The sequence below is a fragment of the Aquarana catesbeiana genome, linkage group LG01, assembly GCF_042186555.1.
Source record: "Aquarana catesbeiana isolate 2022-GZ linkage group LG01, ASM4218655v1, whole genome shotgun sequence".
NCBI classification, from domain to species: domain Eukaryota; kingdom Metazoa; phylum Chordata; class Amphibia; order Anura; family Ranidae; genus Aquarana; species Aquarana catesbeiana.
The window spans coordinates 952895128-952967216 of record NC_133324.1 but is presented as its reverse complement, the minus strand read 5'-3'; the positions used below and the strand labels follow the sequence as shown (position 1 = coordinate 952967216).

The 72089-nt window shown below is 45.3% G+C and overlaps 1 protein-coding gene across 1 annotated transcript; it reads right to left on the bottom strand.

The window, feature by feature from the left end:
• Positions 1-14685: 14685 nt before the first annotated feature.
• LOC141121877 (NACHT, LRR and PYD domains-containing protein 3-like) lies at positions 14686-70215 on the bottom strand. Its single transcript, XM_073611638.1, has 13 exons — positions 70060-70215; positions 67047-67155; positions 65791-65951; positions 62073-62238; positions 56041-56106; positions 51626-53333; positions 46868-47032; positions 45542-45706; positions 36545-36709; positions 32089-32253; positions 29253-29417; positions 24359-24523; positions 14686-20268 (listed from the first exon to the last, which is right to left on the bottom strand). Exons 2-13 carry the CDS (start codon positions 67099-67101, stop codon positions 20199-20201), a joined length of 3216 nt encoding a protein of 1071 aa, XP_073467739.1. The 5' UTR covers positions 67102-67155; positions 70060-70215; the 3' UTR covers positions 14686-20198.
• Positions 70216-72089: the final 1874 nt, after the last annotated feature.

Below are 72089 nucleotides of genomic sequence, written 5' to 3'. Positions count from 1 at the left end.
GTCGGAATTTCCGACAACAAGGTCCTATCACACATTTTCCATCGGAATATCCAACCGTGTGTACGGGGCATTAGGCTCCATGCACACTGGAGATCATAAACTGCAGTTTATTGGAGTTTGGGCATTTTTTTTAAAAGCCCATAAACTCCACTCTATGTTAGCCTATGTGTCCATGCACAGATGGACATTTTTTAGCTTTAATGAGCAGTGGAGTTTATGGGCTTTTTTCTGAATGGCAGAAATTCACTTTCAAAGTGCCGTTTTTTACAGCCAAAAAAACGCCAAACGCCAAAAAGCGCTCATAAACGCGCGTTAATTAGCGCTCGGCGTTCTATTTTTTCAGTGCATTGTGGGAGTTTGGAATGCATTGTGAGATTTTTGGAGTGTCCTCTGTTTATTTTTTATAAAAAATGCCCATATACGCTAACGCTAAAAAACGCTCATAAACGCTAGTACAAAACGCTGTTAAAAGCACGTTTTTCAAGCAGCGTTTTCTGCCAGCAATCTGGCGTCCAGAAAAAGCTTTTTTGAGCTTCAGTGTGCATGGAGCCTAATACACTAACAGAGCTGGGACCTTCTCCTGCCCAGGGGCCCCAACACTTCCCCCAAAACCAAAGTCTTTGCCGCACAGGCTGCGTAATGTCATTTTTAGTGGCCTGCTGTCACAATATATAATAACACCATGAATCGCACAATGTTTATGGATAAAAAGTTTCCATCGTTTGAGTTTTATAACACAAAAATATAACAGGCATTGATGTTGAAACATTATACATGTTCTTTTTTGATCATAAATTTCCTTATCAGCAATAGAAAGGGATAAATAAAATAAAATGAATTGGAATAATTCCAAAGAGATAAGATTGGTACTAAAAGAAGTACAAAGGTTTTGATTTTTTTTTTACAACTAGCGATAGAGGTGAATAACAAGCTAGATGAAACGAAAATCATCAAAGCAAAAATAAAAGAAACATTGTTAGAAATTAAATTGACTCCAAAACAGATATATTGTATACTTGGTAAAAAGGAGAAAACAGACTTCAGAAGAAGATCCAGGACACCTGGGAAGAAGAAAGGTCTGTTAGCAGGCTTCGCAACTGATGATGGATTTACAACAAGGAACATTTTTGGGGATTTTTCTTTTAATAATGATTTTTTTTCCAATGCTTGGATGTCTATTTCTTGGTTGCATTCCTTTTTTTTTTTTTGTGAAGGAGTACCTCTTACATACAGACGATCACATTTTTCGGCTAGGAACTTTTTCAACCAAAAAATTGAGAACCTGCCCTCAATCTTTTGCTGGCTGGAATTCCGCCAGCAAAAGTCCGATGGAGCATACACGCGGTCGCATTTTCCGTCCAAAAGCTCTCATCGGAGATTTGCTGGCGGCATTTCCAATCGTGTGTACGGGGCATTGCTAATTCAGGTAGGGGACAATATCTATGGGCCCCCTCTTTTTAAGGGAGTTTCCAATAAACCCCCCACCCACACAGACTCTCACAAACACTGGGCCATAGGGACATGGTGCCTTGCCTAGTATGGTTCAGGAAGGGGGGGGGGGGCGCTCACTGTAAACCCTTACACATGCTCAGTGAAGTGACTATCCTTAGGTGATAGAAGGAGATGAAACAAATCCCCCTACACAAGTTGTACCTATTTCTTAGCAGTCTTCTCTTCTCTACATCTGTTCATAGTCCAGAATTTATCAAGCTTGTTTGAGCTTTTAGAAAACAGGGGGGTGGAGAACTGAAGTTACACTCTACAGAGCTCAGTGAGGAGAGCTCTGAGAGCTGATTTGAAGAAAGGGACACCCCCATTCACACAGCACACAGGAACAGAGCTGAGGTTGTCAATCACAGGCTGTGTGCTGGAGCTCCGTCCCATGTCATTTTTTGATCTTGGTGTCAGGAAAATCTGTCAGACGGTGCTCTGAATAGAGACGAATGCACACTATAGAGGGATACGCTTTGTATATTTCATGTCTAAGGTTTGCATGCTCAGATTAAGGCCCTGGTATGGATTTTCTGGAGGACCTCACAATTTTTGTTCCATTCTTGATTTAAGTCAGAGGCATTACGTTACAATTCACAGAGGTCCAGTCAGTAAAATTTTTCTTCCAGCAGAGATCAGAATTTTGTGTGATTACTCAGATTCTACTCATCACAGCCCGCCACATTTATATCATAGTCCCCTTCTAACATCGGTGTCCTCAGTCCTCCCGACCATCACAGCCCCCCCCCCCATTTTACATCACAGCCCCCATACATCAATGTCCTCAGCCCCCCCATCACATAAAAGTACTCTTTAACATCACAGTTTCTCCAGCTTTACATCAGTTATCCCCCATATCACAGCCTTGCCTTTTACATTACTTTTCCCCACTTTACATCACAGAACCCCCCTTATTTCAGTTTCCCCCACTTTACATCACAGCCCCCCCTTTTATGTCACAGCCCCCCCTTTTATGTCACAGCCCCCCCCCCCTTTTACATCTCAGTGCCCCCCACGTCACATCCACCCCCCCTTTATTGCACAGTTCCCCCCTTTTAGTCCCCCCATCGTAGCAGTGTCATTAGCCCCCTGCATCCCCCTTCATAGCAGTGTCCTTAGCAGTGGGGGCTGGTGGTCAAAATTTGGGGGGGGGGTGGCAAACAGACCTGGCTGGCCCCCTCACTTGCACCAGCCCCCCCTACTGGATCCTCTCACACTATCGACACCCCCCCCCATGCTGGATCTTCTCACACTACCGCCAACCTCCCCCCCACCACGCTCGATCCATAGCCTTACCATGTACTGCGGGAGGGGTGCAGGGAAGAGACTCTTGCTGCCAGGGCTGATGCTTCTCCTCAAGGCTGAACAGGAAGCGGGTCCTGAGACCCGTCCTAAGACTCCCAGCCAATCAAGTCTCAGGACCAGCTTCCTGATTGGCCGGGAGGAGAAGCAGGAAGACAATAGCAAATATTAATTCGCTATTGTCACATAAGTGGTTGAGCTCACCCTTTCTTGAAGCCAATTAGAGCCTCAGGCTCTAATCATGTGCATCAAAAAAAAACCCATTGAAATCCATGCGCCCCACATGTAGATTAGGGGGCCAGATGCATAGATAGTGGAGGCGGCCTGTGCTTCCTGCATTATGGGCCACCACTGGTCCTTAGGCTCCTTTACCTCCTCTTCATAACAGTTTCCTCACCGCTCCTTCCCTTATATAGCAATGTTTGCAGCCACATGTACAGTCCTACCTTACACAGGGCAGATCTTGCCCAACTTTTCTTGTTAACAAGCTGGTGATCAGTTGCTAGGAACACCCAATGTCTTAGCAACCAATCACCTGCTTGCAGCTCCTGCTGTAGGAATGCCCAGCCTGCCACTTCTCCTGTCCTCCTGCAAGGATAATAGTGAGGCAGTTGGGGAAAAGAAACAGGAGCAGAACCAATGGGGCGGCCTGGCAAGAAAGAAAGAGTCAACATTTTTTTCCTCAGTTTAGGCCGATATGTATTCTTCTACATATTTTTGGTAAAAAAATCACAATAAAGGTATATTGATTGGTTTGCGCAAAAATTATCGCTTCTACAAAATAGGGGATAGTTTTATGGCATTTTTACTATTATTTTTTTTTAATTAGTAATGGCGGCGATCTGCGGTTTTTATCATGACTGCGACATTATGGCGGACACATCGGACACTTTTGACACTATTTTGGGACCATTGTCATCGGTGCTATAAAAATGCACTGATTACTGTGTAAATGACACTGGCAGGGAAGGGGTTAACCACTAGGGAGTGATCAAGGGGTTAAGTGTGACCTAGGGAGTGATTCTAACTGTGGGGGGGATGGGCTACACCTCACATGGTAGCGATCACTGCTCCCGATGACAGGGAGCAGTAGATCTCTGTCATGTCACGGCAGAACAGGGAAATGCCTTGTTTACATCTCCCTGTTCTTCCGCTCCGTGACGCGATCGGCAGGACACCCTCAGACATCGAGTGCATAGGTCCCGCAGGCACGGTCATGCTGTACGTGGCGGGCGCTAGCCATGCCAATTAAAGGGGACATATAGGTACGCCTATTTGCCCACCGCTGCCATTGTGCCGACGTATATCGCTGTGCGGCGGTTGGCAAGTGGTTTAAAGCTACCCATACATGGTTCAGTTTTTTGTTCAGCCAGCAGTCTGAATTAAAAAAAACGTAACCGATTCCCCCATCTGCACGCTTGAGGTGGATGGAGGAATGCTCCCCAATGTGCATTTGTACTGTGACAGTGGGGAGACTCCCCCGCTGTCAGAAAACACAGATCAGCCCTTGGCTGCAGCCACTGATCAAGCAGCTTTTATCCGACAGGGCAGGTTGAACAGAAGAAGACCAGTAAATTGAATTATGTTCAACCACATTGGCCACACATGTATCGAAATTTGGCAAAATAGTTGAATTTTGATCCATCTATGGCCACCTTATATGTTTATCTTGGATGTTATTAAGAGGTGACTTTTAAGCTTCTCTTTAAGGGTACTCGAACCTGGATAACATGGAGCATGGCAACAAGAAGAAGAAACGCTTATTGCACAATATTCTATGTAGGGTAAAGACAATTTCTTAAAATTCTACTTACAATTGCAAAGATATAAACAGGCGTTCAGACAGGGGCGTAACTAGAAATAGCAGGGACCCATAGAAAAATGTTGTATGGGGCCCCCCTGCAAACAGCCCCCCCCCCACAGCTGCTCTAGTGTCAATGCAGCGTGACCTGTGCCCCATATAGTGTGACCTGTGCACAATGCAGCGTGACCTGTGCCCAATGCAGCGTGACCTGTGCACAATGCAGTGTGACCTGTGCACAATGCAGCGTGACCTGTGCCCCATACAGCATGACCTGTGCCCAATGCAGCGTGACCTGTGCCCAATGCAGCGTGACCTGTGCCCCATACAGCGTGACCTGTGCCCCATAGAGCGTGACCTGTGCCCAATGCAGCGTGACCTGTGCCCAATGCAGCGTGACCTGTGCCGAATGCAGCGTGACCTGTGCCCAATGCATCATGACCTGTGCCCAATGCAGCGTGACCTGTGCCCCATACAGTGTGACCTGTGCCCAATGCAGCATGACCTGTGCCCCATAGAGCGTGACCTGTGCCCCATGCAGCGTGACCTGTGTCCCATGCAGCGTGACCTGTGCCCAATGCAGCGTGACCTGTGCCCCATACAATGTGACTTGTGCCCCATACTGCGTGACCTGTGCCCCATACAGCATGACCTGTGCCCCATACAGTGTGACCTGTGCCCCATACAGCGTGACCTGTGCCCCATACAGCGTGACCTGTGCCCCATACAGCGTGACCTGTGCCCCATACAGCGTGACCTGTGCCCAATGCAGCATGACCTGTGCCCAATGCAGCGTGACCTGTGCCCCATACAGCGTGACCTGTGCCCCATACAGCGTGACCTGTGCCCAATGCAGCGTGACCTGTGCCCCATACAGCGTGACCTGTGCCCCATACAGCGTGACCTGTGCCCCATACAACGTGACCTGTGCCCAATGCAGCATGACCTATGCCCAATGAAGCATGACCTGTGCCCCATACAGCGTGACCTGTGCCCCATACAGCGTGACCTGTGCCCCATACAGCGTGACCTGTGCCCAATGCAGCGTGACCTGTGCCCAATACAGCATTGTCTGTGCCCAATACAGCCTGGTCTGCCTGTGCCCCATACAGCTTCACCTGTGCAGAGGAAGAGGCAAGCCACCCGGATCAGCAGAGAGTGGGATTGCCCGCTGTAATAGCTTTCATTTGAATTTCCCATCTTCCCGGGGCTCATCGTCACATAGCCCCACCTCTTGGCCTGATGCCTTTGATGGTGGTAGTTACGCCCCTGGGGGTGATCAAGGGGTTAAGTGTGACCTAGGGAGTGATTCTAACTGTGGGGGGGATGGGCTACACCTCACATGGTAGCGATCACTGCTCCCGATGACAGGGAGCAGTAGATCTCTGTCATGTCACGGCAGAACGGGGAAATGCCTTGTTTACATCTCCCTGTTCTTCCGCTCCGTGACGCGATCGGCAGGACACCCGCAGACATCGAGTGCATAGGTCCCGCGGGCACGGTCATGCTGTATGTGGCGGGCGCTAGCCGTGCCAATTAAAGGGGACATATACTGTAGGTACGCCCATTTGCCCACCACTGCCATTGTGCCGACGTATATCGCTGTGCGGCGGTCGGCAAGTGGTTTAAAGCTTGCCATACATGGTTCAGTTTTTTGTTCAGCCAGCAGTCTGAATAAAAAAAAACGTAACCGATTTCCCCATCTGCACGCTTGAGGTGGATGGAGGAATGCTCCCCAATGTGCATTTGTACTGTGACAGTGGGGAGACTCCCCCGCTGTCAGAAAACACAGATCAGCCCTTGGCTGCAGCCACTGATCAAGCAGCTTTTATCCGACAGGGCAGGTTGAACAGAAAAAGACCAGTAAATCGAATTATGTTCAACCACAGTGGCCACACATGTATCGAAATTTGGCAAAATAGTCGCATTTTGATCCATCTATGGCCACCTTATATGTTTATCTTGGATGTTATTAAGAGGTGACTTTTAAGCTTCTCTTTAAGGGTACTCGAACCTGGATAACATGGAGCATGGCAACAAGAAGAAGAAACGCTTATTGCACAATATTCGAAGTAGGGTAAAGACAATTTCTTAAAATTCTACTTACAATTGCAAAGATATAAACAGGCGTTCAGACAGGGGTGTAACTAGAAATAGGGACCCATAGAAAAATGTTGTATGGGGCCCCCCTGCAAACAGCCCCCCCCCCACAGCTGCTCTAGTGTCAATGCAGCGTGACCTGTGCCCCATATAGCATGACCTGTGCACAATGCAGCGTGACCTGTGCCCAATGCAGCGTGACCTGTGCACAATGCAGTATGGCCTGTGCACAATGCAGCGTGACCTGTGCCCCATACAGCATGACCTGTGCCCAATGCAGCGTGACCTGTGCCCAATGCAGCGTGACCTGTGCCCCATACAGCGTGACCTGTGCCCCATACAGCGTGACCTGTGCCCCATACAGCGTGACCTGTGCCCAATGCATCGTGACCTGTGCCCCATACAGCATGACCTGTGCCCAATGCAGCGTGACCTGTGTCCCATACAGCGTGACCTGTGCCCCATGCAGCGTGACCTGTGCCCCATACAATGTGACCTGTGTCCCATACTGCGTGACCTGTGCCCCATACAGCGTGACCTGTGCCCCATACAGCGTGACCTTTGCCACATACAGCGTGACCTGTGCCCAATGTAGCATGACCTGTGCCCAATGCAGCATGACCTGTGCCCCATACAGCGTGACCTGTGCCCCATACAACGTGACCTGTGCCCAATGCAGTGTGACCTATGCCCAATGAAGCGTGACCTGTGCCCCATACAGCGTGACCTGTGCCCCATACAGCGTGACCTGTGCCCAATGCAGCGTGACCTGTGCCCAATACAGCATTGCCTGTGCCCAATACAGCCTGGTCTGCCTGTGCCCCATACAGCCTCACCTGTGCAGAGGAAGAGGCAAGCCACCCGGATCAGCAGAGAGCGGGATTGCCCGCTGTAATAGCTTTCATTTGAATTTCCCATCTTCCCGGGGCTCATCGTCACATAGCCCCACCTCTTGGCCTGACGCCTTTGATGACGTCACACGTCCCACATTGGATTGGCGTTCTGTCTATCAAAGGCGCCGAGCCAAGAGGTGGAGCTATGTGACGTGAGCCCCGGAAACACTGAAAGTTCTAATGAAAGCTTTTACAGCGGGCAATTCAGCTCTCTGCTGATCCGGGTGGCTTGCCTCTTCCTCTGCACAGGTGAGGCTGTATGGGGCACAGGCAGACCAGGCTGTATTGGGCACAGGCAACGCTGTATTGGGCACAGGTCATGCTGCATTGGGCACAGGTCACAGCTTGCCTCTTCCTCTCCTCTCTCTTCCCCTGGCTGGGAGACTGTGCCGGTGGTGCTCTCATCCTCACTGGGCCCCACTTGGCTGCGGGCCCCATAGCGCCCGCATGGGTCGCTATGGTGGTAGTTACGCCCCTGGTTCAGCATGTACAATTCATCCTACGCCCTAGCGGGCGTGCTGACTTCACCGTTAGTTGCTCCACCTGATGCAGGTTTCCTCATAACAGACATCATCAGTTGACACCTCTGGATAACATCAAAGGGGGGCTAGAAATGCAGAGATAACTTATACCCAGAGTGAGGGGTGAGCTCACTGAGGCAATAATAGACCTGAATAGGGTCTAGGGTTTTTTTGGTAAGAAGCTTCCTTTGCTCATCTTTGAGGGGAGCCCTTGGTAGTGACCACTTGCAGTATTCAAGGAGTTTCAAGTTCACGCTTTGATTATCACCTCCTTTCACTATACACAAGCCCACCGCCCAGAGAGTGACAGTCTGAGCAAGCAACTCTCCGGGTGGCTGCACACTGAATCCTTCTCCGCCCATCGCCTAGGTGCATATGGGGGGGTCTGTACTGATGGAGGGGGGGTCTATACTTAGTGGGGGGGTCTTTCCTGAGGGAGGGGGTCTGTACTGAGGGGTGACTATAGTTGGTGGAGGGGGTGTGACACCATGTTTCACCACACCGGGTGACACCAACCCTAAGTGAGGCCACTAAGCCTACGGCATGGAGCAGGGCACAAGATGCCAGAGGGGTCGGCCTCATCAGGTGGGATCGTGTTCTAGCAGGGCTGGAGAGGGGGTAGGGCCATGTGCTTGGGTGCTGAAACTAGCCAACTGCAAAGCCCCTCATACACTTATACTGATATTCATCAAGATTTGGAGAAAGGGGTGTGACAGACTCCTGACCCCCCCTCCACTGGGTATCTTCACCAGAGAGCTGCTTCCTCCCAGGAACAAGAGATCATAGCTGCAAATTGCACCCAAGAACTAGACAACACTAGCTTAGGTGCAAACAGGAACAGCCTTTATAAAAAAATCACACAGAATATATAGCACACAAAATCAGATAAGAGCTTAACCACTTGCCGACGGCTGGCCATCATATGACGTCCTGGGCTTTTTGGGGGTATATCTGAATGATGCCTGCAGCTACAGGCATCATTCGGGTATCAGCTTTTTCAGCCGGCGTTTCCCTACACCATAAAAATGATCATAGCGGCTGGTCAGCCGCTTGATCGCTCTTACGGGCTGTGAGAGGGGACCACCCCCCCTCCAGCCCCCCTTAGGTGCTTCTACCGGTGAGTCGGAGAACGGATCCGCCAGCCCCGGATGTTTACCATAGAGATTTCCGGAGGACCAGATGGTCGCCGGAGTCTCTATGATCGTCGGAGGCCAGGCGTGATGTTATGACGTCACGCCCGGCCTCTGCATTCAAAAAGACAGCGCCGCCTCGGCTGGGATTTCAGCCTAGAGGTGAGATGTGGGGTCTTATTGACCCCATATCTCACTGTAAAGAGGACCTGTCATGCCATATTTCTATTACAAGGGATGTTTACATTCCTTGTAATAGGAATAAAAGAGATCAATTTTTTTTTTTTCTTTTTAGTGTCAAACTAAAAAATGTAAAGTAAAATGAACAATAAAAAAAAAAGTGCCCCTGTCCCCGTGTGCTCGCACGCAGAAGCGAGCGCCTACGTAAGTCCACATATGAAAACAGTGTTCAAACCACACATGTGAGGTGTCGCCGCGATCGGCAGAGTGAGAGAAATAATTGTAGCCCTAGACCTCCTCTGTAACTCAAAAGATGTAACCAGTAAAAAAAATTTGAAAGCGTCGCATAGGGGGATTTTTAAGTACCGAAGTCTGGCGCCATTCCACGAGCGTGTGCAATTTTGAAGCATGACATGTTAGGTATCTATTTACTGGATGTAACCTTATCTTTCACATTATGCAAAAAAATTGGGCTAACTTTACTGTTTTTTTTTTTTTTTTTTTTTTTTTAAGCACGGAACTGTTTTTCTTTCCAAAAAATTTAAAAATTGCTGCGCAAATACCGTGCGAGATAAAAAGTTGCAATGACCGCCATTGTATTCTCTAGGCTCTTTGCTAAAATAACATATATAATGTTTGGGGGTTCTATGTAATTTTCTAGCAAAAAAAATAGATTTTTACATGTAGGAGAGAAATGTCAGAATTGGCCTGGGTTGCAAGTGGTTAAAGTGACACTAAAGGTTCATTTTTTTTTTTTTTTAAAATAACAAACCTATCATACTTACCTCCACTGTGCAGCTCGTTTTGCACAGAGTGGCCCTGAATCTGCTCTTCTGGGGTCCCTTGGCGTCTCTCTTGGCTCCTCCCCGCATCAGATAACCCCCTGGGAGAGGTGCTCTCCCGAGTTACCTTGCAGGCGTGCTCCCGAGTCCAGCATTCGGCGTCCGTAGACGCCGAATGTAGGGCTCGGCCCCGCCCCCCGACGGCCTCCCATTATTGAATTTGATTGACAGCAGCGTGAGTCAATGGCTGCGCTGCTATCAATGTATCCAATCAACAGTCGAGAACCCCCTAGCAGAGAGACATCGCGTCCCCGTGGGACAAGTTCTAGGGCTCGGGTAAGTAAAACAGGGGGGGTGGGGGGTCTGGGGGGCGGTCACTGACAGGTGTTTTTTCACCTTAATGCATGGGATGCAATAAGGTGAAGAAACACAAACCTTTACAACCCCTTTAATCATATTATCCTAAAAAATGCCCACCCCAGACAGCCCGGCGCCTACATAGGAGTACATGGAACAAAGACACCAATACAGTATAATATCAGTCAATTAGGGGTGATCCAGAGGGAGCGGCAGCAATCCTGGGGTACCATTTGATAGCTCCAAGTCCCAAGATGATACAATTCAATAAGCGACGTCCACTGAGGTCAAGGGCCATAGGGACAGCTGGTAAAATGTACCCAGGACCAGTCCCTACTGTAGCCAGACGAGAGTTCCACAGCCACAGCTACTAAACCCCCGGTAAGATGTTGTAGTGGACATTCCGGGGTTCCCAGGCAAGTTCCCTCACCATAACCACCCCAGCCCAAGTCCCATCAAGAGCAGAGCACAGTCCCAATAGATTGACGTGATAGGGGACTGGGCTTCCGAATAAATCCCCCGCTGTTCCAAACCGCCATAGAGTTCCCAATAAACCAAACCAGGAATAGTTTTTAGGGCAAACACAAGTCGTGGAGCTAATAATTTAAAAAAAAAAGGTGGTTGGGCGGTTTTGTAGTCTGCACTCTGAACCCCTCTTGCCCTGATTGTAAATGCAGAGTGAGATTCCTTGACATGCTTGCACAGGTCTGAATGAAGGAGAAGGGATAGTAACTGAAATTCACAAATGAAACCGAAACTTCTCCCAGGTCAATAAATAGAGAGAAAAGAGATTAGATGAGATCAGAGCGGGCTGGGTGAGGCTGAGAGATACACAGAGTGGGGTAGACACTTATCACAACTGTGTTACATAGTATCCAGATCCTCCTCCGCCACCACGCATCATGGATACTCTGCGCTACAGAATATTTTTTTAAGCGCTGCGCAAACTGTTGGCGCTATAGAAATCCTGTATTATAATAATAATAATGCAAGATCTTCATCTTCCTCATCATCGGGGTCATACTGCAGATCTCCTGTGGTAAGGAATTCAACCAGAACATGTTTTATATACAGTATCTCACAAAAGTGAGTACACCCCTCACATTTTTGTAAATATTTTCTTCTATCTTTTCATGTGACAACACTGAAGAAATGACACTTTGCTACAATGTAAAGTAGTGAGTGTACAGCTTGTATGACAGTGTAAATTTGCTGTCCCCTCAAAATAACTCAACACACAGCCATTAATGTCTAAACCGCTGGCAACAAAAGTGAGTACACCCCTAAGTGAAAATGTCCAAATTGGGCCCAAAGTGTCAATATTTTGTGTGACCGCCATTATTTTCCAGTCTTAACCCTCTTGGGCATGGAGTTCACCAGAGCTTCACAGGGTGTCCCTGAAGTCCTCTTCCACTCCTCCATGACGACATCACGGAGATGGTGGATGTTAGAGACCTTGCGCTCCTCCACCTTCAGTTTGAGGATGCCCCACAGATGCTGAATAGGGTTTAGGTCTGGAGACATGCTTGGCCAGAATATCACTTTTACCCTCAGCTTTATTAGCAAGGCAGTGGTTGTCTTGGAGGTGTGTTTGGGGGCATTATCATGTTGGAACACTGCCCTGCGGCCCAGTCTCTGAAGGGAGGGGATCATGCTCTGCTTCAGTATGTCACAGTACATGTTGGCATTCATGGTTCCCTCAATGAATTGTAGCTCCCCAGTGCCAGCAGCACTCATGCAGCCCCAGACCATGACACTCCCACCACCATGCTTGACTGTAGGCAAGACACACTTTTCTTTGTACTCCTCACCTGGTTGCCACCACACACGCTTGACACCATCTGAACCAAATAAGTTTATCTTGGTCTCATCAGACCACAGGACATGGTTCCAGTAATCCATGTCCTTAGTCTGCTTATCTTCAGCAAACTATTTGCAGGCTTTCTTGTGCATCATCTTTAGAAGAGGCTTCCTTCTGGGATGACAGCCATGCAGACCAATGTGATGCAGTGTGCAGCGTATGGTCTGAGCACTGACAGGCTGACCCTCCACCTCTTCAACCTCTGCAGCAATGCTGGCAGCACTCATACGTCTATTTCCCAAAGACAACCTCTGGATATGACGCTGAGAACATGCACTCAACTTCTTTGGTTGACCATGGTGAGGTCTGTTCTGAGTGGAACCTGTCCTGTTAAACTGCTGTATGGTCTTGGCCACCGTGCTGCAGCTCAGTTTCAGGGTGTTGGCAATCTTCTTATAGCCTAGGCCATCATTATGTAGAGCAAAAATTCTTTTTTTCAGATCCTCAGAGAGTTCTTTGCCATGAGTTGCCATGTTTAACTTCCAGTGACCAGTATGAGAGAGTGAGAGCGATAACACCAAATTTAACACACCTGTTCCCCATTCACACCTGAGACCTTGTAACACTAACGAGTCACATGACAACGGGGAGGGAAAATGACTAATTGGGCCCAATTTGGACATTTTCACTTAGGGGTGTACTCACTTTTGTTGCCAGCGGTTTAGACATTAATGGCTGTGTGTTGAGTTATTTTGAGGGGACAGCAAATTTACACTGTTATACAAGCTGTACACTCACTACATTGTAGCAAAGTGTCATTTCTTCAGTGTTGTCACATGAAAGGGATCAAAGGGATGTGCTCACTTTTGTGAGATACTGTAATATACAGGGTGTCCCAAAAGTCTATATATAGAGAAAATGGGAAATTATAGCTAAATGTACCTTTATTTACAAAATCTGCATTACAAAATTTCACTAAATATTTATATTTAAAAAAAATATAAAATATAATAAAGTATAAAATATAATAGGAGTTTGTTATTTCTTACTATGCATGGAGACTTTTGGCACAACCTGCAGTATAATAAAACATAAAACATATTACGGTATATTATATATAATATATTATATTATACAAGATAATATATATTACAGCATTTTAGTAACATTTGTTGCCGTTCTTGCTAGCAGTTGCAAGCTAAACTAAAAAAATATAAAGTCTGCAAAGATTACTGGTTTGCAGCAACCTAAACTAGCAGGTATTCATTACTGCATACAGCTGTTCTTAAGCAAAGCTAGTTATTGAAATTCTTATAAGAAACTTCAATTATTTTTATTATTATTATTATTTATTTATTTTTTAACATGTGTGCATCTTACATATATTACTACTTTTGTTTCTACAGTGCCTTGAAAAAGTATTCACATCCCTTGAAATTTTCCACATTTTGTCATGTTACAACCAAAAACCTAAATGTAATTTATTGGGATTTTATGTGATAGATCAACACAAAGTGGCACATAATTGTGAAGTGGAAGGGAAATGATAAATGGTTTTCAAAATATCTTACAAATAAATATCTGAAAAGTGTGGCATGCATTTGTATTCTGCCCCCTTTACTAACTAAAGTCTAGTGGAACCAATTGCCTTCAGAATTCACGTAATTAGTAAACAGAGTCCTCCTGTGTGTGATTTAACAATGCCACCTATCAATGCCCACCAGTGCTGCCAATCAATGCCCATCGGTGCCTCATCATCAGTGCTACCGATCAGTTCTGCCTATCAGTGTCACCTACCAGTGCCCATCGGTGCCACCTATCAGTGCCACCTCAGTGCCACCTATCAGTGCCCTTCAGTGCTGCCCATTAGTGTCAACCATCAGTGCCACCTCTCAGTGCCCATCAGTTTTCAAAATGTTATAACAAACTATGAAACTGGGTTTTTTTTTCCAAAAATGTTTGGTCTTTTTTTCGTTTTTTATAGTAAAAAATAAAAACCCAGTAGTGATTAAATACCACTAAAAGAAAGCTCTATTTGTTTGAAAAAAAATATGAAAATTCCATTTGGGTACAGCATTGCATGATTCATTCATTGTCATTCAAAGTGTGAAAGCTGAAAACTGGTCTGGGCAGGAAGGGGGTGAAAGTGTCTGGTAAGCAAGTGGTTAAGGTTGCTGAGCCAAATCTAAAGGTGTAAGCAAGGCGAGTAGTTGGTAAATTCGGAGAGATTCTAACCAGTGGATAAGACCCCCAGTGGGGGAAGACACTTTGGGACCTGTTCACATATATGTCAAAGTGAGAGGTGAGCAAATGGTGTGACTGGTGGCAGAGCTCATGTGGTGCTGAGATTTAAGAACACAAGCTAACACGGGATTACAATTGAGAACTTTATTTGGCACAGACTTCACATTAGTTGTACTTCTTGTAAATTTGCACAATTTTGTACATGGTACTTGAAGCTTTATTTTAAGGGGTTTCCACCATCATTTATAATTGCAGTACATATTTGTTAGATTTTTCATTTTAATTAGTTATTCACAGGTTCTTTTTTGAAGTTTTTATCCTAAGTAGTTCCACAATTGCAGATATAAAATAGGTGGATACGTTTGGGGTTTGTCTTTTAATCACTATTAACAGTTGAGCATATATATATTATGTGCTCCCCTATATTTCAGCTGGGCTCCCCAAAGACTCCTGTCCTACACCCTGCTAATCATTGTACACTGCTTTACTGACCCCAGTCCTCTAAAATACTGACTGGCCTCGTGTATACTGCCCTACCAAGTCTGGTGTACTCCCCTGCTGACCACCCATCCTTTGCCCTGCTGACCCCTGTACACAGCTCTGCTGACCCCCTGTACACTGCCCTGCTGACCCCTCTACACAGCTCTGCTGACCCCCTGTACACTGCCTTGCTGACCCCATGTACACTGCCCTGCTGAACCCCTGTACACTGCTCTGCTGACCCCTGTACACTGCCCCGCTGACCCCCTGTACACTGACCTGCTGACCCCTGTACACAGCTCTGCTGACCCCCTGTACACTGCCTTGCTGACCCCTGTACACATCTCTGCTGACCCCCTGTACACTGCCCTGCTGACCCCTCTACACAGCTCTGCTGACCCCCTGTACACTCCTATACACTGCCTTGCTGACCCCCTGTACACTGCCCTGCTGACCCCTGTACACAGCTCTGCTGACCTCCTGTACACAGCTCTGCTGACCCCCTGTACACTGCCCTGCTGACCCCCTGTACACTGCCTTGCTGACCCCCTGTACACAGCTCTGCTGACCCCCTGTACACTGCCTTGCTGACCCCATGTACACTGCCCTGCTGAACCCCTGTACACTGCTCTGCTGACCCCTGTACACTGCCCCGCTGACCCCCTGTACACTGACCTGCTGACCCCTGTACACAGCTCTGCTGACCCCCTGTACACTGCCTTGCTGACCCCTGTACACATCTCTGCTGACCCCCTGTACACTGCCCTGCTGACCCCTCTACACAGCTCTGCTGACCCCCTGTACACTCCTATACACTGCCTTGCTGACCCCCTGTACACTGCCCTGCTGACCCCTGTACACAGCTCTGCTGACCCCCTGTACACAGCTCTGCTGACCCCCTGTACACTGCCCTGCTGACCCCCTGTACACTGCCTTGCTGACCCCTGTACACATCTCTGCTGACCCCCTGTACACTGCCCTGCTGACCCCTGTACACTGCCCTGCTGACACCCTTTCCTCTTGTAACTTAATGTTCCTGGGGTGTCCCATGCCACCCTTCTATCATCCAAGTTTCTTCAGCAATAAAAGACATAAAAGACATTCCCTAGATCAGCGGTCTCCATACTGCGGCCCTGGGGCCTGATGCGACCCTTTGCTTTCCTTTAGCCAGCCCTTGAGACATTATTCCTGACACTGACACCAACAATGGGGCATAATTCCTGCCATTGACACCAATAATGGGGCACTATTCCTTCCATTGACACCGACTATTTCTCCCTCTAATACGAAAGATCGGGCATTGTTTACTCCCACTGGTCACAGTCCGGCCCCCCTAAAGCACAGTAAACTGGCCCTTTTTTAGAAAGTCTGGAGACCCCTGCTCTAGACTATTTATTGAGCCAGAGAGAGAGGAAAATGCTGTGTGTTTGGCTGCCTCTGCACTTACTTTTGGGAATGAACAAAGTCCTAGTGGCTCCAGCAGGGGAAGTGCTACATAAGCTTAGGCAAATTGGTAGCTCTTGTAGTTGTTTTAGGTTTATGTGAGTGAAACTCCCACACATAGCACAGTAATTGTGGATTTTGTGGCTACAAGGATTTTCAGACTATGTACAGTGGATACAATATTTAGATTCAGGCTCTATTTAACCATGCTCCTTTAACTGCTTGCACAAAAGGGAGAGGGGTGGTATGGTTGACCGATGGGCATGGCCTACATCCCAAAAAAGACAGTAGAGTGGAGAAGGAACTCGCCGTCATGGGACTTTAATGGCCCAAGCAGTATTACACAAAGAGTATGTAAAAAGAGTATACAAAATTTATTGAAATATAAACAATTACAATTTGAATCAATAGGTGGCTATAGACCTCTGAATTACATAGATATGGCAATAAACAGAAGAACAAAACTCTAGAGAGGTCCAGGGACTACCGTGATAGGGTCACCATGGCAAGTCGCACGGACCACACCCGATGCGTTTCAGGAAACTCCTTCTACAGGGAGGTGTGGAGCAATTTTGTTTCTATCTTTTAAAAACAGACCAGAAATGGTAATAAATAACATATACAGAAAAACATGTGTATATACATGTATGCAGAATATACAGCCATTAGTTATTCAAAAACATAGCTGAGTACGGGTATATGAAGAAAATATAACACTTATATGTTGCCAAAATAAATGCAAGTACATGTCACAGCCACAGAGTGATTTTGTGAAAACCGGGCAGCCATGTCCCAACAACGATCCGATTGGTGCAACCAGAGTCCTCCAGATAGAAACACAGGTACTTTGAAGGGATTCTTATAACACTGAGGAAATCCTCATGCTCTATTTAAACATAAGAAAGGATGAGTGTATAGAGCAGTATATAAAGCAAGATATACCAAATAGTTTTTTTGTATATTTTATTTTGACATATATACACCTACTTGCTGTATATATGTCAAGATAAAATATAAAATAGAGCTGGTTCAGATAAGTAAAAGGGGAAACTGGAGGGCTGCAGCACTACAGAAGGTTTTAGAAGGCATAGAATGCATTAAGGGGAAAAACCACGAGGGTTTACAACTCCTTTAACCTCTTCCCAGCCAGTGATAAATTAGAGGGGAGACTGCGAGCCAGGTCATCTCGCCCAACATCAGTGCCTGACCTCACAAATGCACCTCTGGAAGAATGGTCAAACATTCCCTAATGCCGCGTACACACGGGCGGACTTTTCAACCGGACTGGTCCGACGGACTATCCAACGGACTTTCGGCGGACATCCAACGGACTTTCCCAACGAACGGACTTGCCTACACACGATCACACCAAAGTCAGACGGATTCATACGTGATGACATACGACTGGACTAAAATAAGGAAGTTGATAACCAATAGCTGCCCTAGCGTCGTTTTTTGTCCGTCGGACTAGCATACAGACGAGCGGATTTCTCGATAGGAACTGGGTCCGACTGAGTTACGACGTAAAGATTTGAAGCATGTTTCAAATCTAAAGTCCATCAGACTTTCAACAGAAAAAGTCCGCTGAAGCCCACACACGGTCGGATTGTCTGTCAGATTCGGTCCGTCGGACCAGTCCGGTCGAAAAGTCTGCCCGTGTGTACGTGGCAATAGACACACTCCTAAACCTTGTGGACAGCCTTCCCAGAAGAGTTGAAGTTGTAATAGCTTCAATGAGTGGGCCAACTCAATATTGAACCCTACGGACTAATGCCCCGTACACACGGTCGGATTTTCCAATGGAAAGTGTGTGATAGGACCTTGTTGTCGGAAATTCCGACCGTGTGAAGGCTCCATTACACAATTTCCATCGGATTTTCCGACACACAAAGTTTGAGAGCTTGCTATAAAATTTTCTGACAACAAAATCCGTTGTCGGAATTTCCGATCGTGTGTACACAAATCCGACGCACAAAGTGCCACGCATGCTCAGAATAAATAAAGAGATGAAAGCTATTGGCTACTGCCCCGTTTATAGTCCCGACGTACGTGTTTTACGCCACCGCGTTCAGAACGATCGGATTTTCCGACAACTTTGTGTGACCATGTGTATGCAAGACAAGTTTGAGCCAACATCCGTCGGAAAAAATCCTAGGATTTTGTTGTCGGAATGTCTGATCAATGTCCGACCGTGTGTACGGGGCCTTAGACTGGGATGCCATTGAAGTTCATGTGTGTGTAAAGGCAGGTGTCCCAATAGGTAATATAGTGTATTTCGAATTAAGCCCATCTGACCAGCAGGTCTCCTACAGATGGTCTATTCTATAATTTAGTGCTTTTAGGTGTGAAACACATTAGATATTCTGTGCCCTTACTGTAGCCTGTTTTTATGAAATAAAAGGATTTGCATTAATTTTTGGAGTGCTGTCAACCTGTTTGCTGTTATATATGCTTCAGTGACGAGTTGTATGTGTACCCAAGAACTATTGCAGGCAAGTGTGGACTGGAGCGGTAACCTTATATTTTAGTATATCATCTTCAAGTGCAGCGCTAGGGCTAGGCTCTTGTATTAGACAGACCAGGATGCACTGCGCACATTGAAACACTGTATTTATAGTTTATGTGTAGAAGAAAAGTATTACACAAATTAAAATTGAGAGCATAAAATATCATGTTATAAACGTACTGTATATTAGATCTGATAATAAAAAAATAAAAGCAAGATTGCCCAAGTAATGGCTACATCACTGCTATTATATAGCAACTTCTTTGTCATTTTGGCGATTGTCCAGCAATGGTCAGGGGTTTATCTCTTCTATAGTTTTGGCAAATTAAAGTATTGAGTTTCAAAATATAGAACAGCATAGACCAAATCCTGTCATAAAGTACATGAAAGAATGGTCTTCATCCTATAGGAAGGTCACACTCTGCCCCTCTGGTAGTAATGGAACATTTGGCAGATACAGTTAAGTCATTGGTGGAGAGGTTTGTGGCTCTCTGGGACAGGTGCCTTGGACAAGCAATTACACTGAAGGGCAGTGAGGTCATATAGGCTAGGCTGTACATTGTATTTATCACAGATCTCTCTTCTCTGTGCCGTTACATCATTACTAAGTCTGTGTTGTCTCTGGGTGAAGATCAGCTCCACTCACAAAATTAGGATTACTACAGCGACAGTAATTTAGTGAGAGGGGCAGTCGACTGTGTACGATGAATGCCGGGATGAGAATTGGAACCATTCATGTGGCTGGCTGTGTTCTCTGTGTAGGCTAATATATATGAAATGTTCATATTTTTGTGGAGTATTCCTTTAATTCTTTCTTCATTATGAAACAAAATTCCTTCTGTTGTCCTAGATGTGTTGGGTCATCTATGATAATTCATTCATCTTTTTGGTTGGGTTTGTTCATATCTAAATTCTATTCTTCTCATCATCCAATGTCCTGGTACCATTCGCAGCTTTTAAAGAGCCTCTTGATCTAGGGTCATCATAGGCAGGGCCAGGACAAGGGGTGGGCAGAAGGGAAAGCTGCCCCAGGCACAAAGAAGCAAGTGGCAAAGAATAGATGCAGGGTGGTACATACCCATTCTGTGGCATGTATTTAACATTGGGGGAGGGGGTGCAATTCTGGATCCCTGCCCTGGGAGCTGGAGGACCCTATCCCAGTACTGATTATAGGTAGACCTCTTCCCGCTTTGCTAGCTGTGTTCTTATTTCCTGTGAAATGGAATTGCCAATGAACCTAGAAAAGAGAATATAACTTATCATCGGGTCTCAGTAGAACGCTCTCACACTATTTTCCACCAGCCACCAGGAAGTCTATTATGCTAACCAGTTACCTTCTTATATCAGTGGGGAGTGATCTGATCCTGTTTTGAGCCCACAGATTTGAGGAAGATTTAAAAGACAGGGCTTATCCAAGAGGGTGAGAGGAGTTAGAGAAGATACAGTACATGGGACTACCAAGCAGAGAAGCTGTCTTATGAAGGCTAAATTGCCGTTGCTAATGACTTCCCTATTTATGTCACATGCTGAAACAACCAACCAGCCAGGAAACAGGTGACATGGCTGGGGTGACGGATACTCTGGTAATGAAGGGGTGTTATGGCGACCAGTTCCCCACATACTGGGACCAGTCTCGGAGCACAGAGCACCTAGAAACCTAGCCTGGAGTCACAGAGAGAACAGATTACAAGGTGCTAATTGTTTAAGTTGTCCGGCTTGCTTCTAAGTTTGGAATTCCGCCTTAATACTGAGTTCACGTGACTAAGGCTTCCACCTGCCATGGAGGTATTAGCAAGCGCTATTTGATTGTGTACCCACCGGGCGCATTAAGCCCTACCCACAGGCTCTTTCAGCCTCAGACTCAGCCTCCCCCCTTCTCTCCATGATAGACATGATCAGCAGAGCTTTCAGGAGTGACCAGGGAAGAGAGAAGCCCCTGACCATTACTGGATAAATACCACCTCACTGGTAGTGATGAGCCTGGATTCAATCTGAACCCAAGTTAGCCCAAACCTGGAATTCATTTGTGATTGCTGGGCCAATGAGCTGCGGGTGGGAGAATCCCCGAAGCTGACCAACATAAAGGGGTGGGGATGCTCATTAACTCATTTACCTAATATGGACACATGGTCATATTAGGTCAATGTAATTGACCTAGTATGGCCATGTGGCCATATAAGGTCAATTATGTCACCAGCATCTCTGCTCCTTTGTATACATGCTGCCGCGTGGTGGGGAATCTCCTGTGTGCAGCTCATTGGCCCAGCAATCATGGCTAACATCTAACTGGGTTCAAACCGATCCCAAACCTGAACCCTAGTTCATCACTACTGAGGAGGTGGTGATTGTCCAGCAATGGTCAGGGGTTTATCTCTTCCCTGGTCACTCCTGGCAACTCTGCTCCTCATGTCTTTCATGCAGAGAAGAGAGGAAGCCTGAGCAGAGGGCAATGAGAGCTCAAGGAAGGAAGAATTTTGTTATGTTTTATAAAGATACCTGACCCTTCCATTGTCACCATTATCCTCCATTTCAGTGGAAAAATTCCTCTCCTCACTGGTAGTGTCTAGTGAGCATGCTAACTCTTGATTGGCTGCTAGCTTTGAAACCTTCTTTCAATCTGTGAGTTTAAAAAAAGGATCAGATTGCTCTTCACTGTTCAGATGATAATAGGTGCTCTCTTGGACCAAAACCCAAGCTCATCCCTGCTCCCTAATTGGAGGCAAAAATTGCTAATAGAAAAACAATCAAAGGTCTCTCTGCTGCTCTCTTCATTATCTCAAATACAATCCCTCTAGTGATACAGAATCGTATTACCTTTCATAGTTAGCCCCGATTCACACAGGGGCGGCACGACTTGCAGGTCGCCTCAGCGAGGCGACCTGCAAACTACTTCCGAGGCGACTTGCAAAACGACTTCTGCATAGAAGTCTATGCAAGTCGCCCCCAAAGTAGTACAGGAACCTTTTTCTAAGTCGGAGCGACTTGCGTCGCTCCTATTAGAACGGTTCCGTAGCACAGAACGGGAGGCGACTTGTCAGGCGACTAGGTCGCCTGACAAGTCGCCCCTGTGTGAACCGGCATTAAAGAGGTCAAATTACTTTATAAAACCAGTAAATGTAACTTTTTAAGAAAAAAGTTACATTGAAGTAGATGCACTAAATGGCCATTCATGTGTAGAAATGGTGATATTGCCAAAGGATTATTGCAAAATACCACTGGTATGGCTTGTATTGTGCTATGGTATTGTAATTTTTTAATATTAATGTAGCAAGGCCTCCGGCCTCCTTCAGTCTACTGAGAACCTCCAGGGCCAGAAATAGCTGACATTCTTCTGTATGTGGTGGGTTGTGAGGCATAGTGGGTGTAAGGTGGATGAAGTTATTGGGCGCCAGACACTTCTTGAATGCAAAAGAGATGTTTATTTCTCTTACAAACTTTTGTGGGAAAGAGGGTTAGGGCCAGGACACCCTTGTATAGTTGCAAGTTCAATTAGCAAACTCAGAGACTTCAATAGGACAGCACTGCAGGGAAAAGCCTCCAGCAAGAAGCCACATCTGCACGTGCAGGAATGCTGTCTCCTTTGGCAACAGTTTTTAACAGTTCCTAACACAAAGTGTAACAGTTCTTTCACCTTCCCTACAACTTCTCCTTGTAGTTTTTCAGCCCACTGAGCTCCCGGTCTCTCACTAGACCCACTGATTCACTGTCACTGAAGCCCTTGAGCTCCTCCAATCTTCACGGTGGTATCTTCCTCAAGCATCACCCCGCCTCTCTGCTGGGTCCCTAGCTTGGCACTCCCGATACTTCTCAAGCTTCACCCCAGTTGCCTGCTCCGTCCCTAGCTTGACACACAAGGCTGCTCTGCAAGCGTCGCCTCCACTGGCTGGGTCCTTGACTTGATCACCGCCTGAAGTTTCCCAATTCTCCACCATGCCCGTTCAGTGAGAATACTGCTCTGGTACTTGCTCCTTAGTGGCGACAGCTTCCCTTCTACCTCCGACCACTGACAGGTTCTACGGCCGGCAGAACCGTCACTTCTGGTTGAACTGCAAGCCGCAGTCCCAACCTTGTGCTGCTCTATTGCATCTGGATAGGCCCTCAGGCAGCATAGCAGCCAGACGCCCCCAATCTCTGGCCTAGCAGCCCGGGGCACATGACACACATCTACCCAGACAGCCGTTTAGGTGGCACAGAACCTCGATCACCGGACTCCAACCGAACACATAGCTTCTCCCAGCAAGCTAAGGGATCCAAGAAAACCCCTGCCCATTGGATGAGATACCCCACATACCCATAACCTGACCTTGAATTGCCCTTTTCATATCTAGTACCACCAAGTACTCAGCCACCTAGTGGTAGAAGAGAAAAGTGCAACATGTCCAAACTTAGGGAGAAATCAATGGATCTCTAACAATCAACCAGGATAGCTACTCCTGGCAAGTAAATTTGTGAGGAGCATCCCTGCCTAAACTCCAGGGTGCTACATTACATTTATCCCGGCTGATAAGAGTGCTATACTCATAAAACGTAATGGAGAGATCCCCCAACTATGATTAGCAGATGTTCATGTGAAGTGACAGGAAGCCCATATGATGCTCTGATTGATCATCCCAATAAGATCAGATTCCCCTTTGTATGACCAACTATAATCTCATCTATTTTACTATGTAGAAGACTAAATGTAATATAAATATTTAGAAAAAGATTTTACAAAAAGAATATTTCATATCTGCTAAAAGAGTATGAAAAAAATCTAGAAATTAGACAATATAGATCGTGAATGAAAAAATTATTACGATTGAGCTGTTCAGATCTCCAAACCTGTAAATCAGCTTACATTGCTGGGCCAATAGACTGCAAGCAGGAGATTCCGCACCCCACTGCTGGTTTACACAAAGTAGTGAGAATGCTCCTGACATCATTGACCTAATATGGGCACATGGCCATATTAGGCCAATGACATTGATCTATTATCGCCAAGTGGTCAATAATGTCATGAGTATCCCTGCCCCTTTGTGTTAACTAGCCATGGGGTGTGGAATCTCCTGCCGCAGATGATTGGCCCACCATTTTCAGCTAACTTCAGGGTTTAGTCTGAGCCCAAGCTTATTATTATGCATATTAAAGTGTATACTATTATATTTATACTTAGCCCTATTTTTACCTTTGCCAGACTACTGGAGTATTGTGTTACCACCTGTGTTGTATTAAAGAGCAGAGCCTGCACTTTTTCTATGGGAACAGGACAGAATCTGTAATAGGCACCAGTGCTTCTACGGGTTAGTATCCCCCACAATTATTGTCTCAGTCAGTCCTGTTGTACTCACTGTAATTCCTTGATCTGGCTTGTGGTTAGAGCTTCCATCAGATCACTGAATTGAGAACCCTTCAGATTGTTCCAGGACAGGTCCAGTGTCCTCAGTGTCTTGTTATTTCTTATTCCAGAGGCCAAGTGGGGGCAGGAACTGTCTGTCAGGTGATTATAGGACAGACTGTAAAAGAGAAGAATATCACCAAAAGAAATGTAATCTGTCCCATAGCAATAAATGCAACTATTCTCTAAATCGGGGGTCTTCAAACTTTTTAGTATGAGGGCCACATTGTATATTTTAGAAATAATTGTAGACCAAAAAAAGTCCCCATCAGAGTCCCCTCCTTACATCCAATCTCCATCAGAGTCCCCGCCTTACATCAGGGTTCCCATCAGAATGCCCTCTTACATCAGGGTTCAAATCAAAGTGCCGCCTTACATCAGGTTCTCCATCTGAGTGCCACCTTATATTGGGGTCCCCATCGCAGTCCCCCCTTACACCAGGGTCCCACTCACACTGCCACCTTACATCTGATTCCCCATCAGAGCGCCACCTTAAATCAAGATCCCCATCACAGTCTCCTCTTACATCAGGGTTCCAATCAGAGTGCCACCTTGCATTAGGGTCTTAGAGTGCACCCTTACATCAGAATCCCCATCAAAGTGCCCCATTACACCAGGGTCTGCATGAGCATTCCCCCTTACACCAGGTTCCCCATCTGAGTGCCACCTTTACATCAGGGTCCCATCAGAGACCCCCTTTACATCAGGGTCCCCATCAGAGACCCCCTTTACATCAGGGTCCCCATCAGAGACCCCCTTTACATCAGGGCCCCCATCAGAGCCCTCCTTTACATCAGGGTCCCCATCAGAGCCCCCCTTTACATCAAGGTCCTCACAAAAGTCACCTCTTACATCAAAGCCCCCCTTACATCAGGGTCCCCATCAGAGCCCCAACTTACATCAGAAGCACAGACCATTGGCAGCCTCTGCTGACAGATGCAGACACATTGGCTATAGTTTCTAGAGCGAACTCACAGGGTCTAATGAATCCTGGACAGGATAACACATTAGGCATTTAGCCTTCCATTTGACAATGTATTGCTCAAATGTTTATGCAAAATCTTAAAACTGATTTTCATGTTTCCTGTGACTGTAGTTCGTTTTGACCAAGCTAATCCAAACAAACAATTTCCTTCACTAAGTGCTTGCAGTGTCTCTAAGCACTGTATGTGCAGTACATTAAGCCTCAGCTACATACAGCACACAATGCTGGGTTCCGACTGTGAGACAAAGACTTCTCGTCTCATACCCGAAACAATGCAGGGCAGTGCAATGAGTTGGTCTGAGCAGCACTCAGCCATTTATAGGCAGCTTTGTATTCTGTGAATGGATACAAAGCTTCCTCTGATTGGGTGAGATGGAGTGGTGGGCTGATGACGTCACACTCAGCCAGTCAGAGGAAGCTTTGTATTCATTCACAGACTACAGAGCTGCCAATGAATGGCTGAGCACCGCTCATACTGACTCGCTATTGTTTCGGGTGTGAGACGGGAAGTCTTACACCCAAAACAAAAACTGATGGGGGTTACAACCCTCCTTTACTCTATCCAAAATGACAAAAAAGTTTTTCTCTTAGTTCTACTTTAATGTTTGACTCTGTTCCTGTGTATTTAAATTAAAGTCTGCATTTAGTCATAAATGAAAACAATCAGCACAAGGAACCTTACTTACAGTCAGTGGGATGGGTGCTGCTTGTGCTTGTGCTGCTGGCTCCTCTATTAGCTGAAATCCTCCTTCATTGATTCCCCCTACCGCACCCAAAGATTGTTAGAAAAGGAGCCGATGGAGTTGCACAAGCACTCATTAAGGGTGCCCCATTATGCCTGCCTTTTCTGCCCAACTCCTCCATTCATAGAAGTCATATCATAGTTTCTATGAATGAAATATGATCTGTGAAATATGATCTGTGAATGGAGGAGGTCCACCTCCTCTATTCAATGAAAGTACCAGAAAACGTGGCTCCAAACAAGAACATCACATTAGGGAATATTTCAAGTCACATATGCATACAAAAAACACAGGTATGCGTAGTCAACAGTTTGGGAGTCAGGAGTGGATTGATGGGTGTTTACGAAGAGAGGGGGGGGGGCTTTGGGGTTCCCCAGGTGTTCCCTACCTTATCAGAGCCCTATAGAAGGTTTGGTTTTTAACCAGGTCCCGTCCGACCTATAGCAGATTGATGGTGTCAGGAAAAGCCTTCCAGCAAGTGTTCTAGCAATGTGAAGGTTAGAAGGATGCCTGTGCACAGAAGAGCCGTCTGGTGCACTCGCATGCACAATAGCGCTAATAGCAGCTCACGGGCACGTGCAGGAGCCCGCACGCGCCTCTTGTGACAGCACTTGGCGCCAAGATGTGCTATAAAAAGGGGACTGATGCATTGCTGCCTTGCTGTTCAGTCTACAGCTTTCCTGAAGACCCCTGCTGCCCTGTTACCTGAATCTCTGAATCTATTATCTACTTGGACTGTTCCTGACTACCCTGTTTGCTGCCTGCCCCGATCCTGGCTTGGACTTATTCTTTTGGATTGCCCTTCTGCACCTGATCTGCCCGCTTATGTTTTGACCCGGCTTGTTTACACCTCCCTGCTATCTGCATCCTGCTGCTGGTCTACAGAACACCTCCCTGCTGTCTGCATCCTGCTGCTGGACTACAGAACACCTCCCTGTTGTCTGCATCCTGCTGCTGGTCTACAAAACACCTCCCTGCTGTCTGCATCCTGCTGCTGGTCTACAGAACACCTCCCTGCTGTCTGCAACCTGCTGCTGGACTACAGTACACCTCCCTGCTGATTACAGGATCCAGCCCTCTACTCCAGCCTTCCAGTCAGGCACTTGTGCCCCTTTGTACTCTCGAGCCCCTGTCAACACTACCAGGGGTTCCCGAGTCAGAGGTATACGAGAGGCCGTTCCCTGCATTCTGGGCTCTACCTACCAGGTACGTGACAGGTGGCCTGGCGGGACTCTCCTCCTTCTGGGTGGACATCATATGCGTGGCAACACAGCGCATAACCAATCAGGGTAAAGAGCCAATGGCATTGGCTCTTTACCATGTGATCAGCTGTGTCTAATCACAGCTGATCCCATGTAAACAAATGCCGGTTCTTGGCATTTTCTTTCCTCAGCACTGCCACTGTGTGAGGAAAGGAAAGCCGATAATCGGCTATCCTGTGACAGCACACATTTACACTGATGATCAGTGCCCTGATTATCAGTGCAGCTCAATCAGTGCCAATCAGTATCCATCAGTGCAGCATATCAGTGCCCATCAGTGGCGCCTTATCAGTGCAGCCTCATCAGTGCCTCTTTATCAGTGTCCATCAATGCCCATCAGAGCAGCTTATGAGTGCCCATCAGTGCAGCCTCATCAGTGCAGCCTTAGCTGTGTCTATTAGTGCAGCCTCATCAGTGCCCATTATTGCAGCCTATCAGTGCCCATCAGTGCAGCCTATCAGTGCCCATCAGTGCAGCCTATCAGTACCCATCAGTGCAGCCTATCAGTACCCATCAGTGCAGCCTTATTTGTGTCTATCAGTGCAGCCTCACCAGTGCCCATTAATGCAGCCTATCAGTGTCCATCCGTGCCCATCAGTGTGGCCTCATCAGTGCACATCAGTGAAGAAAAAAATTACTTATTTGCAAAATTTTATAACAGACACAAAAAAAGTTTGTTTTTTTCAACATTTTGGGTCTTTTTTCATTTGTTTAGCAAAAAGAAAAAAACCCAGCGGTGATTAAATACCATGAAAAGAAAGCTCTATTTGTATCAAAAAAATGATAACATTTCCATATGGGTGTATTTTTGCATGACGGCGCAATTGTCATTCAAAGTGCGACAGCGCTGAAAATTGTCCTGGGCAGGAAGGGCGTGAATGTGCCCAGTAGATAAGTGGTTAAGTAATTTTTTTGTAAGTACCAGTAAGTATACTGGTGAGTTTTTTGTTAATGAAAAACAAGTCCATGGGGTTGATTTCCTAAAGGCAAATAGACTGGACTTAATAAATGTGGTAAAGCTCTACTAGCTTCCATCATCCAATCATGTGCAAAAATGCATTTTTTTAATTTTTACTTTCCTTGCATGTATTTAGGTATTTTTTTGCCAAGTGTGAAGCTGCACCTCATTTACTAAGCTCTGAAGCAACTCCACTCCATTGTGTTGCCTTACTTCCGTGAAATATACCAATAGTTTTTTCCAGGCTCTAGCCATCGTTTGTTCGGCTACCGATAGCACAAAGATGGCTGGCCCCAAATTGATATTTGATAACCAAAGAAAGTCTTAAAATTAAGAAGCGTGAGCCAGGAGTGTCTCGGAATGGGACAGTAGAATAGATTGAGGAGTAAATTGAATACTTTGATCGAGAATCTGGACCAATGTATTGGGCAGGTCCACCAGACATGCATTACATATCCGGGGACTTTACAGCCCCTGAAGCATAATAAGGAGTGTGAAAGATGGAGGTGGGCAAGTCTGGTAGGAACCATCGGGTGAGGACCTTAATAGCAGATTTTGTAGAAGTTCTACTGATAGAGCAATAAACAGCTATGGACCAAATTTGTTGCCAATACACCTCAGATTTGGTGTTTCTAAGATCCTTCTCCCATCTAAAAATGTAGTATAAGATTTAGTTTTGCAGGATGGAGGAATGTCACATTTTCACAAGGTTTTAGAAAGAGACTACAGTATATAATGGCTGATTACAGATTGTGATCAGATCCAAGAATTGGACAACAGACAACAGAGGGGTTGTCTCCTTTACGGAATCTAAGGATGATTTTGAATTGTATTATCACATTTATTACTTATGCAGTTTTCCAGAATAATTTTGTTCCAGTCAGTCCTGTTATACTCACTGTAATTCCTCTATCTGGCTTGTGGTCAAAGTTTCCATCAGATCCCTGAAATGAGGACCCTCCAGATTGTTCTCAGACAGGTCCAATGTCCTCAGTGTCTGGTTATTTTTTATTCCCAATGCCAAGTGGGGGCAGGAGCTGTCTGATAGGTCATTATTATACAAACTGTAGAATAAAAGAAAAATGTTACCAGAGGAAAATGAATTTGTCCTTATAGGAATGAATATACCTAGTCTCTACAAGAATGGAACTCATTTTTCTTTACTGGAAACATTTAGGTTAGGTCACTTTATAAAACTTCAGTAAATATTTTAAAAGATAAAAGGTTATAATAAAGTAGACACACCAATGTTGACACACATGTAGGCTTAGTAATTAGCACTTCTGTGTTGCAGCCAGGCCAGGATGCGCTCTGCGTGGAGTTTGCATGTTCTTCCTGTCCTTACATGGATTTGTTCCCTCGCTCCAAAGACATACTGGTAGGTTAATTGGCTCCTGACTGTGTATGTTCTGTCCTGGCCCTAGTATGTGTATGAATGCATGTAAGATGGGAACCTTAGATTGTGAGTTCCTTGAAAGCAGTGACTGATATAAATATACATGTAGCACTATCCCCAAAAGGGACGCTGGATTCCTTGGGTCTTTTTCCCCACACAGCCAGGAAACAGGAATGTTCACACTCTCTTGCCAGGCTCAATAAAACAGTCCAGGGGATTTGGTTTTGTTTATTTAAAGGGATAAACTTGGATAGGAATAGGGATACTTGAGATGACCATAAATGAAGTACTTAAAATTAAGAGATGAGGACCTGCTAATGTCTTTGGCTGCTATGTACTAACTCCAACTGCGCTGCCCACCCATGGGAGTGGTGGTGCAGCTAAAGTAGCAACAAAAAGTTCCAAAACTGAAGTTGCAGGTGCAGCTTTTAGTGGTGTTGCATTGACCCACAGTAGAGGTTTTGGGGTGCTTATGGCTGCTTTGCGCTGGCTCTAAGTTGTCCCCTGGTCCCAGCCATGTAAAGTATTGTACCTTACTGTCCGCTCTATAGCATTGGGGTATGTTTAATGGAAGGTACTCAATCAGTCCCTTTAAGTAACTCCTTGAATCCAGAGGGCTTCTGCACTAGCCTTACTGCTGTACAGGCTGATTCTCATTCCCTGGATGTCTGCAGCTAGCTGAGACTGGACTGTCAAAGGGTGTGAGGCTTCCAGCTTCTCTGTCTCTCGCACATCCTCTTCTGGTCTTCCTTCTGCCCCAGGGGCAGAGCCCCTCCCAGCACAGGGGTCCCTCCAGATGACTGGACCCCAGACTCTGCTCCTAGACTGCCAGGCTCCCGAGCATCCATGGGTGGTTTCCCCACCCTCTGGGCCTTGCCTCCCCAGGGACCAGCAGGACCTCCACAAACACCCAGGCTGCAACCTCTGCTCCTCCACCCTCCAAGCTGCAGAACCAACCAGAGAGCCCCACAAGCCAGGGGGAGGCAACACAGCTACAAGCCCCCAAAGCACTGCACAGCCCAAAAACAAATCAAACCAAGCTTCTTTGCCCACAGAGGAGCCACACCAAATTCACCTACACCAGCAACCAGGAGGGTGCCACATACAGTATGTGAAGTGTTGTGTAAATGTCGTAATAAATAAATAAATGTATTGAGATAATGATATCTCCATTCAAAGGCTTACCATAAAATACCACTGATATGACTTGTGCCATAACCTCCTCGGTGCATAAATCAAATCCACACACAGTGTGAGGACAGAGTCAGCATTGCTAGTAATAAAACGGAATGATTTTTATCTAATATTCTATTTATCTCTGTAGATAGGAACTCTGCACTCATAGGAAGTAGTGGGAAAGGAAAATCCCAGGCACTGAATAGTGGACGTGCAGTAATGGGGAGATCCCAAAACTGAGAAGAGAAGAGAGTCATGTTTGATAACAGGAGGCTCATAAGAAGCTCTGCTTTGCCCATAACATTGAGATTTCTTCCATGTGTGACCTCTTATAATCTCATGGAAATCTTAATGGAATATAAGATTTTAGGGTGGTTGTAGGAAATGACAATTTGTAGCTGACAGAGTATGGTAAGATCCAAGAATTAGTCTGGTCATGCACCAGTAGAATTTTGTTCCTAAATTTTTATTATCAGATCATTTGTTCTATTTTCTAATGGATAGTGGAGTAAAATATATTAGATATTTCTTTTCCACCATAGTGATGAGAAAGTTTGAAGGATCAGGATGAAATTCTAACAATAAATGTGTCTTTTGTTCAGGAAAAATTGTACATAAAACAATGAAACCTGTTTAATAAGTCTGGGATTTCATTCAAGTAGCTCTGGATAACACTTTAAGGTCTTTCAAATTAAATTAGTCAACTCAATGATGGCAAGAAAGCATGTTCTAATGAATGTTTTTTCTATGAACGTTCAAAAAAAAAAATTACTCAAATATGGCCAACTTTCTCATATGGTGGTTCACTGCCACAACCTTTTTGGCTTGAACCACTTTACTATTGGCTATCCATTGCTTGTTTTTTTGTCCTGACTCAAAGCATGCAGAGGAGATAAAGAGAAGTGTTCCGGCTGACACCTCAACCGGCTGTATGGTTAGCAGATAAAAGCAGCCTCAGCTCACTCCATCAAAGTCACGTGTTTCGCCCCTTCCCGGGGCTTAATCATAAAGCGGGTCAAAAGGTGTTGGGGGTGTGACCTTGGAGTGAGCGGAGGCTGTTTTTATCTGCTAACCATACTGCCGGCCAATACATTTTATTTTGCTTGTGTAAATGTAAAAGTCTCCCAGGGTAATAGTGTCTCAATCAGTCCTATTATACTCACGATAATTCCTTTATCTGGCTTGTTGCCAGAGCTGCCATCAGATCCCTGAAATGAGGACCCTCCAGATTGTTTTTGGACAGGTCAAGTCGCTTCAGAGCCTTATTATTTCTTATTCCAGATGCCAGGTGGGGGCAGGAACTGTCTGTTAGGACATTGTTAGCCAAACTTTCGAAGAATAGAAGAGAAAAATGTTACCAGATTGTAACATAGCTCTACTAACTTGAACCTTGAATTGTATTGCAACTGTACTGTCTCCCTTTATATTGTAAAGCACTGCACAAATACTTGACACTAGGTAAATCCTGTATAATGTTTAAAATAATGATAAGGATACCTGAGTAGAAAATTAATTTTTCCCCTCAGAAATGAGTATACCGTATATACTCGAGTATAAGTCGATCCAAATATAAGTCGAGGCCCTAATTTACCACCAAAAAATGGGAAAAAATTATTGACCGGAGTATAAGACAAAGGCGAGAAATGCAGCAGCTACTGTAAGTGGAAAAAGAGGGTCAACAATGCCCATCTGCAGCTGTATACCTCCCTGTGTCCTGCGCATGTGTCATGTGCATGTGTCCTGTGCATATGTGCATGTGTCATGTACCTGTGTTCTGTGTATATGTGCATGTGTCCTGTGTATATGTGCATGTGTCATGTACCTGTGTCCTGTGTATATGTGCATGTGTCCGTACCTGTGTCCTGTGTATATGTGCATGTGTCATGTACCTGTGTCATGTGTATATGTGCATGTGTCCTGTATATGTGTGCATGTGTCATCTGTATATGGTCCTGTGTATGTGTCTGTGTGCATGTGTGTATCCTACCTGTGTCCTGTGCATGCCTCCCTGTGCCGCTCTGCACTGATCAGCGTATGCTATTCCTATTCGGTGGCCATTCACTGTTCAAAAGCCACACCTCCTCCTCATCAATGATAGGCAGAAAACTCCATTTCCCAGCAGTCAGCCTATCTCGGACATTTTCTCATCCTCATACCACAGACGAGAATGAGAGAATGTCCGTGATAGGCTGTACACTGACAGCCTATCACAGATGAGGAGGCGCGGCTTTTGAACAGTGAGAGCGGAGAGCCGTTCCCGAGTGCTATGTAGCACACGCTGGCCGCCGTCTGCCTGCATGACACGCTGATCGGTATAAGTCGAGGGGGCACTTTTAGCCCCAAAAAAGGGGCTGAAAAATTCGACTTATACACGAGTATATACGGTAACTATTCTCTTTATGAGGAGAACTAATTGCTCTTTACTGGAATCATTTATATTTAGATCACTTTATAAAACTTCAGCAAAGATAATTTTATACGAAAAAATGTTATAATGCAATAGACACACCAAAATTGCCATCCATGTACAAAGACTGTGATATCTCCACTCTCAGGATTACCATAAAATACACCATAAGGCCCTTGGAAGTCGGGGAGACTTTATTTTAAGATAAAACCTGCCTCATCTCTCCATCATGCAGTTTACATTAATCAATCTTATTACACACTGTCCAGCCACTGCACTATATTTGTGGCTGTTGTCTCTGAAATAATACACTCTAATTTTTATTTCAGGATCAAACCTGCCTTGTCTCTCTCTCTCTCTCTCTTACATTTCAGCCTAACCAATTACCTTACATACTGTCCAGCCACAGTACAATATTTATTAATATTGTCTTCTGAAATAATACGCTCTGATTTTTTATTTCAGGTTAAAACCTGCCTAATTTTTGCCTCTTACATCATAGTCCCAGGGGTGTCAAACTGACGGCCCTCCGGCTGTTGTGGAACTACAAGTCCTATCATGCCGCTGCGGGAGTCATGCTTGTAACTGTCAGCCTTAAAATGCCTCATGGGACTTGTAGTTTTGCAACAGCTGGAGGGCCACCAGTTTTGAACCTGTGGTCAAACTGCATATATGATGTTCAACCACCGTACAATATTTGTGGCTATTATCTCACAATTATTAAAAACTTTTTTCCAAGATAAAACCTACCTTGTTGCACACTCTTACATTGCAGCTTAACCAAGCTACATCCTGTCCAGCCCGTTTAGAATATTTGCAAATTTTGTCTTCTGAAATAATACATTTTAAATTATTTTTCAAGATAAACTCTGCCTCATCTCTCCCTCTTTTATTGTGGCCTTACCAAGCTGTTTACATAATGTCCAACCACTTTACAATATTTATAGTTTTGTCTTCTGAAATAATACACTTTAAAGTGATTGCAAACTTCAGACATTAAATCTGAACAAAGCACATATTTCTATAGTGTTTACTTGCCTCTCTCCAAAGCAAGCAAGTGTCATTTCTGTCTGCTGCCTCCTTCCTCTGCTATAACCAAGACTCACTTCTGACAAGTTTTCTTGACATCAACAACTAAAAATGGTGACAGAGGAGGGATCTCCAACTGCTTGACAGACTCATCTCTGTTCCTGTGGACTGTGTGAAGGGAGGGGTTGTCCCTTTCCTCCAATCAGTTATCAGAGCTTTTGCACAGTGTGTAACTGCAGCTCTCCACCCCCTGCATTGTGAGTCTGTAAAAAATCATTTTCATCTCTGAGTTTTACAAGGATGTACAGGAAAATGGCTGCAGATAAACAGGTATAACTTGTATAGGAGGATTTGTTTCATCTCTATGTATCACCTGAAGCCAGTCACTTCACTGGGTCTAGGCGAGGGTTTGCAACCAATTTAACTTATATTTTGGGATAAAACCTGCCTAGTCTTACCTTCTTACATTGTGGCCTTACAAAGCTGCTCACATACTGTGATGCCACTATACAATATGTGTGACTATTGTCTCTGAAAACATACACTCTAATGTGTTTTTCAAGGTAAAATCTGTCTCATCTCTCCCTCTTATACTTCGGACTAACCAAGCTGCTGCCATACTGTCCAGTCAGTGTGCAATATTTATGGCCAATGTCTCTTAGATGATACAATTTTGGGGAAGAACTAGGGGGGAGGAAATTAAGCAAATGTGGGGTTCTGGCATTTCTGTGCACTCTATTTTGACTTTTTTATTAAACTTTTAACTGGCACTGCAACAACAAAAAAAGGCTCATAAATGTATTATTAAACTGTTTTCCAGTGGCCAATTTGCAAAAAGTTGAGCACTTTATTTTTTTTTTTAAAGGTAGATATTTTTATAGCTATTGCTATGCTCCTTTCATCAGTCAATTCTGGCCTATTTACCCTTGGTAAAAAAAATCAAGCTTCCTAAAAAGCCTATTTTTTTATGTTGTAATGGATCAGATTTGGGTGCTGCTGCTGTAATTAAGCCAACAAATAATGTAAAAGTTAAAAAAGCCAATTAAACATCAAAAATATGTAATGCCAGAATATGGTGTCATTGAAGCTGTCCGTGAAAACCCTACTGTAACACCATATATAGCTTAAAGGCATCTCCCAAGTATGTAATTCAAAGGATTGGTGTTAATCCCACATTGTCCTTAAAGTTGGGTTAAAAGGAAGTCCCTCTTCCTGCTAAACAGTATTTTTTTTCTTGCATTGGTGCTACTGGCAGTGCACAGCTTCCCATGCCCTCTTTTAACAATCCCTATTAGTTATGCCTCAGCAGTGCCCAGCTCCCCATGCCCCTTTTAACAATCCTTATTCCCAATGCCTATAAGTCTTGAAAATGGCTGGAATAAATTGTACAGATTTGCCCCATAGACTTTAAGAGGGTTCAAATTTAAATTTAACGTAGGACTTAACAACCCCCCTCTGTGAACCAAACTCGGGAACACATGCTTATTAGGGATGAGTATAGTATGCCTGTAAAGTGGCACAGTTTTCCCCATGTTTAGAACAATACTACAGCAAAATGACATTTCTAAAGGAAAAAAAGTCATTTAAAACTGATCTGTAATGTATTGTCGGGTCCCAGCAATATGGATGAAACTCATTGAAAAAAATGGCATGGGTCGTCCCCCCCTCCATTACCAGGCCCTTTGGGTGAATATTAATATTATATTAAGGGGAACCCTGAACCACAATTACTTGTCCCCCGGGGCAGGACCCGGGTCCCCAAACACTTTTTATGACAATAACTTGCATATAAGCCTTTAAAATGAGTACTTTTGATTTTTCATGTTCGTGACCCATAGAATTGAATGGTGTTTGCATGTTCGTCTGAATTTTTTGCCTGTTCACAAGTTCTGGTGCGAACCCGAAGCACGAGGTTCGGCTCATCCTTAATGCTTATCCCTACAAGTTATTGTACTTAAGATAATATTAGATTTTAATGAAGTTTTATGAAAGGACTATTTCATGGCTAGTAATAGTGTGTGATACCATCTATGTTTAGGGTGACAGTCTAGAATGTACTCTTTTGAACAATAAAAACATGAAATCTGTTCAGAATACATTATTGTGCATTCATTTTACTTATGTAATGTGAACGTAAAAGTCATCCCAATTATTATTATCTCAGTCAGTACTTTTATACTCACTATAATTCTTCTATCTGGCTTGTTGTCAGAGCTGCCATGAGATCACAAAAATGAGGACCCTCCAGATTGTTCTCAGACAGGTTCAGTGTTCTCAGTGTCTGGTTATTCCTTATTCCAGATGCCAGGTCAGCACAGGAATTGTCTGTTAGGTGATTATAAGACAAGCTGTAGAAGAAGAGAGGAATGTAACCAAAAGAAAATTTGACTGAATGCCTTGCTGACATCTCCCTGCAAAGCTGACGCTTAGGAACATCTTTGTAAGCATTGTACACCGCTCATTTTTTCCATTACAATGTGAGTACCCTTTTTATCTGACCTAATAAATAGTGGTTTTAAACGGTTTCACACTATGGAATCCTTTCTTCTTATGTCCTTATGATATCATCCTGGTCCTGGTCTTGCCAAGCACTGCTGCACAGTGGCACATACTGTGACTACTCGTTACCCCTGCAGGGGATATACAGCTGGTGAGTCTCTGCACAATCACAACGCGAGACACCAGCACTGGATTAACACCTGTTGTATGCTTTGAGGAATCCCACAAAGGACGCCTTTTTTCACTTATAGTGCACCGGGGACTTACCCATATGAACTGTTTACTATCATAGAACCATTTGCATGGCACGTGTGTTTAGCACTTTTCAGAGTGACCTCTTCATAGGGCACTTGTCACTTTGTTATTTGCAACGTTTGTAGAACAACATTTTAATATTTATTTATTTAGCACTAGACACTTTAGAATTTTTTGCATGTCACGTGTGATGTATTTATTGCAACTTTGTGTTTTCTAGTGTTTAGACACAGACCGCTTCATGCTCTTAGCAGTGGTTAATACTGTTTTTTCCTTTTGAGGGAATATAGCACTAGACACCTTGGATGCGATTTATTGCACTCATTATGCTTCTCATGTTTAAATCACCAGTCACTTTAACCCACAGGAGTGGTAATAACTGCCATACATATTTCACTTAAAGGAATACACACGTGACACTTTTGATAAAACTGTATATATGCAGACATTTCTTCTGCAACTTTGGGACAGCGCCACACTCACACACTTTTCTTTTTTCACTTGTCTCTGTGCTGTTTGGCGTATTGTAAGCGGGATACTTTGTGGTATTTGCATAGTAATGGCTTACTTCTGGCGACTCGACCATGCAGCCCATCTTTCTTCAAGTGCCTCCTTATTGTGCATCTTGAAACAGCCACACCACATGTTTTCAGAGAGCCCCGTATTTCACCTGAAATTATTTGTGGGTTTTTCTTTGCATCCTGAACAATTTTCCTGGCAGTTATGGCTGAAATTTAGTAGGTCTACCTGACCGTGGTTTGGTTTCAACGGAACACCTCATTTTCCACTTCTTGATTAGAGTTTGAACACTGCTGATTGACATTCTCAGTTCCTTGGAAAACTTTTTATATCCCTTTCCTGTTTTATACAGTTCAACTACCTTTTCCCGCAGATCCTTTTATTATTTTGCTTTCCCCATGACTCAGAATCCAGAAACGTCAGTACAGCACTGGACTAAAGATGCAAGGGTCTGTCAGGAGTCCAGAAACTCATTGACCTTTTATACACACACACTAATTACAAGCAAACAGATCACTTGTGTGCATCTTATCAGGCCAAAATCACCAGGGTATGTAAACTTTTGATCAGGGTCATTTGGGTAGTTTCTGTTGCCATTATGATTTAAAAATATTAAACACAGTTCAACTTATGAGCACAACTGTATATAAGATCACATTATAAAACCTCAGTATATATACTTTTGTAAGAAAAATGTTACAATGTAATAGGGATGAGCTAGGGATGTAATAGGGATTAGCTTGGGTTTGGTTTAAACCGGGAAGGCAACTGTTGGTGCCAGGCCAATGAACTCTGGGGTGGAGGATTCCTTGCCCCATAACTGCACGAAGGGGTGAAAATGCTCATGACATGATTGACCTAATATGACTGCATAGCCATATTAGGTCAATAATAGACATGTACAATTCTTTTCAGTCCGAATACAAATTCGGACAAATTTTTGGTAATTTGGAGATTCGGGTGTATCCGAATCTGAATGAAATAGTAACGAATTTAATTGAAATCTATTAAAATTTGTTTTGTTTATTCGTTTTCTAATAAAGTCCAACTTTCAGAAAAATTAGAATTCGGATCAGTCGAAAAACGATCGAACTGTTCGAATTTTGTGTGTAGAAATAGCTGGTTGTTAAGCAGCAGGCCAGGAAGCTGGCCGCCCGTGTCCTTCACAACCACGAGTCATCATCTGTCGGCAGGCTTCCCCACTGACAGATGAATATAAAGATAAAGAATGCCCGGCAATAGAAAAATGTTTAGAGAAACACGCCAAAATAAAAAAACGGTGTAGGGGTCCCTCCCAAAATCCATCCCAGGCCCTTATCCGAGCATGCAGCCTGGCAGGTCAGGAAAGAGGGGGGACAAGTGAGCGCCCCCTCCTGAACCATACCAGGCCACATGCCCTCAACATGAGGGGTGGGTGCTTTGGGGCAGGGGGTTCTGCAACCTCCACCCCAAAGCACTTTATCCCCATGTTGATGGGAACAAGGGCCTCTTCCTGACAACCCTGGACTGTGGTTGTTGGGGTCTGCGGGTGGGGGGCTTATCGGAATCTGGAAACCCCTTTAACAAGGCCCCCAGATCCCGACCCCCCCATGTGAATAGGATGTCACGTGATGTCAGAAGGGGGCAGTGCCACTGGGTGACATAACCAGGTGGCCCTGCCCCTTGCCTATATAAGAGCTGTCAAAGCCGAAGAGAGGGCATGCGGCGGGTAGCCTCGTAGGAGGTGAAGCGCTTTTTGACAGTTTTCTATTTTTCGGATCAGTGGGCGTCGTGATGGACGATGGATGTAGACTGAGGGACATTTTTTTTTCTTTTAATAAAGGATTTGTCAAAAACTGTTTCCTGTGTTTCTTACTTTTTGACACTTTTTTGGTGAATGGGTGCGGGTACACTATACCCATTCACATGCTGGGGGTTGGGATCTGGGGGCCCCATTGTTAAAAGGGACTTCCAGATTCAAGTCCCAGGGGTTTAGGGGCGCCTTAACCGGAGGATTAAGAAGCATCACCCCCTGCATAAAGTTTCGGACCAAAGAATGCAAAGCAAGTGGCCATTGAAACAATACTGATAAGGCCGAGACCTGGCCTATGATGGTACTCAAGGCCAGCTTCATCTCTAATCCTAATTGTAGAAAATCAAGAATTCTACCTATGACATATTTCCTGGGATGCCAACCCCTGGATTCACACCAGGATACATAAGCTTTCCAGCTTTCCTAATCATTCTGAAAGCTTGCTTCCTTGCATAGATCAAGGTAGATATGACAGGACCTGAAAGCCCACGACTCTTCAGAACGTGGGTCTCAATTGCCAAACCATCAAATTTAGCATTTGTAAGGCAGGATGGAACACTGGACCTTGAGTTAACAGGTCTGGGCGTACCGGTAGGGTCCACGGGGAACCCACCGTCATCCTTACTATTTCTGCATACCAAGTCCTTCTGGGCCAAGCGGGGGCCACCAGAAGTACTGACTTCCTTTCCTGCCTGATCCTGCGAAGGAGTCGTGGCAGTAGCAGAATAGGCGGGAATGCATAAATCAGTGAGAACCAATGCCACGGAATCACCAACGCATCCGTACCGCATGCAAGGGGATCCCTTGTCCTTGACACAAATCTGTCTATCTTTTTGTTGAATCGGGATGCAAAGAGATCTACATCTGGGACCTCCTTTTGAGCAGCTCAGCTCCAGGTGCCTCCCTGATGATTGACATAAGCCACTGCTGTGGCATTGTCGGACTGGATCCTGACCGGGCAACCCTGTAGCCTGATAGTCCAGGCTTTTAGGGCTAGGTATACCGCCCGCCCGGATCTCCAGAATGTTGATGGGTAAGGTCCTCTTGGTCTTGGACCATAGCCCCTGGATCACAAACTGTTCCAGAACTGCTCCCCAACCTGACAGACTGGCATCTGTTGTTACCACCGTCCAGGTAACAGGTAGAAAGGATTTCCTCTTCTGCAGATTTTCAGGTATGAGCCACCAATTGAGGCTCTGACGCACCGCATGTGACAGGTGCATCGGAAAGTCTAATGCCTGAACCTTCTTGTTCCAGGCCGACAGAATACTGTGTTGCAGTAGTCTTGAATGGAACTGAGCATAGGGAACTGCTTCGAATGAAGACACCATCTTCCCCAGCAGCCTCATACAAAGGCGGACAGATGGACCCTTCTTGGTCCTGACTGTCAGAATCAGCTCCCTTAAAGCAGTGAACTTTGCCTGAGGAAGAAATACTTTCTCCTGGCTTGTATCTATGATCAGACCCAAATACTCCAGTCTTCTTACTGGTTTTTAGGAAAGATCTTTCTAGGCTGAGGATCCAACCTAGATGTTCCAGATACTTGACCGTGGTCCTCAAGTTCCCTTTCAAGGAAGCTACCGACCGGTCTATCAAGAGCAGGTCGTCTAGGTATGCTATGACAGTTATACCCTGAGCCCTTAATCTGGCCAGAGGTGGAGCCAAGATCTTTGTGAACATTCGAGGTGCAGTGGCTATCCCAAAAGGCAGAGCCACAAACTGGAAATGGCGCCCTCCTATCTCGAAGCGTAGAAACTTCTGATGAGAAGAAAAAATGGGCACATGTAGGTATGCATCTCTGATGTCTATCGATGCCAAAAATTCTCCTCCCTGCAGGATGGAGACTACTGTCCGAATTGATTCCATGAAGAAGGACTGTATCCTTAGGAATCGATTCAGATCTCTTAAATCCAGAATGGGTCTGACATCCCCATTTAGTTTTTGGACCGTAAAAAGGTTGGAATAGAAGCCCAATCATTGATCATTTGTGGGAACCACCATAATGACCTCTTGCGACAAAAGTCGCTCTAACCCTAGAAGGAGCGACTGCTTCTTCTTTGGGTCTCTGGGGACACTTGATCGGAGGAAACGAGGAGAGGGGAATTCTTGGAACTCCAGCTTGTACCCTAAGGTTACCGTGGAGATTACCCATCTGTCCTGGAAGTCCTCCTGCCAGAGCCTTGAGAACTGTAGCAGTCTTCCCCCCACTCGAGCGAGCGGGGGGCGCCCCTTCATGAAGAGGCCTTAGTGTCTTGTCTAGAAGACTTCTTCCCCCAGGACTTCTTTTGTCCCTGGGGTTGACTCTTGTTTCTTGCCCCAGACAGAGGAGCCCGTCGTAAATGCCTGGAGGCTGAAGCCCTTGGAGCTGGGGAAAGAGTCCGTTTGAAAGAGGGACGCTTACTCATCTTCTTAGCAGGTAAGAGAGTGTTTTTCCCACAATAGATTCTCTTGATATAGTTATCCAAGTCTTCTCCAAACAACCTTGCACCACGAAAAAGAAACCCAGCCAAGAGCTTTCTACATGATGCTTCGGCTGACCAATTTTTCAACCATAAGATTCTACGCATATGCACTAACCCAAGTGAAAAGCGAGAGGTTTGCATGATAGAATCTCTGATGGCGTCAACAACATAACATAAAGCCGCTGGAAGGTTAGCAAACCCCTGGGCCTGTTGTTCAGGTAAAACTTTGATGACCTGCTTAACATGCTCTCTTAAGTATTGACAGACTCCAATCGCTGCTACTGCAGGTTGGGCCGCTGATCCTGTTAAGGAAAAAACATCCTTTAATAAGGATTCCATCTTTTTATCCACAGGATCCCTGAGCAACTGAGCATTGTCTACAGGACAAGTCAGATTATTATTTACAGAGGAAATGGCCGCATCAATGGCCGGCATTTCCCACATCTTAATACATTTTTCTTCCATAGGATAAAGTGTTAAAAACTTTTTCAGCGGAAGAAATTGCTTATCTGGGTGATCCCACTCAGAATAAAGGAGCTTTTCAAGTGAATTATGAACAGGAAATGCATGTGCTGTTTGAGAGGGTTTCAGCGACCCCAAAGAAGAGGAGGATTCCTTAACGGATTCAGGTACGGGCAACTTAAATGTGGAGCGGACCAATCCAGTAAGGATCTGTACTAAGACTTTCTCCTCTTGGGAAGCCGAAGAGGGTCCCTCTCCACCTTATTCCTCCGAAGAGGAATCATCCGTCCTATCCTGATCCTCTGAAAGGGATTCGTCTCCTTTATCCCAGAGCTCCTCTGCTTGAGGGTCTTGGGAAACAGAGGAAGGTCTAGTGCGTTTTCTTCCACCGAGTGAAGATGTAATCACGGCCAGTAATCTTTCCTCTAACCCAGTAATGGTTGAGGAAAAAACCTCTTGTGTAATGTATACAGGGGCTGAAGTGCAGGAAGCAGGTACAGCCCCTGACCCCAACGGCTCTCCCTGGCCAGTCGTCCCTGGCCCCTCCGGGGTGGAGGATGTAGCAGACAGGGGGTCCTCAGAACCTGAACGAGATCCCCTAGTGTCTCCGGTTCTGGGGGTACTTGAACCTCTTCTACCCATAGTGCAAAGCAACAAGGTGTGAGGTATCCAAAATGAACACTGACTGCTGAGTGATGTAGTCTGGCAAAAGCCTTGTTACCAAATGCCCAGTCCGGTGTTACCTTAGTAAATGCAGCCTAGGAGAATGCCTGTGTCCCACCTTACATGCGACTGTCAGCTCTGTGTCCCTCCAAGGCTCAGAGCACCTGTAAAGTGTGCTTTAAATGGCCATGCTTCTGGCACTGTGGGCGTCTAAGCACGCTGACGCTGTGCTGATGCCCCGCCCCCCCTAAGCCACCCCCCCTTTGTTTTTTTCAAAAAACGTGCGCTTCCCGCGCGAGCCTGACCCTTCCGAATAAGCATGGAGGAAGGCTAGGGGTGGAGGAGGAAGGAGAGAGGTCGGCAGCGATGGGGCCTGCATACCTGCAATGGCGGCCTGGCGGCGGCAGCGGTGGTGACAGTGCGGTGTAAAACCGCCTTACAGCCCACTTGCGGCCTCCCCCTAGCCTGGGGGGAATATCCCAGAGGAGAAAACCCCCCATCCCATCCTACCTGGAGCCGGTCGGAGGAGCTTGTACAGCGTCGAACGCTGAGACAGAAATCAGCATGAGAAGGTATGTGCTCTTGACAGCCCCCGGTGGTCACAATAGGCATAGCATGCATTTACCTTAAAGGAGAAAACCTACTAGAATTAAAAATTCTGTGGAATCTCCTCTTACCTTATCCAGCCGCAGGGTGCTGTATACACAGACCCAATCTTCACCTCTCACGGTGGGCTCCGTTTAAAAAACCGTCAGAGACTGGGGCCCCCTACAAATAGGGGGATCCTGCAGTTCTGGCCCTGTAAAGCACCCAGCCAGAAATTAGGAGATTTAAAGCCATTTTCTGATCTGCGGGGTCCAGCTCTCTAAAAAGAGAAGCGTTACAGGTAAAACCTCGTTTCTTCGGACACGAGGCCCAGGTACCATCCAATTCGGCCATGAAAGGACACTTTGAATGGATCCGGTTCGCCTGGCTTGCCTCAGTATAGGATATCAGGATATTCCCTTTGGAGCTTCAGCACAGGACATCTATACACGTCCAACACCTAAGACACTGGCATAAAAACTGAGGTATCCCTGGAAGGGGAGGGATTATATAGGGGGTTGAACTTCCTGCTTAGGGTGTGACCAGTGTCCAATACCTAAAGGTACCTACATAACCCATTAGTTATTACTGTGGCTCTGTGTCCCGTGATGTTCGAGAAAAAAATATATATTTCACTGCAAACTAGACGAATTGTGATTGTACACTACATAATTATTTCATTACTACCCTATTAAACTCTCAGAGAAGAGCCTTCACATGTAAAGTTCTGTTGGTTCACCTTTGTCTAGATTGTCCATGCTGGTTCGCTGGACACCTTTGTAAATGGCCTACTCTTGAGATTAGGGTTGCTACTAGTATCGGTATCAGTGGCGATACCGAGCATTTGCAGGAGTACTTGTACTCCTGCAAATGCTCCAGATGCCTAATCTGATACCTGGACTCTCAGGGATTATCAGTGCGGCGGCGGGGGAAGTTATAATCACCAATCTCCCTGTGTGGCTTTCAATAAAGCAGCTGACAGCCACTTCTCCACCTCTCCCCTCCACGGCTTTCAGGTGCTTTATTGAAAGCTACACAGGGAGATCGGTGATTGTAACTTCCCCCACCGCTGAACAGATTATTTCTGAGTGTCCCCTGTATCCTCCTCTGGCTCCCCTCTGTGTCCTTCTCTGTGCTCCTCTGTGGGCTCCTCCAGGCCTCCCCCCCCTGTCCTCCTCTGCCCCCCCTCCTGTCCCAGATATTTCAGGATGGAGAGCAGAGGAAGGAGCCGGTAAATGACATATTCCTCCTTCCTAATTTACCAGCTCCTTCCTTTTCTGAATGGACAGATAAAATAATAAACAATAAAATAAGAAAAACACTGACTGCCCCCCCCCCCCAAAAAAAGAAGACATTCTAAAAAAAAAAAAATATATATATATATATATATATATATATATATATATATATATATATATATATATGTAACACATAATTAAAAAATAAAGATGTATGATATACAGTGTAGACAAGCTTCACTTCTAGCTATGATATGATAGAGATTGGATTTAATGGCTTTATCTCATATTCTATTTATCTGTGCTGAGAAGATCTCGAAACTCATAGGCAGTAATGCAGAGACCTTTGGACACTGAATAGTGATGCTCATGTTAGGTGACAGAAAGGTCATAGGAGACTCTGATTGCTCATTGCAGTAAGATAAGATTTCCTGGTGTATAGCCTCCTATAATCTCATCTATTTTACTATTTACAGGACTAAAATGGAATAAAGGGGTTTAATGAACTTGTAGCAAAATACTGTCTCATGGCTGATAACAGAGTGTAATCAGATCCAAGGAAGAGACCACAGTCTCGGATTGGCTATTTCTAGGGTACAAAAAGCTTATCTGTTTAGAATACATTATTGTACAATTATTTTTCTTATGTGGATTGAAAATAAAAGTTTATCAGAATAATATTTCAATCAGCCCGGTTATACTTACAGTAATTTCTCGATCTGGCTTGTGATCAGAGCTTCCATCAGAACCCTGAAATGAGGACCCTCCAGATTGTTCTCAGCCAGGTTCAGTGTCTTCAGTGTCTGGTTATTTCTTATCCCACATGCCAGGTCGGGGCAGGAACTGTCTGATAGGTGATTACTATACAAACTGCAGATGAAAAGAAGAATGTTGCCAGAAAGCAAAATATTGAATGGACAGAGCACAATAATCTGGCAAACAGGAAGTGCAAAGGTATGGCTTAAATAGGAAGTTCATGGGAGGAGCAAAGGGTTCAAGGTTCAAGAGAAACAAGGCACAAAGCAAGGTTGTCTAAGGAATTAGGCATGTTGCTGTCCAGCATCTCAAGTGGCTCAGCAAGAACAGGAGGATTATAACCCTAAACAAATTGCAAAGCAGGATAACGACAAGTAGATAAAACTTGTTATTTGATGGTCAGGCAAGGCACCAGGAAAGTAAGTCCAACTCAAGACAAGCATAAACAGCAGTTCCAATAAGTCTTAGCAAGGCAGATGTCATTTTTAGAAATGGATAACAGATTGGTGTTTTGAAAAATGATTTCTGTGGTTTCTGAAAATTTTAGTCATGCACAGAAGAAGGTCCAGTAAAGGTATGCCGGACCTTCAGAGCGCATGTACCAGTGACATTTACTGGCTGCATGCAGGGTAAACATCTCTTAAATGGGGCTTTATTATAGGCTTACCTGTAGGTAAAAATGACCAAGCAGGGTTTACTACCGCTTTAAAGCACTTAAAGTGTTACTAAACCTAAAAGCGTTTTTTACCTTAATGCATTGTTTGCATTAAGGTAAAAAACGTTTTCAATTGCCCTGTGCCCCCCTTCCCCTGTGTGAAGAGTAAGAGAGGGCAGAAGAGATCAGTGCTGCATCTATTCTCCCCTTACTTTCTCTTTACAGAGCATTCGAGAAGCAGCAGGAGCCACTGGCTCTTGCTGCTGTCAATCAAACACAGTGAAGAGGAAGTGGAGGGCAGGCCTAAGTCCCACTGTGTAAGTCTATGGAACGCGGCTCCATAGACACACAGGTCGGGAGTGCGCAGGCCACGTTTCTCCCCACAGCAACTGGCTGGCTTTGGTGTACATAAATCGAAGAAGAGGAGCCAAGATTGCCACCGAGGACCCAAGAAGAGGACAATCGGGCCACTTTGTGCAATACCAACGCACAGAGCAGGCAAGTATAACATGTTTGATATATATATATATATATATATATATATATATATATATATATATATATATATATATATATATATATGTATGTAGTATTATACTGCGTTAGTGGTATATACTCACAGTAATTCTTTGATATGGCTTGTTGTCAAAGCTGTCATCAGAACACTGAAATGAGAACCCTCCAGATTGTTCCAGGACAGGTCCAGTGTCCTCAGTGTCTGGTTATTTCGTATTCCAGATGCCAGGTGGGGGCAGGAACTGTCTGTCAGGTAATTATTAGACAAACTGTAGAAAAAGAGAAGAAATTACATTTCTTTAGAAATTCAATTAAGCAGAGTTTATTTCTCTTTATTAGAATCATTTATGTTAGATCACTTGATAAAACTCCAGTAAATATAATTTTATAGGAAAAATGTTATAATGAAGTGGACACACCAATATTGTCATCCATGTGTACAGGCGGTGATATCTCCATACACAAGATTATCACAAAATACCACCGACATACTCTCACATGCTCTCTAACAGAACTAAATTCTTCAAAGCAGGCCTCTAAGAGGATGTGGACATACAGCTTCAGGGGGGTCCCAAACTGGAAACAGCTTCAAGCCAGCATAAATCTGGAACAGTCTCTAGCAAACAGCAACCGTCTCTCCAGGATCTCTCTCAGGCCTTTACTCATTGTGTCCCTGTATACATGGATGCCTCCCTCCAGTATCAGCCAGACTATAGGAACCACCCCCCCAGCTCTCTCTGAGCTGGGACTGCGTTGAACATACCTCCCAACTGTCCCATATTCGCTGGGATTGTCCCGGCACTTGATGCAAGTCCCGGTGTCCCAGCTAATGAAGGCTTTGTCCCAGAGTGGAGCCAAGTGCTGGAACAAGTTCCAGCACTTGGCTCCAGTGGCTTGCCCACGAGCATGCATCAGTGCTGGTACCAGTAACACCCACCCTGCGGCTTGTGCGGGGTGTCTGGTGTCCCGCATGCATCAAGCATAGCTGTGTAAATGTGACAGGCAGCCAGAAGTGAGAGAAGCCGGCTGCCTCACATACACAGCGGCTTGCAGCTTAACCCGCTTCCTCGGCTGTGATGCTTTCCTGCACACAGACAGGAGGGGGAGGCGGGGAGGAGTCACGGCAGGGGCGGACTGGGTGGCAATTGGCCCCTGGCTGCTCTAATGCCCGGAAGAGCCCGAAGGTGGTAATGCAGAGCGGGGCTCTGTGAGTTGACAGCCTGCCTTCTCCTTCTCATGCTGGATGCCAGCTGACGGTATGTGATGAGGGGGACACTGATGGCGAAGAGCAGGTAAGGGGATGCTAATGATGGGGGACACTGATGGTGGGGGGGCACTGATGGTGTGGGGCACAGTGGGGGACACTGATGGTGGAGGACACTGATGTGCGGCAACACTGATGGTAGAAGACACTGATGGCAGGGGACAGATGAGGGGGACACTGATGCTTACATCCCAACTGTCCCCTGCTGACCCCTGTACCCTTCCCTACTGACCTCTTCCTGCTGACCCCTGTCCTCCATTCTGCTGACCCCTGTACCCTGCCCTATTGACTCCATCTTCCACCCTGCTGACCCCTGTACCTTGCCCTTTTGACCCCCTGTCTTTCCTCCTGTTGACCCCTGTACCCTGCCCTAATGACCCTCTGTCCTCCATCTTGTTGACCCCTGTACCCTGCCCTATTGACCCCCTGTCTTCCGTCCTGCTGACCCCTGTCCTTCATCCTGCTGACCCCTGTCCTCCATCCTGCTGACCCCTGTACCCTGCTCTATTGACCCCATGTCTTCCATCCTGCTGACCCCTGTACCCTGCCCTATTGACCCCCTGTCCTCCGCCCTGCTGACCCCTGTACCCTGCCCTACTGACTCATGTCCTCTTTCCTGCTGACCCCTGTACCCTGCCCTACTGACACCAAATTTTTCATCCTGCTGACTCCTTTACACTGCCCTATTGACCTCCTATCCTCTGTCCTGCTGATCCCTGTCCTCTGCCCTTTGTGACTAATCTTCTCTGCCCTGCATACCCTTCTCTAACATGCTGATTCCTGTCCTCTACTCTGCTGACCCCTGTTGTCTGCCCTAATAACCCCTGCTCTCCACCCAGCTGACCCCATGCTGGGTTTTGTTTAACCACACTCCTTAAGCCCCTCCTAGTGTTAAGAGTTTGGCCACACCCACATTTTGCCATGGTGCGCGTAGCACAGCGCTAATCTCTCCCTCCCTCAAGTGTCCCTCATTCTCAAGTTCAAAAGTTGAGAGGTATGGCATTGAACCATTTGCAGGCTCCACTGGATTGCCCAGGAGGGCAGACAGCCCCTCCAGGCTGGGTCTCTCTCCATCAGGCCCTGCTGTTCTAGGTCCCAAGCTATTTATACATACCCCAACCCCCTGCTGATCACCCTCCTGACCAGGGATTGGCTGAGGCAGCATAAATATTTATGCTGCCCATTTGATTGCTCCACAAGTATGTTCCCAAACCACTCAGAGAGTTATGGAATGCAGGGAGGAGCAATCAAACTTGTAGCCTGTGAAATCCAGAACAGCCAAAAGCAATCAAACTGCTCCTCAGGCTACAAAGGAGCCAAACTAGCTTTGCCTAAACCTACTACCCCCCTAACTAGGAGGGTGCTACAATATTACAAGCATTCTGCCCCTTTGTGTACGTGCAACTGCAGGGTTGGGAAGGCCAGGGTAACAGCTGATTGGGCCAGCACTAACAGATTCCTGCTGGGTTGAGAGTGTACCCAAACTCATCCTTAGTAGGAACCCAACTTTGTTTGTGTTTGAATCAGAAAAGGGCTGGTGACTCGGATGCTCTTGAATAAAAGTCCTTTATTGGGTTACATGGGTACACGGGTATGTAGCCCAATAAAGGACTTTTATTCAAGAGCATCTGAGTCGCCAGCCCTTTTCTGATTCAAGTACTACATTTTGGGGCCTGAACGTCCTGGCTAGAGAACCGGGTCACAGTTCATAGATCATCATATTGGCAGTGGAGCTGGGGTATCATTTTGCAACTTTGTTTGTGGGCAGGTGCCTACTTTTGGGATGCATACTAACTCATGTTGCTAAATTGCACTGTCTTTCTAATAAAGCGTACTAGTGAGTTCTTGTCTAGTAGGCTGCCCAGAAGTTAGGAAGGGGTTAAGGCTGCCAACTCTTGGTTGTTCATGGCTCTGCCCCCTTATGGTGGGCTATAAATACAAGGGGAGGTAACCTAGCTATGTCCTTGGGTCTTGGATGGGAAAGTACAAGGAGGACTGCAGCCACTACTCTTTTGGGAGGCTCTCTCATGGTGGGTACCCAATTGGGGAAGCAGAGATGGCTTTATGGACTTTTGCTGAAAGGATTTTACATTTGGAAGTGGTATGATCTGGGCAGCCTGAGATTAGGAATAACTAGGATGAACTTGGGTGCTATAGCTGCCAGCCATCGGGAGAACAGTGTGACTTGGCAGGGATGACAGAGAGCTCTGGTAGTGAGGGGTTTCTGAGTTTAACTGCGTCCCTAGCGATCAGTGCCACATACATGGGACCAACATTGCAACATTTAGCCTCTATGTATCTAGCCTGTATGTCATAGGAGAGAGGAAGAGAGAGGATCCTCAGGAATACAGAAGCTCAGAAGCATGTAGAGATGTACACTCACCGGCCACTCTATTATGTATAACTGTTCAATTGCTTGGTAACAAATTGCCAATCACATGGCAGCAACTCAATGCATTTAGACATCTAGACGTGGTTAAGTGGACTTTGAACGTGGCATGGTTGTTGGTGCCAGACGGGCCGGTTTGAGTATTTAAAAAACTGCTGATACACCGAGTTTTTCACGCACAACCATTTCTAGGGTTTACAGAGAATGTTCCGAAATAGAGAAAATATTCAGTGAGCAGCAGTTGTGTGGACGAAAATGCCAAATAACCACTTGCTACAACCAAGGTATGCAGAATACTATCTCTGAACGCATAACACATTGAACCTTGAAGCAGATGGGATACAGCAGAAGACCACACCAGGTGCCACTGCTATCAGCTAAGAACAGGAAACTGAGGCTACAATTTGCACAGGCTCACCAAAATTGCACAATAGAAGATTGGAAAAACATTGCCTGGCCTGATGAGTCTCGATTTCTACTACGGCATTCAAATGGTGGGGTCAGAATTTGGTGTAAACAACATGAAAGCATGGATCCATCCTGCCTTGTATCAACAGTTCAGGCTGGTGGTGGTAGTGTAATGGTGTGGGGATATGTTCTTGGCACACTTTGGGTGTGAGTACCAATTTTAGCATTGTTTAAATGCCACAGACTACCGGAGTATTGTTGCTGACCATGTCCATCCCTTTATGACTACAGTGTACCCATCTTCTGATGGCTCTTTCCAGCAGGATAATGCACAATTTCACAAAGCTCAAATCATCTCACCACTGGTTTCTTGAACAGGACAATGAGTTCACTGTACTCCAATGGCCTCCATAGTTACCAGATCTCAATCCAATAGAGCACCTTTGGGATGTGGTGGAATGGGAGATTGGCATCATGGCAACAGCGTGATGCTATCATGTCAATATGGAACAAGATCTCTGAGGAATGTTTCCAACACCTTGTTGAATCTATGCCATGAAGAATTAAGGCAGTTCTGAAGGCAAAAGGGGATCCAACCCGGTACTAGCTTGGTGTACCTAACAAAGTGGCCGGTGAGCGTATTTCTCTTTGAAAATGAAGTATTATCTTATGTATTTACAAATATATATATATATACAGTCTGCATATAATAAAAAACAAAAACACTAATGATTAATAATTTCTCTGGGAAAACACCTGAACATTCCAGTTTAACAAAACAATGTGATTAGTCATATTTACCTTAGGCTCTTGATGGTTTGTAGAGCTGGTATAAGTTTCTTCAATCCTTCACCCTGAATATTACATGACGCTATATATACTTCTTCTGTCTCTCTGCAGGATTGAATGATAAAAGACAACACTGAGCAGTCCAGAGGGCTGAGGGGGACACCAAACAAGTCAACTTTCTTTGATTTAAAACATTGTTCCACCAAAGCCTTATTCCTGCTCTCATGGAGACAGTAGAAGGCATTAATAAGTTCTCTCTTGTCTCGTGTAGATTTCTCAGGTCGTTGTTCTGCAATTTTCTCTTGGATCCAAGTGATGATATGTCTGGCAGCCTGAGTAGACAATTCTCCCACATGAGACTTTAACATTGATCTAGTAGAAGAGTCAGAGAGACCGCAGAGGAAACAGAAAAATATCTCAGCACGGCCATCATTGAAATGTCTTGCCCCAACAAAGGTTTCCTGTAATTTGTCAGCATCATAGTTCATAAAATACACCAAAGCAGCAAAAAACTCCTGAAGAGTGAGATGTAAGAAAGTGTAGTCCACATCAGGGTGGTGACCAGATTCCATCATGAAACATGAAAAGAGATGTTTATCATTTCTCACATTGAATGAGTCCAGATGACGCTCATCAAATACAGTCATGTGATTTATGACTCCATGTTCTGCCATCCAACCCATAGATGTCAGCAGTTCCCGGGTAGTGCCACCATCTTTATTCTGGCTGTGATTGGCCAGAATGTTGGAGACAAAGGTCACAAAAAGTTGCGTCACTGTTTTAGGCAATGATGCCATCAGCTGATCTGTGTTTGTTGGTTGGGCTCTGAAGCACATGGACAACACCGTACAGATGATCCAGCAGTATGATGGGATATAACAGAAAGTGTACAGTGTGTCGTTCTCCTGCACATAATCAAAAGCCTTTTCTGACACTTCATCATTTCCAAAGAAATTTTTAAAGAAGACCAGTCTGTCTCCATGGAGAAATCCCATGATCTCCGTTATTCTCTGGAAAACGCCAGTATCAATGGACGCCAGTCTGGTTGGGCGGCTAGTTATTAGTACAGAGCAACCTTTAAGTAGACTCTGCCTTGCCAAACTGACCACATTCTCTCCAAAATCGCTTCTCTGTTTGGGATTGGACAGTTTACTTAATCTAAAATTAATTTGGTGAATACTTTCATCCAGGCCATCAAATATAAACAGAAGTCTCTCGGGATATTGCAAAATATTTCCAATTTGGCTCTCCAGATATGGATATTGATAGAGAATCATCTCCTCCAAGCTGACCTCTCCCAGCCTATTAAGGTCCCGGAATCGGAAGAAGAAGACAAAGGCAAATCTCTGGTAGTGTTTTCCGGTCACCCAGTCATAGACAAACTTCTGCATCAGTGTGGTCTTCCCTATTCCTGGCACTCCACTCACCATTACTGCATGTGGTACACATTGGGACTGGTGGTTCCATCGGAACAGCTTGTTGGGGGAAATGTGTTCCAGTCGAGATTTTGTCTCCTTCAAGCATTCCTCATGTTTTACCCCAGTTTGTATGAGCTCATTCTGCGGACGCTGCCTGAACTGATCGGTGGAGACTACAATCAGGTTCACATAGCGCTCATTGATCAGGAACCCTTGTGGTTCCATGGTAGTTCCCGGTGGTCTATGCTCCACTAGAATCTCAGTCTTTGCCATCAGATGTTGTTTGTGCTTTTCCTGAATATCTGGGAATATAATGTAAATAATTTTTTACACTTGAAATTTAAATAAAAACAGAGAATATGAAATTTAACACTAATATTTGTCACAGTCCAGCCATGAATGAATTTAAGTCTAAATCATACAACACTAATAGGAATAAGCCAAACGTATTTGGCTTTGGTGTGGCTGGTTCGTCGGACATCCAAATTTAATTTAGGTCACTAAGAGCCATGTGCTAAAAATCAGTTCTGGCCATGTTCTAGGCTAATAGGCAAGGGATTGTCAAATGACATGGGAGGCTTTGGGGAACATGTACCAAAGCAAAAACAATTTGGGAAGAAGCAGCAATTGTAATAATGGTTAAATGTCAACATTAAAAATAATAAATGTCTTTAAATACCATGCCTCATGGGTACCTTTCACCTGCTGTGAAGTGGTGCATCTGTATTATGTGCACAACACCAACCTTTACACAGGTAGAGAAATGCTGTTTAAATTGCCAGTTAGGCTCGATTCACACCTATGCATGTTGCTTTTGAGCGTTTTTGGAGGTTTTTTTTTATGCTTGGCACGTTTTTGAGCCGCGTTTTTGCCGCGTTTTTGCCGCGATTTGCGTTTTGCGTTTTTTTTTTTTTTTTTTTCATTTTTTTTACAGTCTTAAAAAAAATTACAAAAAAAAAAAAAATAAAAAAAAATAAAAAAAAAAACCGGCAAAAACGCACCAAAAACGCACCAAAAACGCATCAAAAACGCTGCAAAAACGGTGCACTTGCGTTTTTGATGCTTGTCCATTGAAAACCATTACATGCAAAACGCTGCTTTTTGCATGAAAAAAAGTCCCCGACCCTTTCCAAAAACGCAGAGATACAAAAAAGCATTGATGTGAACATGTTCCATAGGAACCCATGTTAAAAAATTCCCGTGCATTTCTGCAAAATGCAAAATGCATCAAAAAACGCGCTAGTGTGAATGGGGCCTAAATGAGCTTTGGATGGGGATTCCCATCATATATACCAGTGGTTCTCAACCCTGTCCTCAAGTACCCCCAAGAGGCCATGTTTTGGGAATTTCTCTTAGATAAAATAGTTGTCCAAAATACCAAACATTTGATTCTGATTTAAAGCACCTAGATAAAGAAAAACCTGAAAACATGGCCTGTTGGGAGTACTTGAGGACATGGTTGAGAACTACTGCTATATACCAGACCTTTATCCTAGATGAGGGTCTGCCATAGATGTCAACTGCGTAACCCCAATCAAAATTAAAACATGTCATGTCTATATTTGACAAAACAAATAAATAATAAGAATTGAGTGGTGTGCTAGCCTGCCAACATCCTAAATAGCATTACGAAGAGAGAAATGCATAAACATGCATAAAATGGACGCCCCTTTGGACTTTTAAGGACAGGAAAAAGTATATAAGTATAAAGAGAGTAAATGAGTATGAAAGGCAAAAAAATGCCAACTTTATTAGTTATACACAGAGCTAAAAATGTAGAAAATTCTTTCTGAGATCAAATACAATACAAGGGTACATCAATGATAAACATGAAACATAAACAATATAGTTTGGAGCCTGATAATATCAAAGAAAAATAATATGAAATACTTACCTATATGTCATCGACTCATTAAACACACAGAAGATAAAAACAGAGAGGGGGAAGAAATACACGCTGGCTGCGTAGATCCTCAAAAATGATCAAAAATAGAGAGGGTATTAAGAATCTTAATACCCTCTCTATTTTTGATCACCCCCACATTGGCTATACTTTTTTGCTGCTGTGATACCAGGCGTCCCTTGTGAATGCACCCTGTCTTCCCAGCCCATGGTTACACGGTGAATTTCCACGCCGTGTTTGAGGATCTACGCAGCCAGCGTGTATTTCTTCCCCCTCTCTGTTTTTATCTTCTGTGTGTTTAATGAGTCAATGACATATATGTAAGTATTTCATATTATTTTTCTTTGATATTATCAGGCTCCAAACTATATTGTTGATGCCTATATCATAACAAATTCTCTATACTTATACATCTGTGTTATAGATACAAAAATAGTACACCCTTCTATAAAATTTTCCCTGAAGAAGGAAAAGTACACTTCAATGTGATTTTCCGAAACAAGTCGGGATAGAAGCTGTGCAATTCAAATTGAGTTTAACTCGTCTTGAGCAAGACTTTGGATTACCAGCTTTGGGTGATACGTATATATTATGTGTAACAAACTTTCATGTTTATCATTGATGTACCCTTGTATTGTATTTGATCTCAGAAAGAATTTTCTACATTTTTAGATCTGTGTATAACTAATAAAGTTGGCATTTTTTTGCCTTTTATACTCATTTACTCTCTTTATACTTATATACTTTTTCCTGTCCTTAAAAGTCCAAAGGGGTGTCCATTTTATGCATTTTTATGCATTTCTCTCTTCATGTCTATATTTGGTCAATGACATCACCTGGGAGACCCCACCCATTTGTTAGCTGTCATCTGCCGAAGCTGTCATTCTCAGGCAAGAAGTTTTCAGGAGAGAATCATGTCAGTGGTTGCCATTTTTTTGGCAGGTCGGTGGGTATCCTTTCTCATTAAACGGCATGGATCTGCATCACTGGACCACATAATTGATGGTGGCCTTACATTGCGGGGAATGTTTTATTTATTTATTTTTTTAATCAAAAATCAAAAAGTCTAACTCTAAATTGTCTGATCAGGGTCTAGAAGCTCTTACCTGTGATGTCAGGAGTTAGTAAGTGTCCGAATTCATCCATCAAAATCTGCTCAACCAGATGTTCACCTGTAGAGAGAAATATAAGATGAAGGGTCATGTAAGATTAAAGCTGACCTTTTACAGTACATCAAACCACACCAAACTACACATTAGAATTAGGTCCAAATATTTATAGCATATATCTATAGCTATGTTATATTTAACAAAAGTTAAGAGTGTGAGTGAGTGCATCTACCGCCGACAACTCCACTTGGCCACTCTCTGCGACACTTACATCCTTGTTGCCGGGCAATGAGGACATGCCCACTCCACGCTGATTGGGCAGATTTGGTAAGCCCATACTGTGCAGGGGAGTTGCTAGACCAGGGGCTTCAGCCCGAAGTCCAATGCCAACATGGGAGGGGGGGCAGCTTTAGTGGCTCGGGATTTTTGGCTGGGAGTTGGGGTTGTGTGGTTGTGTGGCGGGGGGGTAAACCCACTTGCTGGTTGCTGCCTGATCAATGCTGACCAGTGACCACTAAACTCACCTGCCTGACACACTGACCTACCTGACATTCACTGACCTACCTGACACATACTGACCTACCTGACACACACTGACCTACCTGACACACATACACTGACCTACATACACTAACGGTAGTGACACACACTGACCTACCTGACCAGGAGACTTCATGTGTCTTGCAGCAGCAGCTCAGCCATGGTGTGCGGTGCGCGCCCACAGCAGGCAGCCGGAGGAGAGGAGGAGAGGAGCCTGGAGGAGAGGAGAGCCAAGCACCGAGCGGGGATCTCATAGTGGCGCGGCGGCCGCATGGTAATTTCCACCTTCTGGAGCCTGCAGCGCCTATGATGGACGTCAGACATCCCGCGGTCAGACCAGTTGGACGTCCATCAGTGCTGCAGGCTCCAGAAGTCGGGACCTGCTTGTAACTCGGCCGCACTTGGCGGCACTCGGGATCAGATCGGTCTCCGCTCTGCAGCGCTCGGGGCTATTAATAGAGCCACGCCCACTTGAGACCTGGGGCTTTTTGGGGACCCACTTGGGGCTTCAGCCACGGTCAGCCCCTCTCCTGCCAACGCCACTGATGCTGAGCATCCCCTTTTTTGGTCAGCAGGTCACTCCATCTGCCTAGCCTTCCTCCTCTGCTGGATTGCCCATGGCAGCCCTTGCCCATAGCTGCCTTGGTGTAATTGGCTGCACATTTCTGGTGCCAGATTTAGGCATCACAAGCCCAATGATTTGGCCTTGTGATAGTGTTTGACAACAAGCTCCCCTCCTGTCTTGCCCTACCTGCTGTGTTACCTGTTGTTTGGATTCCTTGTTGTAGACCCCTGACCGGACTACTCTTTGGGATTGCCACCTAAACTTGACCTCGTACTATGCCTGTCCTCTACCAGCCTTGACCTCAGAACTGTCTACTGGATTTTTCTCGACCACTACCTGCCCTGACCCCAGACCTACTGAAATATACTTGCCTGTTATCTGCTTTGACATGGGAAGCATTTACTGGATTACTTTTGCCCACTACCTACCCTGACCTTGAAACGGTTTACTGCAATATGCTTGCCTGTTACCTGCCCTAACCTTTGACTGTTCCAGGATTCCACTACCAGCTGCTGTCTTCAGCCTGACCCCCTGTGAGACCACAGGTACCCTTCCTTGTCTCAGTTGCTCAGTCCCAGTGCCATCTAGCCAAGAACTGTAACATCCTGTACTAAGACCTGGGGGCAACCAAATACAGGTAGGCCTGTATAGCCTCTGATGCAGCCTGCTGGTGCTGGTAAAACTGGTCAGGTCATTCCTTATCTGGGCCACCATTAGCCTCATGGATCGATAAGTATTGACCTTTTATCTTTTGCATGTGCGCCAAAAACTTTTATTTGTATGCAATGGCTTACAACCTTTCATTATATTTGGGCTGAATTACTTTCAGCTATCGGAGTGGAGCGAGTGCTTTTCATCCTTATACATGGCTACCTTTGTTTGGATTATTCCGCACATATCGATTTGAGTAGAGTTGCTAGCTAGATGTACGGAACTTAACCTGAGTGAACAATGCCCTATCTTTGGTATTAGAGAAATGGTGTTCCATCCTTGGCACCTGTGGGAGGAATAGTGCCCACTGTTGATGTCAGTGGGAGGAATAGTGCCTATAATTGGTTTCAGTGGGAGGAATAGTGCCCCATCATTCCTGCCAGTGGAATACAATAGTGCCCCATCGTTGGTGTCAGCGGGAGGAATTATGTCCTGTTAATGTCAGTGGGAGGAACAGTGCCCCAATGGCTGGATAGAAGTTCTTTGTATTTTGACTGCATATAGGTTTCTCAGAGTCATATGACTGATCTGAATGTCCTGACCTGGGACGCCAATAAGGGGGTACCACCAGGCCTCCTGTAGGGGGCCCGGGTATATGGAGGGGACTGGACAGCAGGCGAATTGGTGCAGCGGGACAGGAGGACAATTACAAAACAATGCACTGTGTCTGTGTCTCTCCCTCCAATAGCTGAAAGCCGGTTTCTCCCCCTCTCCATCATGTCGGATTTAAGCTGCTGGAGGGAGAGAAACAGACATAGTGCATTCCACCTCACCAATTCCCCTCTGTGTGCCTGGGCCCCCCTTGTCCCCCCACAGTGCCACCGACTTTCCTCTACTGCTGACTGCTGCAGGCGGATGGAGAGTGTCCTCAATTCCATTAAGGTGTGATCAGGGCCGGGACAAGGGGTGGGCAGAAGGGGCGGCTGCCCTGGGAAATGTGGTATCATGTGAGGTGGGGGGGCACCACAAAGAGATTGAGAGAGGGGGACTTGTGTTTAAAGGGGGAATGTGGGGGGGGGTGGCAGATGGTAAGTATTGTTCTAGGAGGGGAAATTTGGAGGGAGGGGTGCTAAGAGTAGTGATTTACGGGGGATTTGTGTTGCGGGGGGGGGGAGATTACTGCTAGGAGGGGGGTTTGTTCTGAGGAGGGATTTGAAGTGGGGGGGGGGCAAAACATCTGTAATAGGAGGGGAAACTTTAGGAGTAGAGGATTTGTGCTAGGCGACATGAATTTGTTTTGGAGGGTGGGGCATTTGAGCTGGGGGGATTGGGGGGGGGCAAAGATTTGTGCTGAGAGAGGTGATTTCAGCATGAGGGCAAATTTGTACTGGGAGGAGGGGGGATTTATGCTTAGGGGTAAGCATGCAGATTAGTGCTCAGTGTTTTTGTGGGTGGGGGGGGGGGTTGCTGACACATAATGCTCATACATCTTGAGGGGGGCACAGTTTGGCATGTTTGCCCTGGGCTCTAGATGACCTTGTCCCAGCACTGGGTGAGATGTCAGACCCCTGATATTTAATCCAACCCCCACCCCAACAGAATTGTAAAAAATAAAAAATAAAATAATTGTAAAAAATAATTTAAAAAAATGTAAAAAAAAAAAATAAAAATTATTTTGAAAAAAAAAAACTTTAAATATTGGAAAATATAATTTTAAAAAATTATAATGTTTGTAATTTGGGTGCTGTCAGGTAGGCTGTACAGCCCTGGTCCTAACATATAATAAATAAATAAATATTTAATGCTAAATATTGCTAATAACAATGACACCTTCATGTCAGTTTCCAGTCAGTTACAATTTTTTAAAACTGATGAAAAAAAATGCAGAGGTTGCTTCTGTATAATGTAACACTATGAGGTCTTTTTTTTTTTTTTTTTTTTTTTTTTTTAAGATACAGCACTGTGTAAAGTCTCAAGCATTCATTCAGCTTTCGCAAATAATTTCATATTTTGCCCATTACATTCATTTCCTATGATTGTCAGTTTTATCTGTTTGTGTTAATAAATAAACTGTACAGATTATGGTATAGTGATTTTTTAGGCAGGAAAAGGGAACAAAAGAGGAACAAAGGGAAAATAATGAAAGGGAAGCCCATAATTATATTTTACTAAAAACAAAAATAATTAGTGTCAATGAATATACACTATATTGTCAAAAGTATTGCCTTTACACGCACATGAACTTTAATGGCATCCCAGTGTTAGTCCGTAGGGTTCAATATTGAGTTGGAAAAGGAAAGATGGCGCAAAAATCGTGGCCACTAGGGGCGTGCACGCCCGCTGCACGCCCCCCCCCCCCCGAGCCGATGCGAGTGGTCACGATCACCGTCGGGCTCCCACGATCGCTGCTGACACATAGTTTCCAGTTCTCTGAGGGGAGAAGTGACAGATCGTCTGTTCATACAAAGTACGAACAGTGATCTATCTCTTCCCCAACACAGTCCCATCCTCCCCTTCAGTTAGAAACACAAACAGGGAACACAATTAACCCCTTGATCGCCCCCTAGTGTTAACCCCTTCACTGCCAGAGACATTTTTACAGTAACCAATGCATTTTTATAGCACTGATCGCTGTATTAATGCCAATAGTCCCAAAAACGTGTCAAAATTGTCCGATGTGTCCGCCATAATGTCGCAGTCCTGATAAAAAAAGATCGCCGCCATTACTAGTAAAAAAAAAAAAATTATAATAAAAATGCCATAAATCTATCCCCTATTTTGTAGACGCTATAACTTTTGCGCAAACCAATCAATATACGATTATTGCAATTTTTTTTACCAAAGATATGTAGAAGAATACATATCGGCCTAAACTGAGGGAAAAAAATTTTTTTATATATATTTTTGGGGGATATTTATTATAGCAAAAAGTAAAAAAAATAGTGTTTTTTTCAAAATTGACGTGATTTTTTGTTTATAGCGCAAAAAAATAAAAACCGCAGAGGTGATCAAATACCACCAAAAGAAAGCTCTATTTGTGGGGAAAAAAGGACGTCAATTTTGTTCGGGTGCAGCATCCCAGGACCGCGCAATTGTCAGTTAAATTGACGCAGTGCCGAATCGCAAAAAGTGCTCTGGTCAGGAAGGGGGTAAAATCTTCCGGGCTGAAGTGGTTAATAATTAAAAATGAGTTGCCCATGAACCGGAAGTGACGTATGGGCACCCAACAAGCAGGAATCAGGCTGGTCCTGTCCATCGCCCTGCCGATCCACCCGCTGCAGCCCACTGGAACGCTCCTATGGAGACAGCTCTGGACCTTAGAGTGACCTTATAGAGACCACGGATATCTTCACCTCATATGCTCGTTTCTCACCAATGTTGTGTGAGTGGCCAATTGGCTTTGTTTTGAATAAATTGTTCCTGATATACTGCACTTAGTTTGGTGCACCTTATTTCCTCTTTACCCTCTCAATATTGAGTTGGCCCACCCTTTGCAGCTATAACAGCTTCAACTCTTCTGGGAAGGCCGTCCACAAGGTTTAGGAGTGTGTCTATGTGAATGTTTGACCATTCTTCCAGAAGAGCACTTGTGAGGTCAGGCACTGACAAGAAGGTCAGGCTTGCAGCTTCCACTCTAATTCATCCCAAAGGTGTTCTATCGGGTTGAGGTCCTTCCAGTCAAGTTCCTCCACCCCAAACTGACTCATCCATGTCTTTATGGACCTTGCTTTGTGTACTGGTGCGCAGTCATGTTGGAACAGGAAGAGGTCATCCCCAAACTGTTCCCACAAAGTTGGGGGCATGAAATTGTCCAAAATGTCTTGGTATGCTGACGTCTTAAGAGTTCCCTTCTCTGGAACTATGGGGCCAAGCCCAACCCCTGAAAAACAACCCCCACACCATAATCCCCCCTCCACCAAATTATAGGGACCAGTGCACAAAGCAAGGTCCATAAAGACATAGATGAGTGAGTTAGAACACCTTTGGGATGAATTAGAGTGGAGGCTGCAAGCCAGACCTTCTCGTCAGTGCCTGACCTCACAAATGCGCTGCTAGAAGAATGGTCAAACATTCCCATAGACACACTCCTAAACCTTGTGGACAGCCTTCCCAGAGTTGAAGCTGTTATAGCTGCAAAGGGTGGGCCAACTCAATATTGAACCCTACGGGCTAAGACTGGGATGCCATTAAAGTTTATGTGTGTGTAAAGGCAGGTGTCCCAATACTTTTGACAATATAGTGTATTATTACAGTTTTGATAGAGTCCTATTACCTGTCTGGCTAATTTCTTCCAGAACAGCCAATAAATTAGGATGATCTTTCTGTAGTAAATGGAGACATTCCCAGAGTCCAATCACAGCTTCTCTTCCCAGATCCTGAATATCGTTTATCAAGGTGCGAGAGAAGGAATGCGGGTCTTTTTCCATTGACAGGTATTTCTAAAAAAATATGTTTTATTGTTTATTTTTTTTTTGTTTCGTAATAATTTTTTAAAATAATTTTCTACAATTTAAAAATACCCTGCTTGGTCTCGACCCTCTAGTCATAAGAGGAAAAACTTTTCTAAGTCAGTTATTTCTGAACTCTTCCTGACCTTCTTATGACTCTGTATACCATCTCCACTCAGATGCATGGTGTGGGGAAAGGGTATGGTAGGGGCAGGATGACTCACATGCTCAATAAACAACAGAAACCGGCATAGTGCTCACCGCTATTTTTTTAATAATACCAGAAATATAATTTCACTCACATGTTAAAAGAAAAAAACAACCCATATATCTTATATAACCCATATATATATACACACATACATACATATACAGTATCTCACAAAAGTGAGTACACCCCTCACATTTTTGTAAATATTCTATCTTTTCATGTGACAACACTGAAGAAATGACGCTTTGCTACAATGTAAAGTAGTGAGTGTACAGCTTGTATAACAGTGTAAATTTGCTGTCCCCTCAAAATAACTCAACACACAGCCATTAATGTCTAAACCGCTGGCAACAAAAGTGAGTACACCCCTAAGTGAAAATGTCCAAATTGGGCCCAAAGTGTCAATATTTTGTGTTGCCACCATTATTTTCCAGGACTGCCTTAACCCTCTTGGACATGGAGTTCACCAGAACTTCACAAGTTGCCACTGGAGTCCTCTTCCACTCCTCCATGGCGACATCACGGAGCTGGTGGATGTTAGAGACCTTGCGCTCCTCCACCTTCCATTTGAGGATGCCCCACAGATGCTCAATAGGGTTTAGGTCTGGAGACATGCTTGGCCAGTCCATCACCTTTACCCTCAGCTTCTTTAGCAAGGCAGTGGTCGTCTTGGAGGTGTGTTTGGGGTGGTTATCATGTTGGAATACTGCCCTGTGGTCCAGTCTCTGAAGGGAGGGGATCATGCTCTGCTTCAGTATGTCACAGTACATGTTGGCATTCATGGTTCCCTCAATGAACTGTAGCTCCCCAGTGTCGGCAGCAATCATGCGGCCCCAGACCATGACACTCACCACCATGCTTGACTGTAGGCAAGACACACTTGTCTTTGTACTCCTCACCTGGTTGCCGCCACAAACGCTTGATACCATCTGAACCAAATAAGTTTATCTTGGTCTCATCAGACCACAGGACATGGTTCCAGTAATCCATGTCCTTAGTCTGCTTGTCTTCAGAAAACTGTTTGTGGGCTTTCTTGTGCATCATCTTTAGAAGAGGCTTCCTTCTGGGTGACAGCCATGCAGACCAATTTGATGCAGCGTGCAGCTTATGGTCTGAGCACTGACAGGCTGACCCCCACCCCTTCAACCTCTGCAGCAATGCTGGCAGCACTCATATGTCTATTTCCCAAAGATAACCTCTGGATATGACGCTGAGCACGTGCACTCAACTTCTTTGGTGAACCATGGTGAGGCCTGTTCTGAGTGAAACCTGTCCTATTAAACCGCTGTATGGTCTTGGCCATCGTGCTGCAGCTCAGTTTCAGGGTCTTGGCAATCTTCTTATAGCCTAGGCCACCTTTATGTAGAGCAACAATTCTTTTTTTCAGATCCTCAGAGAGTTCTTTGCCATGAGGTGCCATGTTGAACTTCCAGTGACCAGTATGAGAAAGTGAGAGCGATAACACCAAATTTAACACACCTGCTCCCCATTCACACCTGAGACCTTGTAACCCTAACGAGTCACATGACACCGGGGAGGGAAAATGGCTAATTGGGCCCAATTTGGACACTTTCACTTAGGGGTGTACTCACTTTTGTTGCCAGCGGTTTAGACATTAATGGCTGTGTGTTGAGTTATTTTGAGGGGACAGCAAATTTACACTGTTATACAAGCTGTACGCTCACTACTTTACATTGTAGCAAAGTGTCATTTCTTCAGTGTTGTCACATGAAAAGTGTGGCAGAGCAAGGCTCTGTCCCTATAAAAATGGGGTTAAAGTGGACACAGAGTCTGCATATTGGCTGAGTGCAGAGCTACAGAGTGTAAGTTTGAAATGGAGAAAGCTGCTCTGGCAGTTTTCTCCAGGTTTTGCTAGTTCCTTATGGGGCTCTGTAGTTTGGAGATCCTTCAGAGTCTTGGGTGGGATGGGATCTTCAACCCTGTGTCCGGGTCTTGTGGACAGCCAGCAGGGTGTGTGCCCAGGTGCACACATCCCATATAACGAGGGGCTAGTGAAAGCAGAGTGGAGGAAGGTGGAGAAAGTGTGAAGTTGGAGCAGTGGCTGCTAGTAAGTGTCTCTGTGTGAGAATAGATGCTGTGTGCGTTGAAGGGCTTCAAAGCTGTGTGCGTCCAAGGAGCCAGAAGCTGTGTGCATTGAAGCTCTTGAAGCTGTGTGCGTCCAAGGAGCCAGAAGCTGTGTGCATTGAAGCTCTTGAAGCTGTGTGCGTCCAAGGAGCCAGAAGCTGTGTGCATTGAAGCTCTTGAAGCTGTGTGCGTCCAAGGAGCCAGAAGCTGTGTGCATTGAAGCTCTTGAAGCTGTGTGCGTCCAAGGAGCCAGAAGCTGTGTGCATTGAAGCTGTGTGCGTCCAAGGAGCTTAAGACCGTGTGCATCCAAGCAGCTTGTTTGAGGGGCCTGTTCCCCATAGCAGCAATACTGCTGAAGAGTAGCCAGGTGGGCTAGCATTTTCATTTGGATTTTCTATTGTGTTTACTTGCTGAAGCTTGGACCCCTGTGTGGGATTCCTGGATGGACTTTTGTTTTGTTTTTTCCTTTAATAAATGTGGGCTACCAGGCCCTTAACTATAAATGCCTCTCTGATGTGGACTCACTGCACCAAAACGCATCTATCCACTTGAGCTGAACAATCCCCAATGTCACAAAAGGTAGAATAAAATATTCACAAAAAATGTGAGGGGTGTACTCACTTTTGTGAGATACTGAAGATTTATCAGTCCCTTTCTCTGTAACCTCAGCTGCACAGATGAATGAATAGGCTTCCTCTGAGGTTTCCTGCTTATTCACAAACTGAAGCATAGAAAACAGTTTACTTTGCTATAGTGATGTATGCACACAGGAGTGATTGGTACTGATCGCTCACTGTGTTCATTCAGGGAAGGAAGCTGGTCCCGGTCCCTTCTCCCCCGCTCTCCATCCTGAAACATCTCCCTGTGTGCCCATAGCATCTGCTAGCAGGAGAGGAGAGGAGGGAAGATGGCAGCGCTGTGGGGGAAAGGGGCACAGGGGGGTCTGGACAGAAAATGGAAGAGGCACATGTGCAAGGATCAATCCCCCTACTGTGCAGCCCAAGGGAGAAAGAAGATGAGAAGTTGGCAACGATGCAGGAGGAGGCAGAAGAGGATCGGTGTCTGCAATAAGACGGTGAAGCCGGCCCTCTTGCTCAGCAGGTGCCTGGGCCCCCCCTTTTAAACTGATGGGGCCCGAGCCCAGTACGGGGGGGGCTGGCTGTACTGCCTCATCAGCGGTCCTGTCTCTATACTTATACATCATTTACTGTAGGGCAATTGCATTGTAGAAATATCTTTTTTCTTACATCGGTGTCTAACACATTGCGAGATTTGAGTTCTACCAAGACGGCATGAGGGTTCAAGTTCTCCAGGATGTAGAGCAGATCTTCTTTGTAATACTCGTGTATCCTCCTCAGTGATGAGTCGCTATACTCGTACACCTGCTGGGGGAACGACCTGATGTTATCTGGAAAAAAAAACATAGAAAATACATTTACGGGTCTGAGATGAAATTTAAGACTTTAACCACTTGCCGACCAGCTGCCGTCTTCGTTGTCGGCAGGTTGGCTCCCCCCCACGCGAATCGTCTTAGCTGTACGGCAGGCGCTTTAAAGGGGTATAGGGGGCGTGCGCGTAGGAGCTACTGTGGGTGCCCGCGATGTCCACCTCGCACCCGCGATCGCTCCTGACAGAGACAGAACGGGGATCTGTCAATGTAAACAGGCAGATCTCTATTCTGCAGGGGAGAGGAGACAGATCTGCTGTTCATACTGATTATGAACAGCGATCGGTCTCCTCCTCCAGGCAGTCCCATTCCCCCCCCAGTTAGAAACACTCCCTAGGACAAACATTTAACCCCTTGATCACCCCCCCTAGTGTTAACCCCTTCCCTGCCAGTGACATTTACACAGTAATCAGTGGCTATTTTTAGCTCTGATCGCTGTATAAATGTCAATGGATCAAAAAAAGTGTCAATAGTGTCCTATCCGTTCGCCGCAATGTCGCAGTCCTGCTAATAAAAAAAAAAAAAAAAAAAATAACGCAGATCGCCGCTATTACTATATAATAATAAAAATAATAATAATAATAAAAATTCCATGATTCTATCCCCTATTTTGTAGACGCTATAACTTTTGCGCAAACTAATCAATATACGCTTACTGCAATTTTTTTTTTAACCAAAAATATGTAGAAGTTTACATATCAGACTAAACTGAGGAAGACGTTTTTTTTTTCCTCAAAATTGTCGATCTTTTTTTGTTTATAGCGCAAAATTTTTTTTAAAAACTGCGGGGGTGATCAAATATCACCAAAAGAAAGCTCTATTTGTGGGGAAAAAAAAAAGGACATCAATTTTGTTTGGGTACAGCGTTAAACGACCGCGCAATTGTCAGTTAAAGCGACGCAGTGCCGTATCGCAAAAAGGCCTGGTCATTAAAGGGGGCAAATCCTTCCGGTCCTTAAGTGGTTACACAAAGAAACAAAAAAAAAAAAAACAGAGAGGACTTTAATATCACTTTGAGCTGATCATAAAAATAAACAGGGATTGATCTCTGATTACCAGGAGTGGCAGCTCCTCCCAAGCAGTCATAACTCTTCTTGCGGTTGAGGTTCATCTTGTCGGTTTTGGAGTGAAATTACAACGGAAATCCGACCATCACTCCGCACACCTAGACACAACACCACCACTGTTAACAGGACTTTACAATATAACAAATCTTTATTTCTTAGCCCATCATATTATTAAAAAAACACAACACTTGGCTCTGCTATTACTTCAGTATAATAACTTTTTTATATTCTTAGCAGAAGTTGTTCTCAGATCTAAAACCACCTTTATAAAAGCCTATGCATGGATCCCTACGAGCAAGGGATCATACTGGGGGGGCGCGATCACCCTTAACCGATTGAGGACCGAGGCTCTTTTTGAGATTTGTTGTTTACAAATTAAAAACAGTTTAAATAATCGCTGATCACCGCCATTACTAGTAAAAAAAAAAAAATATTAATAAAAATGCCATAAAACTATCCCCTATTTTGTAGACGCTATAACTTTTGCGCAAACCAATCAATAAATGCTTATTGCCATTTTTTTTTTACCAAAAATATGTAGAAGAATACGTATCAGCCTAAACTGAGGAAAAAAATGTTTTTTTATATATTTTTGGGTGATATTTATTATAGCAAAATGTAAAAAATAATGCGTTTTTTCAAAATTGTCGCTCTTTTTTTGTTTATAGAGCAAAAAAGAAAAGCCGCAGAGGTGATCAAATACCACCACAAGAAAGCTCTATTTGTGGGGAAAAAAAGACGTCAATTTTGTTTGGGAGCCACGTCGCACGATCGCACAATTGTCAGTTAAAGCAACGCAGTGCCGAATCGCAACAAGTGCTCTGGTCAGGAAGGGGGTTACATTTTTTTTTTTTTTTTTTAATTACCTTTTATTTGTTTTTTTTACACTTTTCTTTAAAAAAAAATAAAATTGTGTCACTTTTATTCCTATTACAAGGAATGTAAACAACTTGTAATAGAAAAAAAGCACGAGAGGTCCTCTTAAATATGAGATCTGGGGTCAAAAAGACCTCACATCTCATATTTACACTAAAATGCAATAAAAAAAAAATGGCCCTGTAAGAGCTATGGGCGGAAGTGACGTTTTGATGTCGCTTCCGCTCTGCAATGATATGGAGACGGGTGGGGGCCATCTTCCCCTCATTTATCCTTATACCCAACAAGGAGAAGGATCCGATTGCCTCTGCCGACGGCTCCGGTAAGCGGTGGAGGGCACCAGAGCGCGGCGTGGGGGGGGGGGGGGGGCCCTCTCCCGGCGCTGATAAAAGTGATCTCGCGGCGAATCCGCTGCAGAGACCACTATTATCGGAAACCGGACCGCCAGCCTAAGAAGAGGATACCGGGGTTATGGCAGAGACTGCAGACATGATACAAGAGATGGTCAGAGACTGCAGACATGATACAAGAGATGGTCAGAGACTGCAGACATAGTACAGGAGATGGTCAGAGACTGCAGACATGCTACAGGAGATGGTCAGAGACTGCAGACATAATACAGGAGATGGTCAGAGACTGCAGACATGATACAAGAGATGGTCAGAGACTGCAGACATAGTACAGGAGATGGTCAGAGACTGCAGACATAATACAGGAGATAGTCAGATACTGCAGACATGCTACAGGAGATGGTCAGAGACTGCAAATTAGGGTTGCCACCTCATCCCTTTAAAAACCAACACATATGAATTACAGAGGTTCTGTGGCAGATTAAGGTAGTAATGAGACTTGATGCCTTATCTGCATTAAATTAGCCTCAGAACCTGTGTACTTCATATGTGTTTGGGTTTAAAGGGATGAGGTGGCAACCCTACTGCAAACATACTACAGAAGATGATCAGAGACTGCAGACATGATACAAGAAATGGTCAGAGACTGAAAACATGATACAAAAGATGATCAGAGACTGCAGACATACTAAATGATATGGTCAGTGTCTGTAGACATGATATAAGAAATGGTCAGAGACTACAGACATGATACAAGAAATGATCAGAGACTGCAGACATACTACAGGAGATGGTCAGAGACTGCAGACATGATGCAAGAGATGGTCAGAAACTGCGGACATGATAAAAGAGAGGGTCAGAGACTGCGGAAATGGTACATTGCATCAAATGAAGCCTACCAGTGTCCACTAAATGCAGCCATAAAGACATGGATGAGCGAGTTTGGAGTGAAGGAACTTGACTGGCCTGCAGAGAGGTCTTGACCTCAACCCAATAGAACACCTTTGGGAGGAATTAGTGACTGCGAGCCAGGCCTTCTCATCCAACATCAGTACCTGACCTCACAAATGCACTTCTGGAAGAATGGTCCAACATTCCCATAGACACACTCCTAAACCTTGTGGACGGCCTTCCCAGAAGAGTTGAAGCTGTTATAGCTGCAAAGGGTGGGCCAACTCAATACTGAACCCTACAGACCATGTGCATGGGAAGGCAGGCGTCCTAATACTTTTGGTGACATAGTGTATACATAGTTCCCAGTTGTCCCCGATTTTGAGGGACTGTCCCTGATTTGGAACAATGTCCCTCTGTCCCTCATAGCTCCTCATTTGTCCCTCATTTTGGTCTGATCTATAGAGTTGTATATAAAATGCACTATTTATCTTTCAAAAAGTGTTTCCCAGAGCTAAACCTTTCATCCAATTTCTAAATTGCTACATTTGTAAATTCCACAAGCCAATATATATATAATAAAAATACACGAAAAAAAAAAGAAAGAACAGTTTGGTGGAATTTCAGCAACATGAAGTTGGCCAATTTTCTTCATGTCTGGTGCTGCTATTTAGGTTTGCATTAAAGTGAACCTAAAGTGAGTTATGTTCATCCTGGAAAATCGATCCTAGCTTGGACATCCCAGATCCAGATGTCAATAGGCTGAATACTATACCAAGCTTAAAAGCTATACCATAGAGATCCCTCTTAATACACATGTGGATGATCCACCCAACCTCATGCCTGATTTGGTGTATTATAAAAGGTAACATTTATTAGTCTTACCTTCCAGGAGAGACGGATTTGTTAGGAGACATTTCATCAGAACACAGAGAGCTTTGTGTGCAGCCGAGGTCCTCGAACTGGAACTAAGACTTGCAGTTTCAGACTTGATAGACTGCATTCCACTTCCTTGTAGGTCTTCCAATGATCCTCTGCTTATTATTTTTATGTCTTGAGTCCTCCTGGAAGCTGATTGGTTACTACGCAGAGCTGCACCAGGTTTTGCATTCACCAGTTTTAGTAAACCTCCCCAAGGCAGACATCCCAACCTGCAAAAACCCATTTCAGGGAGGTGGCCCCCTACCCCCCCACCCCCATGGCAAAATATTTTTTAAATCACTTTTTCAATATTTTTTCGCAGTGCGTCTGGTGAAGGGGGTGGGTGGTATGTTGCAGTGGACGGTGTCAGTAGTTTTTTTATTTTTAATAATTGATTTTTTTTTTTACAATTTAATCTGTTTTTAATTTTTTTTCACAATGCTTTTTGTGGGGAGGGGGTTGGGGCAGTGGACAGTGTTTGTAGGGCAGGGTAGAGTGGTGTCAGTAGTTTATTTTATTTTTTTACACTTCTTCATTTTTTAGAATTTTTTTACAATATTTTTTTTTGGGGGGGGCTTTGGTGAGATGTCAAGGGTCTAAACAGAACCCTGACATCTCCCCTTTCCCCAGTCGCTTTCTCAGCACTAAAGATGAATGAACATCTGTCCATTCATAAACTGAATGTCCAGTCCATTCATAAACTGAGCAGAGTATTCAGTAGCAGTTTACTATGCTCAGTTATCACAGGACACAGGAGCGATCTCGCTCACTGTGTCCTATTACTAGTTCCCCCCACAGCCGGCGGGAGAGGAGAGGAGGGGATCCGGCTGCGGGGGACAAGGGGGGGCGGAAGAGAATACTGGGGATGGAGGAGAACGGGGGGGGGCGGAGAAGGACGCGGAGGGGGCCGGAGGAGAACGGGGGGACGGAGAAGGACACGGAGGGGGCTGAGGGAGAACAGGGGGGGGGGGAGAAGGACATGGAGGGCGACAGAGGAGAGTGAAGAAGGACACAGAGGGGGCCAGGGGAGAACACGGGGGGTAGAAGGACACGGAGGGGGCCGAAGGAGAACAGGGAGGGTGGAGAAGGTCATGGAGGGGGCTGGGGGAGAACACAGGGGGAGAAGGACATGGAGGGGGCCGGAGGAGAACGGGGGGACGGAGAAGGACACGGAGGGGGCTGAGGGAGAACAGGGGGGGGGGGGAGAAGGACATGGAGGGCGACAGAGGAGAGTGAAGAAGGACACAGAGGGGGCCAGGGGAGAACACGGGGGGTAGAAGGACACGGAGGGGGCCGAAGGAGAACAGGGAGGGTGGAGAAGGTCATGGAGGGGGCTGGGGGAGAACACAGGGGGAGAAGGACATGGAGGGGGCCGGGGGAGAACATGGGGGGGGGACATGGAGGGGGCCGGAGGAGAACAAATGGGGTGGAGAAGGACACAGAGGGGGGCTGGGGGAGAACACGTGGCAGTGGGGTGGAGGGCATGGAGGGGGCCGGGGGAAAACACGGGGGGGCAGAGAAGGACACGGAGGGAGCCAGGGAGAACACGGGGGGGCGGAGAAGGACACGGAGGGGGCCGGAGGAGAACGGGGGTGCGGAGAAGGACACGGAGGGGGCTGGAGGAGAACGGGGGTGCGGAGAAGGACACGGAGGGGGCCGGGGGAGAACACGGGGGGGGACTTGTAGGGGGCCGGAGGAGAATGGGGGGGCGGAGAAGGACACGGAGGGGGCTGGGGGAGAAGGACATGGAGGGCGACAGAGGAGATCGGGGGGGTGAAGAAGGACACAGAGGGGGCCAGGGGAGAACACGGGGGGGTAGAAGGACACGGAGGGGACCGAAGGAGAACAGGGAGGGTGGAGAAGGATATGGAGGGGGCTGGGGGAGAACACGGGGGAGAAGGACATGGAGGGGGCCGGGGGAGAACAAGTGGGGTGGAGAAGGACACAGAGGGGGGCGGGGGGAGAACACGGGGGAGTGGGGTGGAGGGCATGGA

Bases quoted from the DNA above. Each gene is read 5' to 3' on its own strand.
- LOC141121877 (XM_073611638.1), bottom strand. From the start codon at position 67,101: ATGAACCTCAACCGCAAGAAGAGTTATGACTGCTTGGGAGGAGCTGCC. The intron at 45,707-46,867 runs GTGAGTATATAC...TTTCATCTGCAG, and splicing joins AGCCATATCAAAGAATTACT to TTTGTATAGTAATCACCTAT. The intron at 32,254-36,544 runs GTGAGTATAAAA...ATTCTTCGAAAG, and splicing joins AGCCAGATAGAAGAATTATA to TTTGGCTAACAATGTCCTAA.